The sequence below is a fragment of the Setaria viridis genome, chromosome 8, assembly GCF_005286985.2.
Source record: "Setaria viridis chromosome 8, Setaria_viridis_v4.0, whole genome shotgun sequence".
NCBI lineage: Eukaryota > Viridiplantae > Streptophyta > Magnoliopsida > Poales > Poaceae > Setaria > Setaria viridis.
In genome coordinates this window covers 39897134-39966353 of record NC_048270.2, presented here as the reverse complement: position 1 = coordinate 39966353, position 69220 = coordinate 39897134, and the positions used below count along the sequence as shown (strand labels likewise).

Sequence of the window (69220 nt, the reverse complement as noted above, 5' to 3'; positions counted from 1 at the left end):
AGCTCACGCGGCGTGCCGTACTGATCCCTGTAGCACACCCTGCAAGCCACCGTGGCGCCACCGCACATGTTGGTAGCCATTCGCCGTGCCGCAACAGCCGTGTGTTTGTCTACTTTGTCACCACCAACATATACAAGTACACAATAGCCCCCTGTGGCGCCAACCTGACATCGAATGTGAACGGTAGTTACAAATCAATCACAGTAAGCGGTGTGGACAGGTATAGCATCAATCAAACTACGAACTACAATTTTCTATAAAAAAATAGGGACTTTACTAACGCCTGCACATGCACAGTCCAGATTCAATGAGTCCGGACTGCCCCTGCCACCGCCGCCCCCCGGCCGCCGGCAATGGTGCCGCCGGCGACACCACCATGCCTAAATCCGAGGGATGGATGAGGAGGAGGAGGAGCCACCCCGTCGTACCACTACCCACCAGAGCGGGACGAGCAGGAATCGGAGGAGGAGAAGAAGAGAGCGGCTGAGCTACAGATAGAAATGAACAGGCCTACCTGGTGGGCGCTCGTGCGTCGCCGGCGGAAGCAAGGGCCGGATCGACACAGGCCGGCGGCACCGCGAGGAACCAAGAGGAAGATGGCGATGGAAGAAGCGGCGGAGGAGTGGAAGGAAGGAAGGGAGGAAGGAGATCCCGGGAGGGCCCACAGGAGCCCCGGCGGGCGAGCGGCAGCCACCAGTTGCCGGTTGCGGCCGGCGGAAGGCCACCGGGCCCAGCGTCCTTATCCGCTGTTCTGTGGCCGCGCCATTCGCCACATCAGCGAATCTCCCGTCACCTCTACTCTACTGTAGCGTCTTACGTGTTTCCATCTTAGCAGTTTTTTTTAATATTTCTACAACAATATCGGAATTAGTTGGAAAATTGCGTGCAATTATTTAAAGGTAAAGTTATTCTAAACCTGAACTAAATAAACAGAGATTATTATAAGTTATGATTTCTTAAGCTAAGCCGACAGGTTAATTACGGGTCCATGAACATTTGTGTGCTCCATCTATGGGTCCATTCGCTTCAGTTTATAAGTCGGTTGAAAAGCTGAAACGGCTGATTTGTTGTGAGAGGAAAACATTGTTTGGTGGCTGATAAGTCGGCTGAATAAGCTGAAGCGATCAGATCCTATATCCTCTTGCTCCTCTCTTGCTCTCTCAGCACTCAATAAGGGATGAACAACTGCAGAAAGGCTGGAGCCGTGCGCAGACATGCGGCGGTGGCCACCGATGAGTTGTGTGCTGGTGACTCCGGAGGGTGGCGTGGCGTGGACGCCCCGGGTGATGGCTCCTCCTTCCCCTTCTTCGTCGCCGGGAAGTGGCTCGGCCTTCGCTCTCTCGCGCCTCTACTGGCGAGGGCGCCCTCTTCGCATGCGATACAGAGATGAGGATCACTGGACCAGTGGCGGCTTCCGATGAGCTGAGCGGTGGAGGCGGCGACAGTCCGTACGGGGGAGACAGGACCATCGGCTCTCAATGCAGGCACGCAGCCCACGGGAGCAGGCCGGCCTCAAGCTTCCCGTCGAGGCGGCGGCTTCCCACCGGCACGGGAGAGGCCGATCTTGTTTAATTATTTTTGTTTTCTTTTTTGCTTTTCGTAATCTGAAGCACGTTGTGCCTTGCAAAAGTTATGCATATAACTTTTCATAGAAAAAGGTATATGTATAACTTTTTTTCACAAGTTTCCTTCCTTTTCGATTAAGTTATATAAGAAAAATATTTCTGGATTATAGTTGCGAAGTTTTTCCTTCATTTTTTGTGATATTTTTTCTTTGAAAAGTTTTTTACACAACTTTTAGGGGAAAAAGGTTGTGCATATAATTTTGTCGCATATATTTGTGAAGTATGCTTTTAACAATTTTATCTATAATGTTTGTGCACAATTTTTTTATATCACTTTATGTATAATTTATGTATATGCGTTGGGTGCCACCGGGTATTAGAAAACGCGCAAGGACAGGTGGTTTGGCGGGCACTATAATATTTCAAAAATTTGTAATATTAATTTGGGTGAAATTTTTAGAAATTTAAAATTTTTGCTTATCCGCTGTCACGTGGCCACGCCACCCGCCAGGTCGGCGAATCTCCCGTCACCCCTGTTGTAGCCTCTTGCTTGTTTTTATCTTAGCAGTTTTTTAAAATAATTCTAAAATATATTATAATTAGTTAGAAAATTGTGTGCAATTATTTAATAATAAATTATTTCTCTAAATATGAATTCGATAAACATAGGTTATTAGTTATGATTCTAGCACACATGTTAATTGTGTTAAGTACGAAAAATAGGTTTTTGAAATGGTTCCAAATTCAAATATTTTCGATCTTAATTTTAGAAGATGTTTTCAAAAATCCTGAAACCCCTGGCATGTCTTGGACCAAAATCTCTCGTCCATCTTTCTTCCTTCCTCTTCACCTTAACCTGAAAACGTCCCTAATCGGATTTAATCTTGCCCGACCTCTCCCCATGGATGTTGCTCAGGTTCTAAAGGCCATGAAGATCTAGCATGTAACCTCTCAATGTTTGAGCTTCCTAATATCTTCTCAACGTGAAAAGTCAGGAGCTCAAACAAATAGCAAACTTCCTATGCAGCTTCCGAAAAGCTCATTTTTTCGAGCTTTTCGTAGCTTTTTGAGCCCAGAAAATTAAACACATCTTGTAAAAATTAGTGAAAATTAGTGTTGTTTTTCCAAAAAAGCCAGCGGTAGTTTTTCAAAAAACCTCAAAAGCTGCAGCTACGGACCTAATTGTGGCCACGGTGCTCGGTTTTCACGCAAGAAAATAAACTATAAGTTGTATGTTTTTTGACCTATGGGTTATTTTGTAATTAATATTGGATTGTGACGTAGAAAATATAATTGGTTGCCTTTATAAAACCGAGCATACATGGTATATTACACCTTTGTTGGCACCTTATATATTTGCCGTCAGTGTTGTTAAAAAGATGCCGTTATGCCCCTGTGTTCTTCAGTGCCTCTCACTTTTTTGTCCAGCCGCGCGTGTATGCTTTAGCTAGAAAAATAGGAAAAAAATAAGGCCATCCTATTGTCGCAAAAAACTTTGCACCAAAAGGCAAAAGCCACCAATCTAACTCTATATAATAACAACATAATGCCACTGCTTGGCGTAGAAAAAGGCATATACTGCACAGAAATTCAGAAAAGGACACCAACAATATGGTACAACAACACTTCGTCGTTTTTAGTTTCCATCCGTGATCTGAAGATTCAGGATGGATCTCTTGAGTTGATGTCCGGTGCACGAAGTTAGCACCCAGTCCTGCAAGTGCAGCAAATAGAAAAAAGATCCATAACATCTACTTATGTTGAATTGGGTCACCATGCATATAGGTACTGGACCATGCAAATTACCAAAAAAAAAATAGAAATAAGCAAATAGCTAAACTAAATGCAATTAAAAGCATAAGAAAACTAAACCACAATGTTCAGCAGTCTCGCTTGGTTTATGTCCTGACTTCTCTCATGCATATTATTAGGATACATTTTTTTTGCAATAGGATACAATTCTATTCTCTTGTTTCGTGTGCTCAACTTGTATATTATACCTTTATCCAAAAAAAAACTTGTATATTATACAAGATAATACAGGTCTATTCCATATTTTGATCACCCTTTCCCCATGCCAGAAATCCTACATGTAATATTTTAGGTACAAGCCAATCAGTCATATTATGGATGACATAAGTATCACATTTACGTCTGGTCACTAATGTCAAATTGTTTGCTACATCCATATTACAATATCTGGACAATACCCTTCTAATATCTGGACAATACCCTTCTAGGTGCAAAAACGTAGCTAACTAAATACACGTGTAGGCTCCCTCAGGCCGCATAAGTTGAGATTGGAGTGGGCTGCAATTATATTTTATTTAATCGCGCTCGCCAAGATTCGAACTCAAGACCTCTGGTCTTGATAGCATATTGAGTCGTATGCACCAACCAGTTCAACCCAAAAGTTTAAACTGATGAGGAGAGGTAGGTAATTCACTTATACTTACCTCTCTCTACCTATTTTATATACTAATCTTACATGCAACAGATTTACCGCAAATCCTCATTCACGTCCCCATTTGCATGTAACTGAAGTTTCCCATTGCTAGCATTGAGCAGCTCAATTGAAGCATGACAAGAACAGGCAGGTCCCAACTCACTGAAAGTATAATTTCCTTGTTGATCTGTCCGCACAACAGAGTATTTTGATGCTTCCTTCTTGTCTGGCCGTCCTTGGATATATGTTGGTTTCTCCGGAGAAATAGGTTTCCCTGGGGCTTTGCTGTCCCTCGTGGTCAAGTCATCTCTTTGACGCCCAAGTCCTGAATGACTGGATACAGAGCCTAGTCTGTCCTTTGGGCTTGATTGGAATGAACTATTTCCCTGTTTTGTGTGCACGGTAGTGCGTTCCCATGGCTCCTTGAGCAGCAGTTGCTCGCCAATGCTATTCTCAAGTGCTGCTCTGTCTGGGCCAATTGTATACTTCATGGTCTCCTGTTGTGTGGAATGATCCATTTCACTGATGAGTCCAGAATTCTTGCAAGTGGAAATAGGCATATGTTGCACAGATGGTCCCTGCGCCTTGTCAGCTAGCTGCCCAACCTCATGTCTTGATTCCATTGGTGAAGCAACAGAATTTTTTGTAGGCTCATCACCCACCAGATATTCGATACTTTTGAAAGGCAAAACATTCGGCTTGTTAGGGTGGTTGCATGCTCCTGCTTCCCATTGGAGTCTTGCAGACTGACTGACATTAGGATGAAGTTCGATTTCCTGGAGCTTCTGGAGGTGTATAATTTCAATACCCGAAGGACCTGCTAGATGCTTACAGGGAACCTGAAAAGATACAAGTTCTGGCAGAGCTCCCTCTTCAATTTCTGGGAGAGCTGGGTTCTCATGTTGCACAACTAAATGCAAGCGTCGCAGGCATTGGAATGTCCCAACTTTAATGACAAAACTCTCAATTTCATCGGTGATCAGTGTGAGATAAAGCAAGAAGGGCATTCCACTCAGGGCTAACAGAAGATCCTGTGACATAGTGGCAGACGAAAGGCGCAGATCAGTGAGGCTTGAAATTGTGGCAACAAACTCATGCGATGTTGATAGGTCACCGTGTAGTTTCAGAGAACTGAGGTAATATGTCTCATGTGAAGATATACTATGATTGTACAGATCTTGCAGAGCATGCAGGGATCCTCGGGGCAGTCCCTGAAAGTCAATTGACAAGGAGCGAACATATCAGCACCTAAAGGGGCTCTAGTATACTGCTGGATGGCTTTTACCAGGTCATTGTTCAAGTCATCGAAGTTTCTGATATCTCCAGTTGGCTCACACCATATCTTAACCTTTCTCAAGTTCTTCATGTGAATCATGAGTTGCAGAAATCCTTGTTTCTGCCTCCCATCAGCAACGAATCCTGCTAAGGTCTCCAGCTTACATGTTCTGCACAGTTCTTCCAGTTCTTTACTTCTAGACAGTTGCTCTAACTCACTACTTGATGTGCAGTCTTGATCTGAAAGCTTAAACTTTCCAATCAGAACAGTTAAACAGGGCAGTCCGATGACTTCTACTGGCAGCACAGTCACCGCCGCTTTGCTCAGAGCGAGCGTCTCCAAAAGTTTGAGCTTTGCAATTTCCTTGGGAAGCCTTGTAACACTGTGACCGAAGCTTAGGTATCTCAGATTCCATAGCTTGCATACCTTCTTGAGATGGTTATCTTTCAGGTCAGTGCATTCTTCAAGATCCAAGACTCTCATTAGTTTATACTTGCCAAAATCAGAAATAGCACCACCTGCACTCCCACAGACTGTCAGAGATCGGACACGAGATAAGTCCACGTTTGTCGTCATTGTGGAACTTTTGTTATTACAAACATCACCATGGACAAAGAGGTGACGAACTATTTTGTCCCTTGGAGCATGAGAGCACATGATGAATTTCTCACACATGGACCTGTGCAGCAGGAACTCATGCATGATGCCATGGGTCTTGCACGACTTCACTTCTGCACTTTTACTTATTTTGACAGGTTGGATTATATTCCGATCGATGAATGTCTTAAAATTTCCATTTGCCACACTATGTTCACTTAATGTAATGTCTTCACTTCTTGCGTATCCTTCAGCAAGCCATCGCCTGATTATGACATTCTTCCTGAGAGGGCGGTCATTTGGGAACATACCAAGATATAGCAAGCAGGTCCTGACAGTGAGGTCAGACAGATTCGTGTAATTGTCCATAAGCACATCTCGGAGCCTTGCAAAGTTAGGCTCACCGTCTTCTCGTTCCAGATAAGAACCCAGCTTGCTGCTTAATTCTGAGCAAAATTTCCCTGTAGGTTCATCTTCACTGCTTAATTGCCTGGCCACACTGACAAGAGCAAGTGGAAGACCATCACATTTTCTCAGGAGTGTTTCCGAACCCTGAACCAACTCAGCTGCATATCTTCCGCGAAGAGCTACTGTCATAGAATCTTTCGTTCCAAGAGTTCTCATTTTGTACACACAACCATTAGGATCACTGCGTCTATTTGCTGTGGGCCGAAAGGTCGTGGTCACTACAATTCTGCTGCCTTCACCATTTCCTTCAAAGGCTGATGTTATGGTATCCCACTGCTCCTCCTCGATGTCATCAACATCATCAATAACAATCAAATACCTAAAATAAGAAATTAAACAAAAATTTGAAACGTTACCAGAGCAGCTTTTGTATTCAACAACTGAATTTGTTTGAACAATGTGTAGTGAATGAATAATTAGTTATTGTAGGAGTGGCTGTGACTAGTTGTAGTTTGTGGAAAGGCAAAAATAATGCATGATTCAGGCATAGAATTCCAAATGACAAAACTAGTTTATTTCTTTTCCCATGTCATTGTCTGAAAATGTGATCTGTTTTGCATATAAAACAACAAAATTGAGAGCTCCAGGAACTGGGAAAAAATATGCTAGGATGCATCACAAGCCAGCAGGTGAGGCATTTGAAGCCAGTTCATGTTGGAGTCTTTTGTGTTGGTAGAGAGGATGCTGTCATGAAGAACAGGAAGTCTGAAGAAATTGTGCCAGTTCATGTTTTGAGAAATTGAACTCAGTTGGTAAAGATTTGGTTTCTAATAATAGAAATCAAAAGAGTCCGACCTCCCCTTGCCTTGTCTAAAATATAATGCATACACACACTGTAGAAAAGACAGTAGTTGTGCACCGAATCGTTTATTGGTCGTGTCTGCAGAATAATTTTAATTGGGTTTATGTCAAATGGCCGGTGGTAATGTCAATGAAAATATAATGACATGGTAAAACAATCAAATTTAACTAGGAGCACATATCACATATGTCCTTAAAGTTAAAAGAAATTTAAAATTTGAAAAGAACAATCTTTATAGATTTAATGATATGCTCACTGAAAATTCATCCAATCATGATACTACAAGATGTGGATTGAATCATTTATTGGCCGTCTTTGCAGAATAATTTTAATTGGGGTATGCCAATTGGCTGGGTACTTTTGTGAATGGAACTAAAGTTAGAATGAACTTTTAAGTTCGAAAAGAACAATCTTTATAGATTTAACATTATACTCACTGACAATTTCATCAGATCATGATACTATCAGATTGCCTACAATCGAAGAAAGGGGAAAACCCAATGCAATATGTAAATTTAATTCCATAGCGTCTAATTGAGCAGAATTTGTGGGTTATTTGTACTTAAAAGAAATGGTTTTGTTGAGCAGGAAGGATGAAGGTACAGTACCTCTTATCCTTTAGGTACTTGGTGAGTGAAGATTCAGAATATTGCTGCTCCGGGATAAGCTGGTGGTGTATATTCTCCAGAATCCCCGCGGCATCGCGGTCCTCCGGCGAGCGCACGGCGACCCAAGCGCGACAAGGGAACGCGTCGGCGACAGGGGTGGCGTCGTACACTGCTCTCGCGAGGCAACCATGTTGTGCCATTGAATAACGGGGCCAGATAATGGGGATTATGATTTTAGGTGCCAACTGTCACCTTAATTACCTTCACAGTCATCACATTACCATATATCTGACTCTGTTGTTCTTCTGTAGGTTACAAGATATAATTGTGTTGGTCATGAGAAACTTCCAGAACGAGGTATCAGTGTTTAGGGCATTTCTGACCTAATTTATTATCTATATGGTTATGTTTAGTTTTGTTCAGTTTTTCATGAGTAGTGAAACTTAATAAAATGCAGGCTTCAGGTGCTAAAGAAATCAAGGAAAGACAAGGCATAGATTCTACGTAGGATGTGTTTCAAAAGATTATACGTAAAATAGTAAGAGTCAGATTGATTTGTGCAGTATTCAATATTTTTGTTCTGGGCTTTGTAAAGAGTGGTCTAAAGTAGCAGACATTTAATTTCAGAGCTTTCAGGGCACAGGAATACTTTCGGAAAACCTGGGATCATTTTGTTTGAAAGAATTTTCAAAGTCAAGGTGTAATTCCAAGAGACAAAAACACGTATCTCTAGAATTTTTTGCAAAACCAGTGGTCTTCAAGACTTAGATAAATATATATTTTTTGAACAATGGGTAAATATATATTTAAATATTGATAATTCAGAACAACTATATTTCATGAAAATTGTAGAGATACGAGAAGATAGTTTTTGTCCACCAACATCCTTTGACCATTTTTGTACTACACACAATCCTTATGCCATTGGATATCACATCGTGGATGATTTTTTGACGCAATCGCTACCACACCGTCAAGGCAGCCACGGGCAGGGAGGTGGCGTGCTGGAAGGAGCCGCCCGCGTCGCCTGCGCCCTTCAACGGAGAAACTTGACACGATGATCTCCCGAAACTGTCGTAGTTTGCATAATAACAAACTAACTACATGTTACTCCCTCCCTCTGTTCCTAGGTCGTTTTAGCTTTTGAAATTATCTATGTATGTCTAGGTGCATAATAATATTTATAAATCTAGAAAAGTTAAAACGACCTACAATTTGGAACGGAGTAGACATCATTATTGAGTCGTTTGGAGATTAGAGTGATAGATAAAGGAAAAATACATGGAATGGGAGGCTGACGTGCAACGTTCAATGGATCAATTACCATCACACGGGATCCGACACAGAAATAACTGCCGGAACAAAGAGTCTCATCACCTTTTACTTTCTTTCGTCCATTGGACTGGTACTAATGCATGGAACATCCGATGATACTCTTTTTCACTAGCCATCGAAGAAACGGCTCTTTGAGCTCTTGGGGCTATTTATACCCCAACTACTCACCCATTTGGAGTTGCTGGAGTGTCCAAGGATGCATTGAAGATCAAGACTCATCAAGAACATATCCATGCCACCAAAAGTGCTTAAGTGATCCATCAAAGGCTTAGCACGAGCTTAGGAGAGTGATTAATACTAGGATAGGCCTAGAGAAAAGTGAGTACAAGGTGTCCCTACCTTGTGATCAGGTTCTAGAGTGAACCACGCTGTACAAGAGGTGTGCTGGCACCTTGGAGCCTTTGTGGCTCGTCGGCAAGTCTTCGACGCTCCGGCTTGGTGTGGAGCGGCATCGACGACCGTTTGCGGGGAACGTGGAGAACCCCTTCCTTCGTGGAGAAGCTCCTTAGTGGAGACGGCATCAAGGTGACCGAGGGACTTGGCGTAAACCTTAGTGGTCGAGCCTTTGTGGCATGTCAAGGATCGCATTGGGAGAGACTTGGTGACCGGGAAGCAATACTCTTGTGTGAGTACTTCAACAACGTGGACTAGTGGTGGCTTAGTGTCTACCGATACCACGGGATAAATCTTTGTGTCAAGAGTTTGCTTCCTGTCATCCCCTCCCTTACGTTTCCGCATTTCATACTTGCAACTTGTGTGCCTTTATTTTCCTAGAGTAGTATAGTGATAGGATTAGTTATAGGTTGCAAAACTTGTTTTGGGATGAGGATTTTACACTAAATCATCCTTTAGTTGCACATTTAGATAGCATGATATAGTTTATGTTTGATGCATATAGTGGAAGCTATAGATTTAAGCTTTAAGTTTGCCTAATTCACCCCCTCCACCTCCTAGGCTACGAGCACCGATTTCTTTCATTTGGAAAGATGACTTGGTAAAGCAACGGATAACTGAAGGGTATATCTAGATCTGTGAAAAGAAGGAAAACACATGGAGGAAGTTGCAGGCAGCTATTTTGATGAGCTTGTTTACGGGGGAATGATACAACCCGTAGATATCAACTACAACGGTGAGGCATTATCATGTACTGCACACTATATTAGGTACAGGTCCATAGAGAAGAATTTCGTCACTGCAATTGATCATTCTCAAACCCATACAAGACTTGCTGATAAGGTTCTGCGACTGTCTCTACACTTTGGCGATGCAGATGATCCTGAACCACCAGCAATCTTAAGACTGTCACAAGTTCGATCGTTGTTCTTTTATGGAATTTTCAAGTCTTGGAGTTTCGATCCTTCGAGTCCTGATCCTACATATTTGGAGTGATCAGGATAGCATAAGTTTTGACCTGACTGCAGTATGCAAATTATTTCGACTGAGATATTTGGAGGTATTATGTAATGTCCCTATAAATCTGCAAACTGAGATGCAAGGTATACAATATTTGGAGACTCTTTTTTTTTAGAATAAGAGGGTTAAACCAATATTACAACGCGGGCCTAACCGGGCGCACGCACACAGTTTCTTAACAAAAAGAATCGATTACATTGCAACCTGAAACTACCCGAGCGCTCAAAAGGCAAAAGGACCACTATCCTGAACCTTGAGCCGGCACCGGCCAGCCCAGAGCGCTCAAATGTCTTGCTCCGGCAGCAGACCAGAGGCTTGCCTCATCAGAAATGCGACTGGCCATCGTTGCTGGGTTCGTTGCTACTGATCTGCGGAAGACACGATCGTTTCTTTCTTTCCAAATTCTCCAAGAAACGAGCATGAACAGTGAATCGAGTCCCCTCCTGTTGGCTCCACTGAATGCTGCCCTTTTCTTGAGCCACCAATCTATCAGGTTCTGGTGTTGCAGCGGTAACTCATTTTGAGTGTTGATCATAGCGCTAATCGAGAACCAGACCTGCTGGGTGTATGAACATCTCACGAACAGGTGCTCAGATGTCTCAATTTCCTGATCGCAAAGCGCACAAACCGCTTGATTCTGCAACCTATGCCGTTGGCGCCGTTCTGCTGTCCACAGGCGCTCTCGCAGCGCGAGCCACATGAAGAATTTAACTTTTAATGGAGCCCAGGCCTTCCAGACTGGTTTGGCGGCAGGTGATTTCGTTGATCCATGAAAGAAGGCCTTAAAAGCCGATCTTGCCGAATAGATACCTGAACTTTCCCAGCGCCATGAGACATTATCCTCCATTCCTGCTAATAGCTGGATACCAGCAACAGCATGCCAAAGGTTAACATATTGGGTTAGGGCTGCTACTGTAGGCTGTCCGACAAAATCGGCTATCCATGTTTATCCTGCAGGGCATCAGCTACGGTTCTTGTTTTTCTGATCCGTGGCCTGACCATGTTGCACAAGTCTGGAGCAAGGACGCAAGGCGAGTTCTGGCCTAGCCAATTATCCAACCAGAAAAGAGCCAGATTGCCGTCACCAAGCTGAACTGAAATGGATGTCTGAAACATTTGCTGAAGAACCACATCCTGCTCAAAATCAGTGTTCAGATGTCTCCACGGCCTATTGGGATCAGTTCTCTTCAGCCACAACCATCCTAGCCTTAAAGCAAAGGATGCAATCCTCAGATCAGGTACACCCAGGCCATCAAATTCAGTTGGCCGACAAGCAATTGGCCACTTCACTAAACACTGACCGCCAAGTGCTTTATCCTTTCCTGCCCACAGAAATCCTCTACGCCTCTTGTCCACCTCCTGAATAACCCAATCCGGGATCTTGAGTGAGATTAGTATGTGGGTACATATAGAGCTCATCACCACCTTGACTGTGGTTAATCTACCTGCTTTGTTCATCAGAGGGGCTTTCCAGGTAGGGATTGTGGATGCCACTTTGTCAATTAGAGGCTGCAAGTGTGACTTCCTGAGTGGACCGACTGTGAGAGGCAAATGATTGGGAATTCACTCATCTGTGCTGGAACAATGTCCCTGATCCTTTGCATTTGATCTTCAGAACAAGCAATCGGTGCCATGATGCTCTTCTGCAGGTTTGTCTGAAGACCAGAAGCATTCCGAAGAAGGAAAGCACTTCCTTGATTATAATCATGTCTTGGACTGTTGGAGATGCAAACAAAACCACATTATCGGCGTAGAGGGAGCATTGATGCTGGATTGAGGTGTCTGCTGATGGAGAGAGCACCCCCTCCTGGACTGCTTTCTTGAGCAACTTTTGCAAGATTTTCATCAGTAAGATAAACAACATGGGAGATAATGGGTCTCCTTGCCTGAGCCCCCTTGCATTGTGTATCGGCCTTCCAGGGCAACCATTCAGCAGAACTCTTGTTGTTGCTGTGGATACCAGTGCTGAAATCCAGCCCCTCCATTTTACCCCAAAACCCAAACTCTACAATACTTGTAGAAGGAATGGCCAAGACACTGTGTCAAATGCCTTTGAAATGTCCAGCTTAAACAGGATGCTAGGTTTCTTTTTCCTGTGTAGGCTCTTTGCTGCCTGCTCCACAAATTTAAAGTTGTCATGTATGGATCTTTGTTTGATGAATGCACTCTGGTTCACATCAACAAGGTTCCCTAATTCAGGTGCTAGTCTATTAGTGCAACTTTGCCACCAACTTGGCAAAACAGTGAATAAGGCTGATTGGCCTATAGTCTGATGGAGTTCTGGGCTCCTGCTTCTTGGGAAGAAGGGTGATCAATGCTCCGTTTACTCTGAAGAATTGGCCAAAATTATCCCTATGGACTGCATCAAAAGCTGCCATGATATCACTCCTAATTAAAGGCCAAGCAACCCTGTAGAATTCTGCAGTGAAACCATCCGGCCCGGGCGATTTTTCATTAGGGAGCGATTTGATTGTGTTCCAAACCTCGGACTCAGTGAAAGGAGCATCAAGCGGTTGCAGGTTTGTAGCCTGGATACCGAGAGCATTAAGGTCCATGATTTCAGTTCTTTGAACAGCTGTGCCCATGATAGCATGGAAGTGATTGTAAATCAGCTCCTCCTTCGATTCTGCTGGTGTGTATAAGCTATAGGTGGCCAACCAGGCCGCACGGCACGGGCACGGCACTATACGGCACGGCACTATGCGGCACGGTGGCTTAGCCGTGCCGTGCCTTGTCATGCCGCCGTGCCGACATCTCAGCACGGGCACGATCCTAAAGCCGATTAGCCGTGCCGTGCGGCAGCCCATCGTGCTCGCGCCCCTCCACAGCTCCGCTCCTCCCGGCCGCGGCGGACCTCAGCGGTGGCGGAGGCCCCTCCACTCCTCCGATGGTGGCGGACCCCGGCGGCGGCCGGGGCCCCTCCACTCCTCCCAGTGGCCGTGCCTCAGTAGCGGCCCCCCGCAGGCAGCCACGGGAGAGAGCCAGATAGGGAGGGGAGGAGCCGCGGCCGCGCTCCGGCGACGGCGGCCCCCCGCGGGCGGCCACGGGAGAGAAGCAGGGAGGGTCGGGCCGTCGGGGAGATCGGAGAGATCGAGAGTGAGAGCGCAGCTGCGCAGGAGAGGAGAGTTAGTTAGGGTTCCAGGCATGTATTTCTTTATATATGCCACTCTCTACTCATCTAATGGTGCTGATGCATCCTGATGGCATCCAACGGCTGGGAGGAATCGGGCCGCTATCGTGCCGGCCCATTAAGCGTGCCGTGCCCGTGCCGGCACTATAGGCCGAAATGGTGGCCCAAGCACGGCACTATGAGTCACGGGCCGGACCGTGCTTCTTCATGTCGTGGTTGGGGCGGTCCATAGTGCTAGTGCCAAATGGCCAGCTATAGTATAAGCTACTATGTTGTTATGCTCCACGTTCGAAATGAATTTCTTTTTAGTTCTGAAACTGGACTGTAAGTGAAATAGCTTTGTATGGGCATCGCCGTCCCTTAAGAACAGCATCCTTGAACGTAGCCGTGCAATCGTCCTCTCCAAGGATGTGAGACCAAGAATCTTGCATTTGAGTTGCTTACGAAGCTGATGCTCCTCCAGTGTGAGTTGTCTCACTTCCTGAGCTCTGTCAAGCCATAGTATAATATTAATTGTTTTCGCCACTGAAAGCTGCATTTTCACCTGACCGACGCTACGTTGGCTCCATCTCTGAAGTTCTTTAGCAGTATTCTTCAGCTTACAATCTAGACGGGCAAAAGGATCGATCATCGTATTTGGGCATGTCCACCCCCTCGCTACGGCATCCATGAACCCGTGCAGCTTTAGCCACCATGGCTTAAAATGAAAGCGACGCTGGACCGTGAATGTTGCGTTTGTCGCGAGATGTAAAGGGCAATGATCACTCATTGCCGATGACATAGCCTGGAGGAAGGAGAAGGGGAAGTGAGCTTCCCATTCAACAGAGACAAGAACCCGGTCTAGTTTCGCCATTGTCGGATGTGAACGTTCGTTACTCCACATGTAGCGACGTCGACCATGAGACTTGACGACGACCAAGCTGGTGATGCTGGTGGTGACGGCGTTCACGCGTTCGCCAACACCGTCCCGGTCTGGCTTGCTATCTGCATAAGATCAGCATCAGACAGCGCATTAGCCGCTGGGAAGATATCCCGCAGAGCCGCGAAATGGCGCGGTTGCACAATTGTGTTTAAGAATTTATCAAATTCAGCAGCCGCAGCGCAATTTGCGTCGTCGTCGTTTGAAATAATCCCAAGTTTCCGCATGGCGAGGACCTCACCCTTCTTAGATGGGCGGACGGTGAGGTTCAGGGGCTGGTTGGCAAGGCGACCACTCCTTCTCGGCGTTGGTGCCGCCCCTGGGCAGGACGGTGGTGGCTGCGGCGTTCTTTGCGCCAGCGGCGTTTGTAGCACGAGGCGGACGCTGCTCAGAAAAGCTTCTGCCTTTGCCCGGGCTGCCTCGCACTCGTTCCTGCGTGAATGGTCACGACAGACGAGTTCTGCGAAGGCGCGGCGCACTGCGGGGCGTCCAGCGCTGCGCCGGCGACGCCGAGGTTGTTCTGCTCAGCCGGTGGAGGCAGCAGGTCAGGCTGTAAAACGGCGTTGCTCCCGGTGCGCGGACGGCGTTGGTATATGCGCAGGGCCGTGGACGGTTGCGCATCCCCCGAAGCGGAGGAGCGGGAAAGCGCGCCGTGGCTGACCGTTGCGCTTCAAAACAGAGATTCAAGCAGCATCGGATTCTCTTCACGGGCATCATTGCAGCGGTCTTCAGCGCGGTACAGTGGCAGATACTGTTCCGGCGATAGCTCGGCGGGCTTGGCAAGTCAACACCATCAACTGCCCAAAAAGCAGGCCAACCATCGAAGAACACAACTACAACTTGTGTCCTTCCGAAATCTTCACAATCAATCGGAACGGGTCGACTGCATGCGAACATCAACAGTTAATGTACCTACTAACTTGTCTGCTAATTAAAAACAATCAATCGGAACGGGTCGACTGCGAACATCAACAGTTAATGTACCTACTAACTTGTCTGCTAAAAACAGATAAGTGCAAACATCCTGGGTCGTCACGTTCATGCCGCAACAAGTCTTTGGAGCTGTCCACTCCATTCACGGCGCGCGGTCCCGCGATGTGAAGCACGTCTGTGTGGACGGAGGATCTGAAGCACGTTGTCTCCGAACTTGAGCGTGAGCCGCGATGCAGAGGCCTGCATTTGCTTTGCTGGGGGGCCTGCCTTTCTGCCTTGTGGTCTGGTAGGTCGCCTGGCCCTGGGCAGACGCCAGATGCGATGCGACAGCCACTCCGTTCTTAGATGCTAATCAGGATCGTTTGGTTGCTCGAGCTAAAGTTTAGGCCTTGTTTACTTCCCAAGTTGGGAGTTGCAAAATTGGCATTTTACCATAAATGCAACACTGTAGCGTTTCGTTTGTATTTGTGAATTATTGTCCAAATATTGACTAATTAGGCTCAAAAGATTCGTCTCGCAAAGTACAACAAAACTGTGCAATTAGTTTTTGATTTCGTCTACATTTAGTACTCCATGCATGTACCGCAAGTTTGATGTGATGGGGAATCTTCTTTTTGCATAGTGTCAAAGTTGGGAGTTTGGAGGGAAGTAAACAAGGGGTTAGTCCGTATCACATCGAATATTCGGAGGTTAATTAGGAGGATTAAATATGAGTTAATTATAAAATTAATTGCACAGATGAAGGCTAAATGGCGAGACAAATCTATTAAATCTAATTAATCCATCATTAGCAAATGTTTACTATAGCAGCACATTGTCAAATCATGGACTAATTAGGCTTAATAGATTCGTCTCGCCGTTTAGCCTCCATCCGTGTAATGGGTTTTGTAAATAGTCTACATTTAATACTTATAATTATCTAAACATTCGATGTGATATGTGCTAAAAATAAGCAACTGGAACCAAACACCCCCAACTCCCTTATTCCGAGGTGTTGTCGCGGCCACGTCGTGTCCTTTTGGGGGCCAACCGCGCGCGGGTGATCCTGCAGACCCGGGGCTGCCACCGCGGCGTGCGGCTCTGCGGGGGGCCCTTGGGTTTGCAGCGTATATGCTCCGGGTCCGGGGGTCCCCGGTCTATAGTAAACGTATCCGTTTTTTCTTGCGGCGCGCCTCCCGTGCTCTAGAATATTCCTCCACCCAGATAAGAAAATTCAGAGATCGTGCCGGTTTTGTGGAAAGGCACCCACCTGGTGTTTTGCGGCCCCCACGTGCCTGCGGCCCAAGGTCGGTCCTCCATCTCAAGGTGTGGGGCTATGTGTCCGCTTCGTGCCCCTGGAGGGTGCGCTGGACAGATTAATAGGGTGTCTTCCCAGGGTGTCTTCCCAGGACCTCTCAGGCCTGGCCACGTCGCCTCAAATTCGCGAGCCGGCTGGGCTGCCACCGGAGCACGCCATTTTGCGAGGAGCCCCTCAGGTTCTCTCCTTATCGGTTCCAAGTCCCGGGGTTGCTCCGCCTAGAGGTACTGGGCTACGTGCCTTCGCACGTGCTGGTTGGAAGCCTCAAGCATAAGGATGCACTTTATTGCTCTGCATTTGTTTATGTTAGATACATAAAATTTGTTGCAGGCGGCAGCGGTGGTGCGTACATGTGCATTGGCGCAGCGTTGACGTGTTCTTTGCTGCGCCGATGTTTTGTTGCGCACATGTGGCCACCGACGTGTTGGTATGTAGTGTTTTTTTTAGTTTTGGGTTCTCTCCATATATAGGCTCTTCGCTTTACTATACTGGTATTTAGGAACCCAAAGTTTCCTGATTTGAATCACCCGCTGCGATCATGGTGTGGTCTGAGCTGCATGATGTTTCGCCAGTGAGTAAGAACTAGTGTGTGCGTGCTCGTATCGCTCGCATGTGGGATTATTGCGGTGCTCGAGATGGACAGCCCGCTTTGCATCTTGATTTGGTGCTTGTAGACGAAAATATTCATATAAACTGCCATCACGTTCATTTGACGTGTTATAAATGACATATCTATACCTTTAACACATTGTTCATATCTATACCTTTAACACATTGTTCATGTTAGGTGGCATGCTGCCTTTGCTCCTTTACCGGCGGTGCATGTTTGGCCAAAAAATAAATGAAAGTAAATGCATTTGGTTTCTCCATTAGTAGTCTATACAACAAGCTCATTAAACTGGTATTGTTAGTCCCGGAGTCAACAACAACAATTTAGAAATCCTTCTCGCATGTGTACTGAATGATGGCTTTATAGGTTTTGTAACTATCGAGAAGCTGCACTACCGGAATCTGAAAGTTTGCCGTGTGTTCACGGCACACAGTGAAGATCCAAAAATACTCAACAAAACCTTTGCTGAGTGCTACACTTGGCAAACAACACATGGCATACACAGTGTCGGCAAAAGTTTCTTTGCATAGTGTTTTTTATCGGGCCGAGTGCTAAAATCGATGCTCAACAAAAAAAGAGCAACGTGACAGCGTGAAGACAGTCACGACGCGTTTGCCAGGTGTATAAAGGCATGGGCACTCAACAAACAAGGCATGTTTGCGGCAGGTGCGACGCGGGAGGGAGGTGGCGGCGTGGGCGCGGGGCGGAGGACGGCCGGTGGTACGGGTGCAGCACAGAGGATGGCTGGCAGCGGTGGGCGTGGTGCGGGAGGGAGGTGGCGGTGCGGGCGCAAGCATGACACAGACGAATGGCTGGCAGCGGTGGGTGCGGTGCGGGAGGAAGGTGGCGGTGCGGGCGCAGGCACGACACAGACGAATGGATAAGAATGAGAGAGGAAGGGAAGGGAACGGGAAAGAATAGGAAAGAGAAGAGGAAAGTGTATTTGCCGATAGCAATCGGCAAACCCATCTTTGCCGAGTGCCTCAATCCCTAGACACTCGGTAAATATATTAATTATTTTTTTCATTTCCTTATTTTTCATAATGTGTTTTTCTTTTTTTCCGATGTACTTTGAAAATACCTTATCAAATTGACTCAACAATATATATGATTTTTCTACTAATATTATTCCATTATTTTATGCTGTTACAGCTCAAATTTAATTTATATCAATTAAAATTCTATAATTGCACTTAATAAATTAAAATTATCCAATGGGTCCAAAAAATTACCAAAAATTCATATGAAACAATATATGTTCTCTATTGCCTTTACATAAAGTTTTGAAGTCAAATCCCAGTTCGACCATCACTTTGACTCCAAATCTTACCGATTCCTTTTCAACGCTATGATTCTTCTTCGGTTTGTAAATATCATACGTGACAAATTATGTGAAACCTTCTCAATTTTATTTACCATAGCCTCCATGTATGATATCATCACAGCATGACAAATCTTATGACTTCGTTTGTTTTTTTAGAATTTAAAAACCAATCAGCCACATGTTTGTGGTCGTGTTTTCTGAACAAGATGTTTGACATTTCTTTTCATTTCTTGGGCAAGGCCAAACATTAGACTCAATAACATGAATATCATTTTTTTACTCATTTTATTCTATTATTTCAATCACTTACAGCTCAAATTTGACTTATACCAAAAAAATTCCTAGAAATACAATAAATTAATTAAATATAGCAAACAGATCCAGAAATATACCAAATTTTAACATGGAATACCAAATGTTGTATGTTGAGATTAGAAAAAGTTTCAAGGTCAGAAGAGAAAGAAAATGAAATTATTTGCCGAGTGCCACAGATTTACACATGGCAAACATATTAACGGATGGACACGTGGCACATTATTTGCCGAGTGTTTTTTCTCTTTTATTGAGTGCCAAATTTGCCGAGTGTTTATGCATATTTTTGCCGAGTGGAAGTCTTTGCCTAGTGTTTCCACTGAGGGACACTCGACAAACATATTAGCGGATGTACATGTGGCACGTTCTCTGCCAAGTGCCTCCCTTTGCAAAGTGTTTTTTTCTCTTTTGGCGAGTGCAAAAAGTTGCGGAGTGTTTATGCGTGTTTTCGCCAAGTATAAATATTTACCGAGTGTTTTTTAATTTGTTTACCGTGTGTCGCATTTTTTGCCAAGTATTTTTATGTTAGCACTCGGCAAAGAACTTGGCACACGGCAAACTCACACTTTTTGGTAGTGTTGTCAGCTTTACTTATGTAACTGGTCAATATGTTTGTGTGAACTTATTACTGGTGGTGGGACGAGATGATGAGAACTTATAAGGAAACCTAATTAGCTACTACTAAAGCTCTTCCTTATAAGGATGGAAAACCTCATTGACCAACCTGTCAAGGTTGACCCAAGAGGACCCACCTGGCTCCGAAGCCGCAGCTGCCCTCTCCTTCCATTCGGCAGCTCTCCGCCTCAGCTCCATCCCTTTCTCCCCTCCTCCCATCACATCCCTTACCAACGCCTCCACCTCCGCTCTCTTGACATCGCCGCCGACCTCGACGCCGACGCGCCACTCCGTGCAAGCGAACCGGCAGTTGGTCTGCTGATCCGCGCCAAAGGGCCAGCACAGCATGGACACACCGGAACATATGCTCTCCAGCATCGAGTTCCACCCGCAGTGCGTCAGGAACGCGCCGACGGCCTCGTGCTGGAGCACCGCCGCCTGCGGGCACCATCTCGTGACGTAGCACCTCCCCTTCGTCTCCTCAACGAACTCCGGCGTGATGCCGCCGCCGAAGGCGCCGTTTGCCTGGTCATCTCTGATTACCATCAAGAAGTCGTAGCCGCTGTTGGCCAAACCCCACGCGAACTCCTCTATCTGCTGGGTTGTTAGCACGGCTATGCTCCCGAAGTTGGCGTACACCACGGAGCGGGGCCGCTTGGTTCCTAGCCATGCCAGGCACCCGTCGTCCTCCTTGGTGAGGCTGGCGGCCGGCGGCGGGGCCCCGCCGCCTGCAACGACGACTTGTTGAGCGAGCAAGGGGACCGGCCCAACGGCGTATATGGGCGGGAGGAAGGCGGACATGGCTTCGACGACCTCGCCATCGAGCTCGTCGAACGTGTTGAGCACCACGGCGGAGGCGGCGGTCCGGACGCAGTCCATAAGGCCGAGGGCGTGGCGGAGCATGGCGTCGTCGGGGTCCGTCGTGCGGATGAAGCTTGGGAAGTCGCGCAGGCGCATGTCCGCCGGCATCCCGGGCACCCAGTCGATGACCGTGCTGTCAAGATAACCATTGCTCAGCTGCGCTGCATCTGCATATAGGAGATTAATTATAACACTTAGTCGATTAATGGACATTTGGATGCTTTGAAAATAGCATTATTTGATCATGCCTTTGAGCGGAACGAAGCCCTTGTCGATGAGCTGCTGGCACTGCTGGAACGCCATGAGCGCGCTGGCGCTCGCCGTCCAGAAGGCGACGGCCGGGACGCCGACCTCCCCGGCGGCGCGCAGGACGGAGTCGATGTCGGAGACGACGCAGGTGGCCGGTGCGCCGGCGGCAGCCGCGTCGTCGAGCAGTTTCTTGAGGTGCGAACCGGCAGAGGTCTCGAGGGATGAAAGCAGGGCGACCATGTACTGCGGAGTGTCGCCGCCTTCGCCAGACGGCGGCGGCAGGCTGTCCGGGACGGAGGCGAAAAAGAACCCCGGGGCGCCGGCGAGCGCGTCGGGGCCCTGCGAGCGGAGGAGGCGGCGGCGGTTGCGGTCGGAGTGGACGAAGGTGACGCGGACGCCGCCCCGGGCATGGACGAGCACGGCCAGGTGCAGCGCCGCCTTGACGTGGCCCTGCGCCGGGAACGGGAAGAACACCGCGTGGGCGGCTGGCTTCCGCTTCTCCACGGAGGCGGCGTCAGGTGGAGCAGTAGCCGACATGGCCGAGGGTGAGGTCAGATCGATGGCGGTGGCAATGGACTTGGTTCTGCCTGGAACCAAGCGCCTGCTGCTGCTACGTGTAGATCAGTGCTCGGCAGTGAAATAAATAGTCCATAAATAGAACTGTGCCACCAAACGCATCAATTTCATTGCATAGGGGAACATGTCAGAGCACCGACAGCTAAAAAAACACTCGTTGGATTATTTTGTGATTGTTTGGATCTCAAAAAATAGAGCAAGTTACGAAAAAAACGAATTTTAAGAAGATTTTTAGAACAAAAAATAGAGCAAGCCTCAATGATGTTTAGCATGTGCTTTGAGAATTCTTTATTTATTTGGATCACAAAAACTGAAAAAAAGAGTTTTACCAACACTGTTTAAAAATAATGCTCCAACAAACTCCCTCTACTTTTCCCTTTTCCCATTGGTTATTGGAACAACCCAATAATTCACTCAACTCTCCTGAATAAAGGAGAAGTTCTGACTTTTCTAATGTGGTAGTTGGATTGGGATAAGATTATTGTGAGACTGCAAAAGTAACTTCCCCTAACAATAAAAGAGCTATTGGGATATCTCGGCTGCTGGAGAAGTTCTGACTTTTCTTAGGAAATATTTACTGACACACTGCTGCTGGAGATGCTAGCTCGGCTTTGGGCCTGTTTGGTTTCGGTTGCTTATCCATAAGCAACTTAAAAATAAGCAAATAAGTTGCTTATAACCCAAACACTCTTGCTTATAGACTTGCTTAAAAGTTGCTTATGCATAAGCAAATAAGTAACTTTTGGGTTGCTTATGGTTGCTTATAGGTTACTTTACACCTCCTACCCTCATTCTCTCTCCTCTCTCCCCTTTCTCTCTCCTCTCTCCCGTCAGTCCGTCACCACTCTGGCGCCGCTTTCGCCAGCCGCCGCCGGCCGCCTCCCCGCCGCCCTCCGCCGCTCCCGCTCGCCACCCGCCGCCGCTCCCACCCGCCGCCGCCGCCGCCCGCCCGCCGCTCGCGCTTGGCCGCTGCCCGCTTCTTCTGGCGCTAAGGAGCTGGTAATTAGTAGGGGTAGTGGGAAATGGGATGGCAGGGGCAAATGTGTCAATAGCAGTCTCATTTATTGCAAATAAGCAACCCAAACCAAACACCTAGACTTATAAATAAGCAACTACAATAAGCACATAAGCAACTTATAAATAAGCATCTATAACCAAACAGGCCCTTTGTCCCGTAACACTCCGCGTCTATATGCAGCTTCAACGATGGAGTAAAGAACAGGGAGAGCGCGCTACCTTCATTACAAGGTCAGTAATGGCAGAGTCCCATAGAAATGTTCGGTGCATATTCTTTTATCCATACATTTAAGAGAGATGCTCCTCAATTCCTCATCATCTACCTATAACGTCGATGGATTTGCTCGATCTGTTTCCTTCTCAGAAACGATGGAGGCTCCTGTCAGTGTTTCGCTTGGGGTCATCCGTTCCCTCCCCGCCAAGCTCGAGCGGCTGCTGTCGCCGGAGGACGACCACCGGCTGCACAAGCGGGAGAAGAACAAGATTCGCCTCCTCAAGGACCACCTCCAAGAACTGATCGACAAGTACCTGATGGAGCCGTCGGAGGTGGAGGCCCCGACGTCGTCGGCTGCCAGGTGCTGGGTGAAGGAGGTGCGCGAGCTCTCCTACGACATCGACGACTTTCTCGACGAGCTCGTCTATGGACTCAACGCCACCGCCGCCTCACACAAGAACCTCCGTGGCAAGATCGCTAAGGTCCGCGAGGACCGGAGCCGGAGCCGCTGGGTCGCCGACGAAACCACACAATTCAAGTCTCGACTGGAGGAGGCGATTCAGCGGCACAAGAGGTACGATCTCGACAAGCTCCAGAGCGGCACAAGCAGGATCGATTCGGATGAAGCCCCAATAATTCCACCTCTGTACGGGATGACCGCTTCACGCATTGTCGGTATCCGCAGCTCCATGGAAAAGCTCGAAGAGTGGTTGAGCGATGGAGAGCAGGGACTGAGAGTGGTGTCCATTGTTGGATCTGGGGGAATTGGAAAGACAACTCTTGCCAAGGAGCTGTATTCCAAGCTCAGAAGGCAGTTCGAGTGCCGGGCTTTTGCGCGGTCATCCCAGAAGCCTGACATCAGGAGGCTGCTCACCAGCATACTCTTACAAGTTCGTCGACACCAGCTGCCCAATGATCTAGAGATGGGTAATCTCACTGAAACGATCAGGGCATACCTGCAAAATAAGAAGTGAGTTTTCACTTTTCACACATCATCGTATAAAGTACACGTACTTCGCAAATCTATTTATTATTCGACCAGTAGCTACCCTTATCTATATTGGCCCTTGGCTTCAAGTAAAAATTTTTTATCTATATTCACGCTTTGTTAGTTTAATAATGGCAATTGCTTTACTACTCCAAAATGACCGTGGGCTGTCCATTTAATTGTACACTACCTTGTAAACACACTACGGCATACAGTAAGCAAAGCACAAAAAACACTCGGCAACGAGTTTGCCAAGTGTAACACTCGGCAAGTAGCACTCGGCTTCGATTTTAACGGCAAAGAGCTTCGAATTTAGTGGCAAACAACTCTTTGCTAAGTGTTTTTTTCGGACTCTCGGTAACGATGTTGCTGAGTGCTAAATCGACTCTCGGCAAACAAAAGTTACGGCGACGGCGAGAAGACGGTGACGGTGGCTTTGCCGAGTGTCAAGATGGAAAAATACTTGGCAACGTTTAAGACGTGGAAGGCTAAGATACTTGGCAAAAAGGTGCCTCGATGATAGATTGTATGGTCGATTTGTTGAGTGTCAAGTCCAAACACTCGGCATTTATGGTCGCTTTACCGAGTGTCAAGGCCAAACACTCGACAAAGTTGTACCAGAATGACAGATTTGACCTCTTTACCAAGTGCTTTGCCATTGACACTTGACAAAAGTCCTCTTTGTCGAGTGTTACACTCGGCAAAGTGACCATAAATCCCTATTTTTATGGTTCGGTCGCGTATAATGGACCCCCAATTCACAACAAACATCAGGCATAATTCACAATAAGCATCACATGCATAATTCACAATAAGCATCACAGGCATAGTTCACAATAAGGTCAAGTAAGCCACAAATGCAAATGCAAGTCACAAGTAAGTCACAAGTAGTCACTGCGAAGGCCATGGGAACCACTGCGACAAATCTGGGTATGCCGCCGATTGATTCTACACAAAGGTTTGCCGAGATTGCATGTGTGAGACAAGATTGATATTTATATGTCATGCACTTAATAATATGAGCAAGAATTAGGCAAAACATTTAATATCATGGACTTAATAATATTTATATGTCATGCACTTAACATTTTGAGCTAGCATATCATTTTGAGCTAACATATCATTTGAGCTAACATATCATAGCATATTTCACTTTGAGCTAACATATCATTTGACATTTGGACATTTACGATAGAAACACGTTCTCTAAGTAAAAGTATTCAATCTGCAGTATCAGGTGTCAAGTGACTCACAGGAGTAGTTGTGGGTGGTTGAGGTGGAGGGAATAACATCGGTGGCGCAGGTTAACCCATCCTCGATGCAAAACCCTGCATATATTGAAACATCTGCTCCATCCTCAGCCGTTGCTCTTCCTCCCGCCTCCAGGAATCTTCCTCCATCATATGCTGCTCGACCTCTAGCCTCTGCTGAATCATTTGCTACATCCTCGCCTCCAACTCCTCCTGTCGCTTTGTTTCTGCTTCCACCCAGGCCTACAATATTTCATCCCAATGTTACAATGCAAAGCAAAGGTATGTAAAAATCAATGAACGATGAATAAAATAGAAATTACCTTGAGTGCCTCCATCTAGAAGCGTGTAGTGTCCGGCCTTGGGCATATCCCTGGGATTGAGCTCGTGCTCCTTGCTCGAATCTAGGAGAGTGTGGGAGTACTAGCTGTATCGATTGTGCTGTCGCCAATCCAGTACCGGCCATGCTTCTTGCCTCCTCCCACCCTCATGATGACTTCTCCATCAAGATCCTGGGAGCTCGGATCATACTCTAGCCCATGGACCTCTTTTTCCATCATTGTGTAGTCATTGAGGCAGCTGTGGATGGTGGCATTGCTGTATGCCGAGGGCAGGTCCTCTGGGTTGTAGTCGATGTTGGCCGACACATTGCCCTTGTGGGACAAAGCCCATGCCTTGAACTGGGAGCAAGGTCGGCCACCATGTGATGACGACTACGAAAAAATGCAAATTCATTAGAAATTATGTAGAATTGAGCGTTAGAATAAAGAAATGAATTCGTGTACACATCTAGCCACGTATTCGTCGAGCCTGAGGTTCCCTTGATGGTGTGGTGCACCTGGCATCAACAAACGCCAGCCCCGACAAGCGTTGTGCGTCTCCTCCCACTCGGGGTCGCACCACTTGTCTACGATGTGTTCCTAGCACTAGCGATGCTAGGTGCACTACCATGGAGGCACCTATGTCATCAAGTGTATGACATATAAGAAGATGAAATTAAACGTACTTAATCTCAGAAAAATTTAAGATGTTAATGTTCTATATTTACCTGCAAGTATTGTTCCTGGGTCAGCTTCATGGTTCTTGCCTTAGTTTTATTGATTTTCATACTTTTGTAGCTAGTGTAGTAGTCAATGATGGCCTAGACGCGTGGGGTAGGTTCTCTTGATTCACGCTAGAATTGATGATGAAATTCCCTGTACCAACGAGAAACATGGGAGTTGGACACAGAATAGTGACTACTTGAGAACAAGTTTATTGAGAACTTACAACATGTACAGATCCACTTCGGTTAGGTTGGTCAACACATATAGCAAGATAGTGAGCCACTCTTCATGTTTCAAGATCTTGTGAGTCACACTACTTTCACTTCCGAGTTGCCCTTGGAAAATGCTAAGGCTCGATTCATCTTCACCAGCATTGTAATGAGGGGTGGATTATGCACGCTAGGAAGGTTGTCAGCATAGTATTTTATTGTGAAGTTTGACACCTCCTCCAGAATGTATGCCTCTACAAAGGATGCTTCAATTTTGCATTTATTTTTACATTTATTTCGAAGAACCTTTTGACATCTCTCAATTGAATAGCACCAACAGCCCTGCACAGGCCCCCCCCCATTCGTGCTTCATACAAGAGGTGCAAAATCATATGCTGCATCGGATTGAAGAAAATGGGTGAAAAGATCTTCTCCAACTTACAAACCAACACAGACGTCATTCTTTCCATTTCTGGAACTACGGTATGAGATAACTCCTTAGCACAAAACTGGCAGAAGAAATTTCTCAACTCCACTAGCACTTGCCAGACATGCTTAGGGACATAGCCTCGAACCATCACCGGAAGTAGGCGCTCAAGCCATATGTGGTAATCATGACTCTTGAGCCTGTTGATTCGCATAGTACCTAAGTTCACTCCCCTATGTAGTCGCAGTTAATAAATTAAAATTATCAAACGGATCTGAAAAATTACCAAAATTTGACATGAACCAATCTATGGTGTCTATTGCCCATAAAAAAGGTTTTGAAGTCAAACCCCAATTCGACTGTCACTTTGACTCCAAATCTTATCGGATCCTCCTCAACGCTATGATTCTTCTTTGAAGATGCTTCGGTTTGTAAGCATCGTATGTGAAAATTGTGCGAACCCTTCTCAATTTTTTACCATAGCCTCCACATATGATATCATGAGATCTTAACAAATCTTTTGATTTTCAAACTTCATTTGCTTTTTTTAGAATTTAAAAATCATTCGACCATACGTTCGTTGTCGTGTTTCCTGAACAAGATGTTCAAAATTTCTTTGCATTTCCTAGGTAAGGCCTCACACTAGACTCAATAACATGAATATCATTTTTTTCACTCATTTTATTCCATTATTTGAATCACTTGCAGTTCAAATTTTACTAATACCAAAAAATTCCACTAAATACAATAAATTAATTAAATATAGCAAACAGATGGAGAAATATAGCAAATTTTAACATGGAGTACCACATGTTGTATGTGGAGAGTAGAAAAAGTTTGGAGCGCAGGAGAGGAAAGAACTTGTTGTTTTGCCGAGTGCCTTGTAAGAACACTCGGCAAACATATGTAGTTGCCGAGTGTCTGATAGAGAACACTGGGCAAAGTGCTAACAGCTAACACGCCGTTTGACGGCCATCGCATGTGGCGGTCACGTGGTGGTATTTTGCCGAGTGTCCATTCTTTGCCGAGTGTCGTTTTGTTGTTTTCCGAGTGTTTTCTTTCCTACACTCGGCAAATAAATTTTTTGCCGAGTGCAATATATATGCCAAGTGTTTCTCTGGAGGCACTCGGCAAACTCTGCCTTTGCTGAGTGCCCAATGGATTGCACTCGGCAAACCAAAAGACACTTGGCACATCTACTGTTTCTGGAAGTGAAAAAGGTAATAGATAGAATGTGATTATCATATTTAGGTGTATATTTTCTGTTCAGAAAATAGGATAAATAATGGGGAAGATCAACCCATTTGATCTATCTTGGCTAATGTGATGTATTATATTATTCTTGTGCCTAACATGGCCTAACAGCATATCTTTTTCCGCCCGTTAGTTAACGTGATTTGAGGCAGTAGCGGGGTTTTTTCTGTAATTAATTTTCTCATATAAATCAAGGCCTGTGATTTGCTTTTAGCTCTTACCTCCTAAGAGGTAAGAAAAAGCAATCTAGAGTCAAACACTGCATAAAAATCACTCATGATCAAACAAATCCTTTCAGTTCTATCTGTTTTATTTGTGATATAAGATTTTTATTTGCTTCAAGAAAATATCATTAAATCACTGATAGTGTTCATGACATGTTGATAAATTCCCAATGATTAACTCCATGAATGCAAACAGTGGCAGAGGCAGGATTGAACCTTAGGGGGGCTCAATTTCCTCTTCTTCTTCCTCCCTATTCTCCTTTCCTCCTTCTTCCTCCTTTTGTTCTTCCCCATCTTCATCCATGGCTCAAATTTGTGTGTGTGTTTGGGGGGGGGGGGGGGGGGGGGGGGGGGGAGCGCACTGAACGCAAAAGATGCATGGTATGTTCTCCTCTCCTCCAACGCTTCTTGAAAAGCTTGAGTTTTCCCCTAGGATTTGCATATTTTCCAGACTCCCCCGGTGGACTGGGGAATTTGGCAAGCTATCCGTTATGAAGATTGCAGTTAGGGAGCTTTGGCAACGTGACATTGATATTCTCAGCAGACTCAATGCACTTTCTGCTCTGTCGCTGTATGTCAGCAGTGCCCCATCAGAAAGGATTGTCTTTCACAAGGAGGGATTCAGAGTTCTCAACCACTTCAAGTTCATCTGTTCTACAGTTTGCGTAGCCTTTAAGAAAGAAGCAATGCCCAATCTTCGAAGGATCAAGCTTGGATTTAATGCAAACGCACTAGAGCAGTGCAGCCTGGTAGCAGGTGCTGGTTTCGAGAACTTGGCAAGCCTTGAAGTTTTTGACGCGAATGTTGGAGACGACGCTGGTTCTGATGAGTCAGTCAGAAATGCTGTACAGTCAGCACTGGAGGAAGCCTTTAGTAAGTGTGGAAGCCGTCCAATCATCAATATACAATTGATGAATCATCAATATACAATTGATGAAGAGAACTTTTTATGGAGACAATGAAATAAGGACAGGTTTGTGTCATGTGCTTGGCAAGGCTCATAATGTTTGCATGCGTTCTTCTACTGCACGATTACAGAGGGAGCACATGCTAAATTGCCCAGTTGATTTCCTTAATGCAGATCATAGAGATGGGAATGAATTTAGGAGGAGTAATTTGATATTGTACGGTATGGAGTATGGATTGCAAAATGACTCTAAACCATTTGCTTCAAACTCTACTACTCTAGTCAGGTCCTTCATTTTTATATGCCAAAGTAACAGTTACAGATGCTTTCTTCGATCTTGTTGACCTTTTTTTTGTGACTTGAACCTAGATCTCTGCTTTGCAGGCATCAACCCGAATCCCTGCACAAAGGCATCACTGTGGAACATCCCAATAGTCGTCTCATTGATCTTGAGACCAAGGTACGTAGCTGATTTTAGGAAAGCTGCAATTTGCTTGTTCCTTCCATCTCGTCCTTGACCTGCTGTTGTTTAGCTGCAGGAGCTTTTCTTTAGATCACGATCACAAGATTCAGAGATTTGGTTGCTATGCAGGAAAATTATGGGTGCACTTCATCAGGTACGGGGTTAAAAAGGATCAAACAGTTCAACCACTTCGGCTAGCTAATTCATAACTGTAGTTATATTGTGTTGGCAGGAGCTATTGTTGTTGGACGAAAAGCATAACCTGGAAAGGAAGCTTACAGATTTGAGGATGGTCTCTACAAAGGACACATTTTACTTTGCCGTGCCAATTTGTGGAACCTTTTATTGATATATAAATCTTACTTTGCTAGGTTGCTAACGAGAGACAGGAAGAAGCTATATCTGGTGCCTTGAAACAACTAAGCCAGAGGAAAAGCCATCTTGAGGAAAATATGAGACTGACGACTGAACAAAATGTATGGAGCCTGTAGTACATTTCAAGATCTCTATGTCCAATCTATGCCCTGTTTCCGTATTGCAGTTCCAACAAAGTTTGTACTAATTTAAATTTTAGGTTGCTAACAAGAGACAGGAAGAAGCTATATCTAATGCTTTGAAGCAACTAGGCCAGGAGAAAACCCATCTTGAGGAAAATATGAGACTGACGACTGAACAAAACGTATGGAGCCTGCAGTACATTTCAAAATCTCTATGTCCAATCTATGCCCTGTTTCAGTATTGCAGTTCCAACAAAGTTTGTACTAATTTAAATTTTACATTTCTAGGCTGCTCACGAGAGGGAGGGAGAAGCTATATCTAATGCTTTGAAGCAACTGGGCCAGGAGAAAACCCATCTTCACGAAAATATGAGACTAGAAAATAAACTAAGAGTATGCATGATGTGGTGCGCTCCTTTGCTGAATTTATGGCAAGAGAAGAGTCGCTTGTGGTGCAGGACATGCAAGTTGCCAGTGGTAGTAATGATAGTCTTGTTCGTCGCTTGTCCATAGGACCAACCAGTTTGGTACCTGGATTGGCTGTTCTACAAAAACAGAAGTGAGTAAGAACATTATTTATAAATTCGAAGATCGACTTTGAGCTGAATGATTTGTTGAATAGCTTCTCTATGCTAAGGGTATTGTCTATACATGGTGGAGATTGTGATAGGTTGGTTTGACTCCCTATGTCAGTTGAGGCACCTAAGATACTTGGGATTAGAGGAAACAAATATAAAGGCTGCCAGACGACATCGACAATATGAAGTTCCTACAACATATTGTGCTTGCACGCTCTGTACATTTGGAGAATCTTCCTAGAACCATTATACAACTGGTGCATCTCAGAACTCTTAATATGTATCGTTCGAATGCTAATGTGGTAATACCGAAGGAGTTTGGTAGGTTAAGAAATCTAAGGATACTTTACGGGTTCCAGGTACACATGGACCTTGGATGGGGGCTGGTGCAGCTTGGAAGAGATAGGGCCTCTTTCTAAGCTTAGGAGGCTTACTTTACATGATCTCGAGAATGTATCTGCCAGCTAGGATTAGCAGCAAGGAGCACCTTGAGTACTTGGAATTACATTGGAGTAGCAATGGATGCATGGAATTGGAGGATGAGATAGAGAAGCAACAGCAGTGGAAGAGGTGTTGGAGAAGCTCTGCCCACCACCCCGCATTCACCATTTACATATTCAAGGATACTTTGGTCGCACACTACCAAATTGGATGATGGTAGTGGAAGCATGTGCCTTTAAGAGCTTGAGGATTTTGATTCTGAAGGACCTGCCTTCGTGCACCAAACTCCCTGACGGTTTGTGTTGCCTCCCTAGTTTGAAAACGTTGGGCATTGCAGATGCAGCAGCCATCAAGAGCGTCAAGTCTGAATTCCAGGGAGCCGTGGAGGCTGTGGGTGGAGGCGTCACTGCATCTACATCAGCAGCTTTTCCTAATCTGACACATCTTTATCTGCAAGGCTTGTGCGAATGGGAGGAGTGGGACTGGGAGGAGCAGACTGTGGATGTGACTGCAGGCACCATGGCCCCTCTCGAGCGTCTGGCGATCTGTGGATGCAAGCTGAGCTGTTTTCAAGCCCCCCAGCAACAAGAGGCATGCTCTAAGAGAGCTGAGACTGCACAAGCTGAGCAATCTGGCATCTTTGGAGAACTTCCCTTCTGTTGTGAAACTTGACATGTTAGACTGCCCCAAGCTCAAGAGGATTAGCGGCCTCTCCAGGTTGCACAAGATTATATGATCTTCCATTGCCCAAGTGTGGAGGTGCTGCAAGGTGTCCCATCACTGGACAGCATAGAGCTGTACGACCGCACCATAGAGAGACTTCCAGGATACCTACGATGTGTGAATCCAAGGTTTCTCAAGTTGACTTGCAGCAAGGAGCTGCATGATTCCATTATTTCAGGTAGCTCCTCCGAGTGTGAGAAGATCAGCCATATCACCAATCATGACATCAACTACATATGAATATTTCAAATGGAGATTGAAGACTGCACATCTTGATGCAAAGATAGCCTATGTGTTCAGGTAACTCGCATTATTCTTTCTGTAGGCTGAAAGTTGATTCTAGATTCCCCTGTTGTTTGTACTCCTATTTCTTATATATATCCACAGTAGAGGAAAATAACCTCTTTGGTGGACACCAATGGAACATCATGCTTTACTCATCAGGAGAAGGCAGAATTGCTTTGGACTGCTTATAAAGAAAGGTTGAGCACCTCTGAACCAGTCAATGTGCAGTTTGATCTAGAGCAGCTATTTCAAAGAGTTACAAACCTTGGATGCCTTGAGGAGCCTTTTTCCAAGCAGGAGATTGATGAAGTGGTTAAGCATCTGCCAGTGGATAAATCACCTAGACCAGATGGTTTCTCTAATGAATTTATCAAAAAATGTTGGCCTATCATTGCACAAGATTTTTATGACCTTTGCTGAGATTTTCACAGTGGGAATATATGCTTGAGAAGTATAAATGGATCATACATCACTCTAATCCCAAAGAAGGATGGAGCAGACAATGTGCAAGATTTCAGGCCAACATCACTCTTAAACTCTTCAATTAAAATCATCACAAAACTCGTAGCCAATAGATTGCAGGAAGTTATTGTAGAACTTGTGCATGCCAATCAATATGGTTTATTAAGCCTAGAACTATCCAGGACTATTTAGCATGGTCATTTGAATACTTACACCTCTGTCATCACTTCAAAAAAGAGTCCTTCTCAAGCTAGATTTTGAAAAAGCTTTTGATAAGATTGAACATTAAGAAATACTAAAAATAATGGCACATGAGAGATTTGGCACAACCTGGATTTCTGGTGCACATTCTTGTGCTAAGCCAAGAGTAAAGATGGTGTTATTAGAATTTGGGAGAGTTCCCAACCGCAGTATGGATTATTCAATTGACTGAAATTTGTTACTTTTCAATCACTTGTTTTACCGCATAGTAATAATTGAACAACTCAAATGTATAGTTTCTTTACCCAATGTAAAACATATGTAGTAATTTTCATATAAATCTGCATATTTTGTTGTACCAATAACAAACCAAGTTGGTGCAATTTAAGTGATGAAATTTTATTAACTAACTTTCAGGTGCCTAAAAATTTGCAAAGCCAATAGAATTTTGTTTCGGTGTAGTCAAAAGCCAACTTTGTAATAGTTGTCAAATTTATTAATTTAAGTTGTTGTAGCGGATTATCATTCATGTCAGATCATGCTGGAATTTTGGACCTAAATGAAAGCAATTAGTGAGAAGCTCAATAAGTAAAGTCCATGCGGTCAACTCGGCGGCGGAGGTGGCATGCCGTGATGAGACAATCCTCTTTAATTCAAACCCGAAGCCTAAATGATCAGAAACTGATCCAAGAATTAGATTTACCAACATGAAGTAGATGAATAAACGTGTTTACAAAATCTTACCTCTTATGTCGTAGGTGTGCCCTGATTGTGCGGTTGTGCAACTCCAAATCATCAATCAGCCATTCTTCAAGAGTATGCTGGTGAGCATGCAGCCTCCTGATGTCAGGTTTCATGGCTGACCGCGCAAAAGCCCGGCACTCGAACTGCCCTCTGAGCTTGCAATACAGCTCCTTTTGGCCATTGTTGTCTTGCCAACTCCCCCTAACCCAACAATATAATGGACGCCACTCTAAGCCGCTGCTCCCCATCACCATTCAGCCATTCTTCAAGCTAGCTTTTCCATGGAGCTGTCGATACCAACAAGGCGTGCAACCGTCACCCCATACAGAGGTGGAATCGGGGGTTCATTCGAATCGATTCTGATCTGTCGATTCTGGAGTTTGTCAAGATTGTACCTCTTGTGCCGCTGAATCGCCTCCTCCAGTCGAGACTTGAATCGTGTGGTTTCGTCGGCGACCCAGCGGCTCCGGCTCCGGTCCTCGCGGACCTTAGCGATCTTGCCACGGAGGTCCTTGTGTGAGGCGGCGGTGGCGTTGAGTCCATAGACGAGCTCGTCGAGGAAGTCGTCGATGTCGTAGGAGAGCTCGCGCACCTCCTTCACCCAGCACCTGGCCGCCGCCGACGACGTCGGGGCCTCCACCTCCGACGGCTCCATCAGCTACTTGTCGATCAGTTCTTGGAGGTGGTCCTGTTAGATTGATCTCTTTCCCGATTAGCCCAAAGGCCAATCAGGACCTTGATCTGCGCCCTGATCGGGGGCGCTTACCCTATCAATGGGTAGTGGGCCCCTGTCGCGCTGCGCTATATAAACAGGGTGGGGGACCCGGCTCGGCTCACGAGGTTCGCCGCAGCCAGCCGCCCCCACCGACACACCTACCGATCTAGGTTGCGCAGTAGCGGCGGGAAGCGCCACTGCTACCTCACCGGCGACCGGACTGCACTGCGCGTCGCTGCCTTGCGCAGACTACATCAACCGAACCCGCGATGGCCAGCAGCTCTGCTGCTCCCACCCCTAGGGGTGAAGGTACCCCAATTCCCTCTCTCTCACACTAGGCACTCATCAGGAACCCCTTGCCCACTCATGTCTCTCTCGAACCCGACTAGATGTTCTCTAGTGATCCTAGGCTAGGCCCTAACAATGGTATCAGACACCTCCTAGAAGCTACTCTAGATCGGGAAAAGAATTAGATCGAGAAAAAGAAGAAGAAAGAAAAGCAACAGAACCAAAACCCTAACCCTAACCCTAGATCTAAAGCAAGGGAGACACGGGACCACTTACCTGCTGTCGCCTTCACCGCCGCCGGCCATCGCCGGCGAGTGGCAAAGGCCGGCCGAGCCTCGGGCTCGCCGGAGAAAAGGCTCACCCGAGCCGCCGGAGCTTCCGCTCGGGGCCCGGGGGGGCGCACAAGCACCACTACAGGACCGCTCGACGGCGGCGCGCCCAACCCTCAGGGTGGACGCGCGCGCCGGCGAGGGGGCCCGCGGTGGCGCCGGCCCTTCTCCTTCTTCATCTAGATCTCGATCTTTCGGGTCTTTTTGGAGAGAAGAAGGGGGAAGGCTAGCAAAAGAGGGGAGGAGGGGGGCTGCCGCGGCCGTGCGCCGGCGGGGCTATCCCTCCACCGCCGCCGCCGGCCATCGCCGGGCACGGGAGAGACAGCCCCGCCGCCGCCGCCGCGGCGAGAGCGCGAGGAGACAGCGCGCGGGGGGAAAGAAGGAAAGTGGCTAGGGTTCCGGGGGAGCCGGCGCTCCGCCGGGTTTTGATCCGCCGATTTTCACTCGTGGCCGTTCGATCCAAATCAACGGCTCACAGCGGCCGGCGGGGATCCGCGGTAGATTGGGCCGCAAACGGCCCAGGCGGGACGCGGCGGCAGGCCGCTTTCGCGGCCCAGGCCCAGGTTGCGGCCTGCGCGCGCGCCGCACCAGAGGCCGGCGTCAAGCCGCGTTTCGCGGGCCGCCTGCGCCGTTTTCGCGGGCCGCCTGCATCGCGCGTTAATGGGCCGGCTGGGCCGCGTTTGACAGGCCGCCGGCGTCGCGCGAGCGGGCCGCGTGCGGGAACAGGCTGTGGGCCGTTTTCGCGCGCGGGCCGATTTTCGCGTTTCGCACAGTAACCTCTGATTTTTTGTTTTTTCTATTTCCAGAAGCATTTAGTTAATGGTTTTTGCACAGTTTTAGTCTCTAATCTAATTTGAACCAACGGGATAATTTGTATTAGAGATTAATAAAGTTTTATACAGTGTTTTGCTTCTGAAAATAGATTTATTTCACAGTTTCCGCTGGAAAAGTCATATTTATTGCTCCATTTAAAATTTAATTTTGAACCAACGGGATAATTAAATTTTGTGTGAGAGCATGGTAAAGTTAATTAGATCATGGTGCTGTTATTTTCTGACCAACGTTGTTAATAACTGTATCATGATTTAAAACGTTTTTTTGATGCTTTTATTTCTATTTCTGCCCAACGGTGATATAGTTTTAAATTGCATCAACAGTTGTATGTTTTATTTTTTGACCAACGTTGGAAATAAATCATGCAATTGTCGTTATGATCTCACTTATGGATTGTGAATTTCAGGATCATTCAACTTAATGGTGTGTCTCAAAGAGATACTCATTCTCAAAGGCAACAACTACACAGAATGGAGGAAGAAGATTGAGTTCTCCTTCGTTTGTGGAGAAGTTGACTGGGTGCTGACCACACCGCAGCCACAAGCTCCACAGAAGCCAGTGAGGGCTGATGGTGATGATGATGCTGCATGGCAGCAAAAGGAAAGGGACTATGCTCCACTGGAGTTGGCATACACCCTTGAAAACAAACAGTGGACCACTGCCAACAAGAAATGTATGGCTTTGGTAAAGAATACGATTGAGCCTGCCATTTTGGGCTCGATTGCAGAGTGTGACTCCGTTTCAGAGTACCTCGACAAGATAAGGAATCAGTTCACTGGTTCCTCAAAGATATATGCTACCCAGCTGTTCAAGCAGCTGGCCACAGAGAGGTACAATGGCGGAGGGACTGGCATAAGAGATCACATCATGAGGATGTATAACTTGGCAGCGCAGCTGAAGCCTATGGATCTTGAGCTCAAGCCTGGGCACATTATGCATTTGGTTTTTGCTTCTCTGCCTAAAGAGTTTGACACTTTTGTTGTCAATTACAACATGCAGCCAGAACAGTGGGACATGGAGAAAATGATCGCCATGTGCGTGCAGGAAAAGGACAGACTTAGATCCTCACATGGTGGCTCATTGCACTATGTGAAGGATAACAGAAAAAAGATTGCTAACCCCTCTTTCAAGGCACGTGGAAAAGCTCCTATGCAGCAGAATCACCAAAAGCTTCTCCCAGTAGACAAAGACCAATGTCTACATTGCAAGAAGAAGGGGCATTTCAAGAAAGACTGCCCCGACTGGTTAAAGTCAATAATGGCAAAAAGAGGTGAGAATACTATTTCTTTTGTAAATGAATCCTTGTATACACAGTATTCGAAATCTACTTGGTGGATTGACTCAGGTGCAACTGTTCATGTTGCAAATTCTTTACAGGGATTCCATTCGACGAGGACTACGCAAAGAAGCGAAAGATGCGTTGAAGTCGCAAATGGAGTCCAAGCAGAAGTTGAAGCTGTTGGCGATGTCTCCTTAGAGCTAGTTGATGGTTTCATGCTTGTACTTAAAGATGTGCTTTATGTTCCCTCATTACACAGAAACTTAATAAGTATTTCACGTTTGGACCATGATGGTTATGAATGTCATTTTGGTAATGGAAAGTGTGCCATTTGGTTCGATAATGCATGCGTTGGTGTTGCCATCCTTCACAATGAGTTGTATTTATTATCATTACGTGAAAAAGTTAATTCTGTGTGTGATGTGAATATGAATGTATCCTTGTCAGAGAAAGAAACAAAGAAAAGAAAGAGAACTCATGAAACATCGTCGAAATTATGGCACTGTCGTTTAGGCCATATTTCGAGGGGGAGAATAGAAAGATTAGTTAAGAATGAAATTCTTCCTCAATTAGAGTTCTCAGACTTAGAACAATGCGTTGATTGCATTAAAGGAAAATTTGTAAAGCAAATTAAAAAAGGCGCTAAGCGTAGCACAGGAGTTTTAGAGATAATCCACACTGATATTTGTGGACCTTTTCCTGTGAAAAGCGTGGATGGTTATGACTTGTTCATAACATTCACAGATGATTACTCCCGTTATGGTTACATTTATCCAATCAAAGAAAGATCAGAAGCGTTGGATAAATTTAAGTTATTTAAAGCTGAAGTTGAAAATCAGCATAACAAAAGAATCAAAATAGTAAGATCCGATCGTGGGGGGGAGTACTATGGTCGGCATACCCCATTCGGCCAAGTTCCTGGACCTTTTGCAAGGTTTTTGCAGGAAAATGGCATAGTAGCCCAGTATTCAATGCCGGGCGAACCTCAGCAAAATGGAGTAGCTGAAAGGCGTAACCGTACACTGATGGATATGGTGCGCAGCATGATGAGCTATTCCACCCTACCATTGGGACTGTGGATGGAGGCGCTGAAGACCGCCATTCACATTCTTAATAGAGTACCAAGTAAGTCGGTGCCCAAAACACCGTACGAACTATGGACAGGAAGAGTACCCTCACTAAACCACTTACGTGTGTGGGGGAGCCCAGCTGAGGCCAAAGTGTTTAACCCAAACATCGGGAAACTAGATCCCAAAACAGTAAGTTGCCACTTCATTGGCTACCCGGAAAAATCAAAGGGTTTTCGTTTCTACTGTCCAGACAGATTCACAAAGTTTGTAGAAACGAGACAGGCGATTTTCTTAGAGGATGAGATGGTGAGGGGGAGCATGGTAGCTCGAGAAATTGATCTTGAGGAGAAGCGGGTGTGTGCACCTAATCCGATGATTCAGGAACCATACTTCTCACTACCTATTATTCCCGCACCGATAGTTCCTGAGGTTGTGGTGCAAGCACCCGCTACAGTCCCTGATATTGTGGTGCAGGCACCTGCTGTGATTCCACCCGTGGAAACGATGAGTGAAGTTTTTGAACCTGTCCTTCAGGAGCCAACTGAACCCATCGTTGCACACGAGGAAGAGTTACAGCAGCCACCTCAGAATAGTGTGCCACAAACAAAGGCACAGAATATGCCTGAAAGTGAGGGGCCTAGAAGGTCTCAAAGGGTCAGAAAATCAGCCATCCCTGATTGTTATAAAGTTTATAACACAGAATAAGTTCATATAGAAGGTGATCCCACTTCATATGAAGAAGCCATGAAAAGTGTTCACTCATCGAAGTGGCTAGAGGCCATGGAAGATGAGATGAAATCGATGAGTTCCAACAATGTTTGGGAACTTGAGGAGATTCCTAAAGGAGCCAAAACAGTAGGCTGTAAATGGGTCTACAAGACTAAACGTGACTCCAAAGGGAACATAGAAAGGTATAAGGCGAGACTTGTGGCAAAAGGTTTTACACAAAGAGAAGGAATAGATTATAATGAGACTTTTTCTCCTGTCTCATGTAAAGACTCCTTCAGAATCATAATGGCACTAGTTACGCATTTTGACTTAGAGTTACATCAGATGGATGTAAAGACGGCTTTCCTAAATGGGGATTTAGAAGAAAACGTCTACATGAAACAACCAAAGGGTTTTGTCATGGAAGACAAAGAAAATATGGGATGTCGTCTAAAGAAATCCATTTACGGATTAAAGCAAGCCTCTAGACAGTGGTATCTAAAGTTTAATGATATAATAAAGAAATTTGGGTTTCAAGAGAATATAGAGGACAATTGTGTCTATGCAAAGTTCAAAAATGGGAAATACATTTTCCTAATCCTGTATGTGGATGATATTTTGCTTGCAAGCAGTGATAGAGACAAAGAAGTTCTTGTCCTCAAACTTCGATATGAAGGATCTTGGTGAAGCAACATATGTTTTGGGCATAGAAATTCACCGAGATAGATTGAATGGGGTTCTAGGGTTATCGCAAAAGGCATATTTAGAAAAGGTTCTAAAGAAGTACAATATGCATGCGAGTAAAGCCACACCTGCTCCTATAGTCAAGGGCGACAGTTTTGGGAATTTTCAATGTCCCAGGAACCAGTACGAGATCGATCAAATGAAAGCGGTTCCATATGCTTCAGCTGTCGGAAGCTTACAGTATGCCCAAGTGTGCACTCGTCCTGACTTAGCTTTTGTCACCGGGGTTCTCGGTAGATATCAAAGTAATCCAGGTATAGAACACTGGAAAATGGTAAAGAAGGCGTTGCGCTACGCGCAAGGCACAAAAGAACTCATGCTTACATATAAGAGATCTGATTCCCTAGAGATAAAAGGGTATTCAGATGCAGACTTTGCGGGAGACAAGGATGATAGAAAATCCACGTCTGGATACGTATTCACTCTCGCAGGAGGAGCTATCTCATGGAGAAGCTCAAAACAGAAAGTAACTGCGTCATCGACGATGCACGCAGAATTCATAGCATGTCATGAGGCCACGGGGCAGGCAATGTGGCTAAAGAAATTCATACCCGGATTGAGAGTGGTTAACTGTATTCACAGACCACTAAAGATGTACTGCGATAATGAACCAGCAGTATTCTACGCTCACAACAACAAATCAAGCAATGCTTCCAAAGCCATTGAGATAAAGTTTTACGTTGTGAAAGACAGAATCCAGGATCACACTATAAGTCTCGAGCATATAAGAACAAAAGATATGCTTGCGGATCCGCTCACGAAAGGCTTACCTCCCAATGTGTTCAGGGAACACTTAGCCGGCATGGGTTTAAGGGAAAGCCTATGATTCCTGGATTAGATAAGGCCCAAAAGAAACAGAATTGTTCCAAAATAGAGAGGTGTGTTGTAGCTGTTGATTCTATCGGCAATCAAGCTGTGACGATGAAACATGCTCTACATATTAATCTACGATGAAACGAATAAAATTGAAAAGTACAAAGCTAAAAGTAAATGATGAGATCAAGGGGGAGAATGTTAGATTGATCTCTTTCCCGATTAGCCCAAAGGCCAATCAGGACCTTGATCTGCGCCCTGATCGGGGGCGCTTACCCTATCAATGGGTAGTGGGCCCCTGTCGCGCTGCGCTATATAAACAGGGTGGGGGACCCGGCTCGGCTCACGAGGTTCGCCGCAGCCAGCCGCCCCCACCGACACACCTACCGATCTAGGTTGCGCAGTAGCGGCGGGAAGCGCCACTGCTACCTCACCGGCGACCGGACTGCACTGCGCGTCGCTGCCTTGCGCAGACTACATCAACCGAACCCGCGATGGCCAGCAGCTCTGCTGCTCCCACCCCTAGGGGTGAAGGTACCCCAATTCCCTCTCTCTCACACTAGGCACTCATCAGGAACCCCTTGCCCACTCATGTCTCTCTCGAACCCGACTAGATGTTCTCTAGTGATCCTAGGCTAGGCCCTAACAGGTCCTTGAGGAGGCGAATCTTGTTCTCCTCCCGCTTGTGCAGCCGGTGGTCGTCCTCCGGCGACAGCAGCCGCTCGAGCTTGGCGGGGAGGGAACGGATGACCCCAAGCGAAACACTGACAGGAGCCTCCATCGTTTCTGATGAGAAGGAAACAGATAGAGCAAAATCCATCAACGTTCTAGGTAGATGATGAGGAATTGAGGAGCATCGCTCTTAAATGAATGGATAAAAGAATATGCACCGAACATTTCTATGGGACTCTGTCATTACTGACCTTGTAATGAAGGTAGCGCGCTCTCCCGTCTCTTTACTCCATCGTTGAAGCTGCATATAGACGCGGAGTGTTACAGGACAAAGCCGAGCATCTCCAGCAGCGGTGCCTCAATAAATATTTCCTAATAACTCTTCTATTTCAGATATCCCAATAGCTCTTTTATCGTTATGAGTTACTTTTGCATCTTACAATAATCTTATCTCAATCCAACTACCGCATTAGAAAAAGTTATTGGCCATTTGGCTCGGGTACTACGGGCCGGCCCAAGCACAGCACTAAGAAGCACGGCCCATGAACGACCCAGCCCGACACCCACATGCCAGTGCCTGGCATGGCCCGGTCATAGTACCTTGCCTGGGCCACCATCTCGGCCCTGCGGGCTGGCACGAGCACGGCACGGTTTTTGGACCGGCACTATGCTGACCCGATAAATATCAGTCGTTAGATCTCCTAACTAAACTAGAGCCGTTAGATTCACATCAAGTCATATATAATCGTGGAAACCCTAGCTCCTCACTACTCTCTCTTCTCTTCCCCATCTCTGTTTTTCCCACGCAAGGCGCAGGCGGCGGCGCGGCCCTCCTGCGGGCGAGCGCTCACGGTGGCGCGACCCCACGCTCGCGGGCGAGGTCAGGCGGCGACGCGGCCCTGCGAGGGCAAGCGTAGGCGGCGGCACGGCCCCACGTCGGCGGGCGAAAGCTGGCGGCAGCGCGGCCCCGCGAGGGCGGGCGAGCACAGGTGGCGGCGCGAGCACGCCGGATTGTCGTGCTTGACAGCACGGCAAGGCACAGCTAACCACCTATAGGGCCGTGCCTGGGCCGAGGTCTCAGCACGGCGGCACTATCAGGCACGGCATGGTTATGCCACCGTGCCTCACCGTGCTCGTGCTCGTGCTAGTGCCGGGCCGTGCGACCCGGTTGGCCATGTATCAAAAAATCACAATTCTCCTTTATTTAGACTGAGCTGGAGTTGGGTGAATTATTGGGTTATTCTAATAATTATTGGGAAAAGGGAAAAGTAGAGAGAGTTTGTTGGAGCACTATTTTTAAACAATGTTAGTAAAAATCCTTTTTTTCAGTTTTTGTGACCCAAATAAATAAAGAATTCTCAAAGCACAGGCTAAAAATCATTGAGGCTTGCTCTAATTTTTTTTCTAAAAATCTTCTTAAAATTCGTTTTTATCATAACTTGCTCTATTTTTCAGATCCAAACAGTCACAAAATAATCCAACGAGTGTTTTTTTAGCTGTTGGTGCTAGGAGCCTTGCACGCAACGTACATTCAGGCTTGCTGTGACGTGTTCCCCTATGCAATGACACGTGCATACTCCATCCATCACAAATTATAGGTATGCGTAGAGATGCATAGAAATACCTAGAGAACCTATAAAAGGTTTCTATAAAAACCGAGGGAGTACGAAGAAATTGTGATGGCACATGGCAAGCCAGGCTATTTATTTCACTGCCGAGCACTGATGTACACGTAGCAGCACTTGCACTACGGGAAACCTCAAAGTCGCCGAGTGTAATTACTTCGCCGAGTGCATTTTTTCGGGCACTCGGCGAAGGACCGTTTTGCCGAGTGTAACATCAAAAACACTCGGCAAAAATAAAACACTCGGCGAACGACCGGTTTGCCGAGTGCCACCCAAAAAACACTCGGCAAACATCCAGGAGGCACTCGGCAAAATTTGACACTCGGCAAACTGACGCCCACGTGACTTCCCCGTGCCGCCGGCGGCGGCCCTCCGTGACGGACGTTAGTCTTTGCCGAGTGTCAATGGAGGGCACTCGGCAAAGGCACTAGTTTGCCGAGTGTCATGATGGGACACTCGGCAAAGTGGCCTGTATGCAAACAATCACAAAATAATCCAACGAGTGTTTTTTTAGCTGTCGGTGCTGTGACATGTTCCCCTATGCAATTTGATGCGTTTGGTGGCACAGTTCTATTTATGGACTATTTATTTCAGTCCCAGCACTGATGTACACGTAGCAGCAGCAGGCGCTTGGTTCCAGGCAGAACCAAGTCCATTGCCACCGCCATCGATCTGACCTCACCCTCGGCCATGTCGGCTACTGCTCCACCTGACGCCGCCTCCGTGGAGAAGCGGAAGCCAGCCGCCCACGCGGTGTTCTTCCCGTTCCCGGCGCAGGGCCACGTCAAGGCGGCGCTGCACCTGGCCGTGCTCGTCCATGCCCGGGGCGGCGTCCGCGTCACCTTCGTCCACTCCGACCGCAACCGCCGCCGCCTCCTCCGCTCGCAGGGCCCCGACGCGCTCGCCGGCGCCCCGGGGTTCTTTTTCGCCTCCGTCCCGGACAGCCTGCCGCCGCCGTCTGGCGAAGGCGGCGACACTCCGCAGTACATGGTCGCCCTGCTTTCATCCCTCGAGACCTCTGCCGGTTCGCACCTCAAGAAACTGCTCGACGACGCGGCTGCCGCCGGCGCACCGGCCACCTGCGTCGTCTCCGACATCGACTCCGTCCTGCGCGCCGCCGGGGAGGTCGGCGTCCCGGCCGTCGCCTTCTGGACGGCGAGCGCCAGCGCGCTCATGGCGTTCCAGCAGTGCCAGCAGCTCATCGACAAGGGCTTCGTTCCGCTCAAAGGCATGATCAAATAATGCTATTTTCAAAGCATCCAAATGTCCATTAATCGACTAAGTGTTATAATTAATCTCCTATATGCAGATGCAGCGCAGCTGAGCAATGGTTATCTTGACAGCACGGTCATCGACTGGGTGCCTGGGATGCCGGCGGACATGCGCCTGCGCGACTTCCCAAGCTTCTTCCGCACGACGGACCCCGACGACGCCATGCTCCGCCGCGTCCTCGGCGTCGTGGACTGCGTCCGGACCGCCGCCTCCGCCATGGTGCTCAACACGTTCGACGAACTCGAGGGCGAGGTCGTCGAAGCCATGTCCGCCTTCCTCCCGCCCATCTACGCCGTTGGGCCGGTCCCCTTGCTCGCTCAACAAGTCGTCGTTGCAGGCGGCGGGGCCCCGCCGCCGGCCGCCAGCCTCACCAAGGAGGACGACGGGTGCCTGGCATGGCTAGGAACCAAGCGGCCCCGCTCCGTGGTGTACGCCAACTTCGGGAGCATAGCCGTGCTAACAACCCAGCAGATAGAGGAGTTCGCGTGGGGTTTGGCCAACAGCGGCTACGACTTCTTGATGGTAATCAGAGATGACCAAGCAAACGGCGCCTTCGGCGGCGGCATCACGCCGGAGTTCGTTGAGGAGACGAAGGGGAGGTGCTACGTCACGAGATGGTGCCCGCAGGCGGCGGTGCTCCAGCACGAGGCCGTCGGCGCGTTCCTGACGCACTGCGGGTGGAACTCGATGCTGGAGAGCATATGTTCCGGTGTGCCCATGCTGTGCTGGCCCTTTGCCGCGGATCAGCAGACCAACTGCCGGTTCGCCTGCACGGAGTGGCGCGTCGGCGTCGAGGTCGGCGGCGATGTCAAGAGAGCGGAGGTGGAGGCGTTGGTAAGGGATGTGATGGGAGGAGGGGAGAAAGGGATGGAGCTGAGGCGGAGAGCTGCCGAATGGAAGGAGAGGGCAGCTGCGGCTTCGGAGCCAGGTGGGTCCTCTTGGGTCAACCTTGACAGGTCGGTCAATGAGGTTTTCCATCCTTATAAGAAAGAGCTTTAGTAGTAGCTAATTAGGTTTCATGTACGGTAATAAGTTCTAATCATCTCGTCCCACCACCCTGGCTCCTCATGTATCTGAATCTTTTTCTTCACCAAATTTCTTCATCACATGTGTGCTATGAAGGATATGATAGGTATTTCGGGTGGTTCAGAGAGCTGAGCATATGAATTATTATCTTCATGCTCCTTCGTTTTAAATTGCAGGTCATTTTAGCTTTTTTTAATCCATAGATATAATTATGCATGTAAATTTTTTAAATTTTTTCTTTTGGTGGAGGAATATTCTAGAGCATGGTGGCACGCCGTAAGAAAAATAGACGCGTTTACTGTAGACTGGAACCTTCCCGGACCCGGAGCTGATACGCCGTGAACCCAAGGGCCCGGCAAAGCCGCGCGCCGCGGTGGCAGCCCCGGGGCCACAGAATCACCGACATGGTTGGCCGCGAAAAGGACATGACGTGACCCGCAGCAGCACCAATCTGACCATACGGCAGGCAGGCAGGCCCCACAGCAAAGTAAATGCAGGCCTCTGCATGGCTGTTCATGCTCAAGTTTGCAGACAACATGCTTCAGATCCTCCGTCAACACAGACGTTTGTAATGGGTTTTGTAAATAGTCTACGTTTAATACTTCTAATTAGTATCTAAACATTCAATGTGATGAAAGCTAAAGTTTAGGAGGAGGAACCAAACACCCCCTGAAGCCTCGTTGCTCTCTCCCAAAGAAGGGACGACCTGCGCGTATCGCAGTGCCATCGTATCGGTAGCTACGAGCTAGCGAGCTGCATGCCTCGTGGTAGCCATGGCTAACACAAAGATCGACCGTATCTTAGGGCTGCCTCTGAACTCAGCTGAGCTCAGCTGGGCCTGGGCGTGGTTGAGCGTTAGGTACGTGGGCTCCACATAGACTTGTTGCGGCATGAACGTGACGACGACTGTGATCGGAATGATTAAGGGCTCGATCAGTATGTTTTAGCAGACGAGTTAATTAGTAGGTACATTAACTGTTGATGTTCGCAGTCGACCTGTTCCGATTGATTGTGAAGATTTCGGAAGGACACAAATTGTAGTTGTGCTCTTCGATGGTTGGCCTTTTTGGGCACACATGGCAGTTGATGGTGTTGACTAGCCATCAGACTATCAGAGTATGGTCCGGCACAAAATTTAGGTGATCTACACTGCACGCAGTATGTCAAAAGTTGACGTTTCTTCAGAATATATATAGTAATGGTCAAATGTTCATACTGTTTCAGAAAACAGTGTGCATTTCTAGCTACTGTTTTTTGCTTGGAAAAACAACTGGAAATTTCCATCTATCTGAAACTGACAAAACAAAAAAGGTTCTCTTCATTGACTAAGTTCGAACTGTAACTTCTAATAGGTTTGTTTATTGGTAAATTAATTTCTAGGTTATTTTCCTCTCAGTAGAGCAATACATCATTTATTTTGGAAGTAGGCTACTGTGGATACAGATAAGATTCCTTCTATGTTGAACAGTAGCATTTGCATGAAAGAGTTTTGTCCCTTCATCTCCACAACAGACCCATTTTATAGTCCCTCTCTGTCTCCGGTAAATTCTTTGCTGATGCAGCGGGCGGTCAGAGTTTCTCCCAAAATGTTCTTGAAATTCCATTATGCAATAGATAGGTCCCTGAACTCCTCAAGAATTTCTATTAAAGACAAAATGAGCTTTCTGTTTTTAATTCTACTGTCCAGGCTGGAAATCTGCTGCTGACATGCTTTTAGAACTCTTATGAGATTTTTGAATTTGGCTGTCAAGGCTCTGGCTTTGTCTGCTTGATTTGTTGGAATAGACCAACCATGCTGCACTACCTGGAGGAATTCCTCATATTGCATCCAGTAGTTTTCAAAGCGAAAGATCCTGCTTTTGGGAATGGAAGTGCCAATGGATATCAGACAACATCATGTTGACATCTTCTGCAGGAGGATCATTAAGATTAATACCAGCATTACCCTGATGGGCCTGTTGTTTCTGCTGCACTCGATCTGGCCATGGGGCCCAACCTTCATTAGCATTAGCTGCTGGATTAGGCTGATCCTCAACTGGCTGGAAAGGAGCTGGGCCAGGCCCAGGACCGTACCTAAGTTTAGGTGGCCCTAGTGCAAACACAAAGTACTGGTGGCCCTATATTTCAAAGATACAAATAAGAAAAATATAGTTATACTTCACAATGTAATTACCATAATCATTAATACCTCGCAGGCTCGTGCTAAGTTGTAATTTCACTAAATTCTGATTGCATCTGCGTCCGCGTTAGCCTCGTGCCGTAGTTGCCGATTGAAGGTGAGACGTCATGACTAGAGACTCTTTTTTTTCGTAAATGCCTGATTTGATGGTCTAGATTATGAGCTATTGACTTGACTGGCTTGACGTGGAAGACACATGATTATTACATATATGTTTTAGTGGGCTAATTGTTGCTTAGGGTGGTCCCTCAAAATTGGTGGCCCGGTGCGGTCGCACCACTTGCGTCACCTAATGTACGGGCCTGGCCAGGCCCTTGCTGCCCATGTCCAACGAAATCAAAAGGAGCACGAGCACTACCGGGAACGGGAGCTCTGCTGTGTGCTAGGGCAAAGCCATGAATACACTCGGCAAACCGGGAAACATTTCATCGGTAAACTAACTTTGCTGAGTGTTTTTCGTCGGGCAACCGGGAAACATTTCATAGGCAAACTAACTTTGCTGAGTGTTTTTCGTCGAGCACTCAACAAAGATGTTGCCCGTGCCAAAAAAGACTCAGCAAGACATTTTCGCAAGAAATAAAAAAAACAAATTCCCACCACCACCACGCCGCCACCAGCCGCCACCCACCATGACCACCACACCACCACGCCCGCTGCCGCCCACCACCATGCCTGCTGTCGTCCGCCGCCTACCACGGCCACCATGCCGCCACGCCCGCTGCCGCCCACCACCACACTACCACGCCGCCACGCATGCTGCCACCCGCCCGCCACCCGCCGCCACGTCACCCGCCGCCACGCCCCACGCCGCCCGCCACCACCACCACCGGAGCCCAGATCCGGCCGCCATCGGCTGGATCCGGGAGAGGGAGGGTCGGATCCGGGAGAGGGGAGGGGCCGCCGTCAGGGAGAAGGGGAGGGGGCGGCCGGGGAAGAAGAGGCGCCGGGGAGAAGAGGAGGGGGCGGCGGCCGGAGGAAGGAGGGGCGGCGAGGACGCTGCCAGATCCGGCCGGGAGGGGAGAGGCCGCTACCGAGGAGAAGGGGAGGGGCGGCGGCCAGGGAGAAGGGGAGGGGGCGGTGCTAGGGGAAGGAGGGGCGCGGGGAGAAGGGGATTGGGTGGCGCCGGGGGGAGGAGGGGCGCGGGGAGAAGGGGAGGGGCGCTGGGGGTTAAGTGTGGGATTTTTTATTTGTTTGCCGAGTGTCCTGGATCTGGGCACTCGGCAAAGTTTTTTTTTCATTTTTTTCTTCTCCTTCTTTTCCAGAAAAAAGATTTTATTTCTTTGCCGCGTGAAAAAAGAAAATACTTGGCAAACCTTTTTTAGCCGGGTGTTTTTTTTTTACACTCGGCAAACCTCCTTTTTGCCGAGTGTATTTTTTTACCAAGTGTTTTCAACCCAGCACTCGACAAAGCACTTGTTCGCTGAGTTCTAAAGGGAATACACTCGGCAAATTTGACATTTTCGGTAGTGGAGGGTCCTGTCCAGGTGAGGGTGGCTCGTCCTCATCAGCTGGGAGCCCACCAAGAGGGCTCTGCTGCAGAATGTCACACTGAATGGTCCAAGATTCTCCCTCAAAACCTTCACCTTCAGACAAAACACTCGATTGTGGGACGATCAATAACTCTGCCCGAACAATGACCCTAGTTAACTTCTTGTCATCGTGTTCCTAGTTCAGGACCCTTCCAAAAGAGCAAATAGCATTCTCAACATATTCACGTTCTTCCCAGAAATCCAATGGGAAACCCATCAACATCAAGGTACATTCTCTGCTAAACTGAAGGGTTTTCCAATTTCGGCCACGATTATGCTTAACGAACGAGAGGGTGATGTCATCGTACACATGGGGACTAGAGTGAATCATACTGTCGCAGTCATAAACATGAGCAAAATGCACATAAGCCTGACCCAAGTGGCACGGCTGAATATCAATCAGTCGCAATATCCTGATATCCACTAGGTATTCTCTGATGACATCTCTGATTAGGTTGAAGGCGATAAGATTACCCGGCAGAGGATCGAAGGTGACGATGGCGACATCTTCATTGTGTGCACGCGGCTTGACGACGACTGCCCAGGCGGAGGAGACGCGATTCGATCTCCACAGGAAGCCAATGCATTCCCCTTGGGGTGAACGGAGGTGGGTATGCACGCTGGAAGGCCATTGAGGTCCACGGCGACGGTGGAGGCGTCGACGGCGAGGAGCCAAGCGCGAGCAGAGTTGGGGTTTTTTCTGTAGCAAGGAAAGCACTGTTGGTGGCTGGAGAAGATGAAGCGTCAGGTGCGATTTCTTTGAACATCCCGGTGGAAGTCACCAAAAGTGGTAAACACTGGCGGTCCACTCGAGCTTGGGTACACAGGCAGAGACTGCTTGGTACGAAACCAGGTAGCGGGATCGGAAGGCCAGGTTGCAGGATTGGTGGAGGCAGCAGCCGTCTTGGCTAGGAAGACCCGTTGATAGTCATCCAAAGCCCTGAACAAAGAGGGCCCAGCGAAGCTAGGTCCAATATTCAGTGACCGGTCGACTCTGAACCAAGGGCTTGTGATAGAGCTTCGAAATTTCCGCAGAACAAAATTGTCGCTCGAAAGAGGGGATGGATACCAAAACCGGCGCGGTAGGAGGCCGACACGTGTCCCCATTTATGGCAGGTGTGGTAAGTGCGAGAGGCAGCGGCTGCATGCAGCGAGATTTCTGGCGATGACTGCTTGCCAAAAGACTGCTTTGAATTTGAAATCAAATTTGAACGATAAGGCCCCAGATTCAGCGACAAATCATGCTCATCAGCACCCGTGTTCTTCGCGTTCTGGTTAGAAGGGCGCCCATCCAAATTATCATCATGGACATAACGAAAATCCAGACGTGAAAAAAACGAGCGAGACCGGAACGAGGAAGACCCTGGAGCTGAATTTGTTGTTCGCTGCCTTCTCGGCATCCACTTGGCGGTCTTGATCGGATACGATTGGGTCCAGTAAGTGGATTGACCCTTGAAGAAACCTGAGAGTATAAATGGCCATATGGCCCGTGGGCCGCCCCACAGCACAGGATTTTGGCCCGGTCCAGTCATGGCCCAGCACAATCTTAGATGGGCCGGGCTGAGTGTCGGGCCTGGCTGCTGCATCAGCTCGTGGGCCACCCCAGCCCAGCCCACCAGGGCACGATGGAGACACGTTTAGGCGCGTTTGAGTACGTTTAGTTGTAATTTGTATGTGTTTGTATATGCATCACCTCTGAATATACATGTATATATGTTTGTATGTACAATACTTCTAAATTTTTTCCTTCAAAAATTTAATTGGATGAAGGATTTTTTTTAAAGCTAAGCCGGGTTAGAATGGGCACGATGGGCCTTCATGAGCCCAATGGGCCACCAGGCTAGCCCGATTTGGCTGCTTTGGCCCATGGGCCGGCACGGTACAGCAAGGTTATTATCCGGGCCGCACCGTGCCGGGCCTAAATGGGCCAGGCCAAATCGTGCTCGGACCGGCTGTCCGTTTGGCCATCTATACCTGAGAGTGAACTGCAGGACTGCGACGCACAATGTCAGCATATGAGTGCTTATCTCGCTTGGAGGAGACCTGTTCTTCCCACTGGAATTTGGGTCCTTGATCAAACTTTACTGAATCCCGAGCAAGGGACAAACCTCGTTCATTCCAAAGGTGAAAGAAAATTCTCAAAGACTCACAGGCAAAAGTCTTGAGATCATAAACTGCCAGACCAAGAGACTTTCCCTTTCTTCTTGGCTCCGTACATGTACCTTTTTTACTAAAGCTAGCTTAATTAATAGGTGACTTGGTTAATGTTGCATCACAACAATTACCACATGTGGCAAAGGGTTTTTTTTCCTTATCAGGTGCATAGATAGCGATCTAGTTTACTTTGTAGACTCCACGCATACCGCTATACGAAGAGATGTGCAGTATTTTCATGTTCCATGGAAAAGAAGAATCAGAATTCATATTGATCTTCGTGGTGAACCAACGTAACGTCGACGATGTCGATACAGGCATGACTTCAGGCTGCCAACTCGCATGATATCCGGAGGAGCTCGTCCAAGTAATCAGCGCCAAGGTCCTCGAGCTCCAGGACGCCGAAGCGTACCTGGCAGCGCGCCGCCGTCACCTGCTGCTGCGGCACCGCCATGGCCGTGGCCGACACGTCGGAGCACTGGCACGGCGGTTGGAGATCCTTGCCGTCGGCCATGCACTTAGAGCAGAGTCTTTTACGCCGCCTGCGCGTGCGCCGCTTGGAGTGCCGCCGCTTGAGCGCGAGGACAGGGGAGCCGCCCCCTACGCCGGCGGCGAGCGCGAGCGGCGCCAGCGACTCCCTCACGCGGTCGACGGGGAAGTTGAGGACTGCGGCGGCGCCACGCGCGGAGAAGGCGGCCTGGTCGTAGGCGAGCGCGGCGGCCTCCGGGGTGTCGAAGGTACCCAGCCACACGCGGGCGCCACGCCGCGTGGAGTCGCGGATCTCGGCGGCGAACGTGCCCCACGGCCGCGGCCGCACGCCGATGAAGCCCTCACGCTTCTCTGTCTCTCCCGGCGACGGCGAGGCGCCTGCGTCCGGCGGCTGCTGCTGCTGATCCAACGTGGTCGGCCACACCATTCCTGCCACGGTGGAGGACGAGGAAGTGGAGGAGAGCCCATCGGAGCATTCTTTGGCGACGGCGGCGGCGTCCATGACCGATGAGGAGCGGCGCGGCTGGGTAGCTCCAGTAGCCAGAGGAGAGGAACTGCTGATGGAGCCGGCCTGAGAGACAAGGTGACGGGATTTATAGCGTCCAGGATTTCCTCATGGCCTCCGGCCTGGAGTGCAACAGTAGTTGAATGATCAATGGATGTCAGCATTTGACTCTCTACTTTTCTGCCATAAAACATCAACAGTACGAGATAGGGACAATCTTTTGTGATGCTACTTTTTTTGGTCTAATGCTTTTAGGGATCGGAGTCGGCAAGGAAACATTGAAATATAAACTATGCTTTATAAAACGCAAGTTTTTATTTCAAATTACAGGTTTGATAGGTTTACAAACCCTCGTATGTAGCCTTTAATTTGCAACATTTCCATTATTCTTGTACCTATAGCTTCTTAATTTTCTCTATCCCACTGCTTTGTTCTTCGGTATGCAGGTTTCCATCTTATTACTCCCACCAGGACCTAAAATACGTGCAAATTAATAGTTCATGAACTGCAGGTGAACTGACCAAGGACAACCATAGAGAATTAAACCCTTTTGTGGCTTTGATGATCTGTTGGTGCTTGCAATTTTCTAGACTTCGTTTTGCCTGTTTTGGATAATCTTTTGTAGTCACATATATTACGTATATATATAGTCAGATCTAGTGGCTACTTTTTTCTATTATTCCTTGGTATCACAAAGCTAGAAGCAGCAACTCCGTTTCATCAGTTCTCTCCTCTTCTGAGCTTCTAAATGATGCTGTTGTGGTAGGGATTAAATTAGGTTTATATGAAAGCATGATTTATTGCCTTGCTTGACATGCCTAGTTTTAGTTGCAATCAACACCAGATGGGTGATGATGTATTGTACAAATCTTCTGCTAGTGATTGAAAAAACCAAAGGGGCTAATTAACATAAGAGAAAAAAATAGAAATAAGGTTACCCAATTATAGTCTTTTTTTTAGGAACCAATGGCCCTAGCATACATAGGGCTAGTGCGTACTTTGGTGTTTCAATGACAACACATCTGAATGAACTAATCAATAAAACCGTCAGCTTAATTAGACTAAGCAACCCTAGGCTATTTGGGAAAAATCTAAAAGAAACAAAGTTGGCGAGTTATATGGAGCCGACATCGCCATCGCGCACCAGCAGGTACGACGACATTGCAAGCATGTACTGTTCATCATCATACAAGCACGTACATGCATGCGTGATCCGGAGAATAATCAGAAATGCATACCGTACGTGCCCATGATGATCTGGTGGACTACTGCAATAAGAAACGAAAGGCAACAGTACTACTACAACGCTACGCGAACTCGCTCCTCTCCACACGTTGCTGGTCTCAGTGTTGGACCTTGTATTTTGTTTTGTACTTTGATTTGTTGTGACAGTGTTTCGTCAATTATTTCTTTGACAAATATGCTCCTGCCTTGCTACGTACGGGAAGTGATGACATGCATAGTCCACATACTCTGCTTAGTTTCTAACTACAGCTGGTCTCATACTTTACATCCCCTACAACCACAGCTAGCTGCTTCTCCCCCAGCTGGCCGCTGCTCGCCGTCGCCCAGGCTGGTCGGCCTTGGCAGCCACACCTCCGCTGGCGCTGGCCCTCGTTGTCGCCCGCGCCGCGAGCCGCTGCTCCGCCATCTTCTATAGCCACCTACAGAGATCCACCAACTGCAATGCTGAGACCGTAGCTCGCACCGGCAACAGTCCGTTGCACCTGTGTCGTGCCGTGGCCAAACGCCACCACCATAGCTAAGCACGCCGTTCCTGAGAGCGGGCTCGCAAGGCCTCCGCCGCACCAGCCCACTAGCCGCCTGTGCCCCCGCACAACTGCTGCCCCGTGTTCTTCATTGCCTGCAAATGGGAGGCACAAGAGTTAGAGAGATGAGAGGAGCAGAACCGAGAGAAGCAAGAGAGATAGGAGAGGAGAGGATGCAGATAGCAGACGGAACCACGGAGGTAGATAAGATAAGGTTGATGTGTGGATGGCAGCATGCGTGAGTGGGTCCCAAAGGCATCTTAAGAAAGATGCACGGCGCATGAAATTTCAGTCCACGAACCTGCGCGCGTGCGCTGGCGGGTGTCATTAGTCCTGCTGGTACAAATCCATTTACATTTTCTATTTTTTTCTTTTCATTTTTAATGCAAGTAAATCAGTTCCAAAGTTATTGAAACTTCTGCACAAGAACATATATATAGTATCATACATGTTAAAATTATGTTAGGACATATATGATGATTGTTTTTGAGAAGTTATATTTCATCCTGGAAGTTTGACTTGAGTTATATGAAATATTGTAAGTAAACTATACTTTTGTGAACAATGTATAGTCAATTTTCTTAAAACATATTGAAATTTTTATGTCAAGGTTCTTCACTCCTAAAATAATTCCCCACCAATTTATATAATTTTTAGACCACATTTAGATATTATTAGAATTTTTTTTCATGACAGATTTTAATAGAAGTGACAATTATACCTAACAAAAAATTGAATGTTTCATGTACTTTCATGATTTGAGCTAAGATGTAACATGTGTCCTTAAAGTCACTTTTTCTAGAATTTTTTATTTTTATTTGTGAAAAAAATAGTTCAAATATCAATTGATTTCAATAAGCATGCTTATAACCATTTAAATCTTAGAAAATAGTAAATGATTTCTAAATTTTTTTAAACTCTTGTACAAACAATATACAACAATATGTGCATAGTCTAATACATGTTAAAATATATTTGGATATGTAAGATAAAGATTTTGGCTAGTTAGAAACATTTTGATCTTTTTAATTGTTGTAAATTGAAAAGTATTTGCATTGGCAGGCGCTTATGTCACCCGTCAGCATAAATGGAGGTCATTTGTGCTAGCGGGTGCTTATGTCATCCGCCAACACAAATGCATTTGTGTTGACAGTTCTTAATATTTTGTGCTAGTGCTGCCAGCACTCAAAAATCTAGGTATATGCACAAATCATTTGTGACGTAGTGAAGTACACAGTACCATCGCGAACTCTGCAAGAAGCAAGCAGTGTGCTCAACACGACCACACCGTATGGATGGGAGAGTCAGACTTTACAGGCATTCTATCAATAAAAGTCTTACTTTGCCCGACTTCTTGAAACACCTTCTCACACAGCTCACAATAGCCCCAAAGCTTGCGCATGTGGAACGGAAATTAAAGCCTCCTGACAAAATGATGGAAGCACATCTCAGTCTTCATAATCATGCGTTGCACCTGGCTAGCCTCCCTTGTTATCACCGACATACGAGAACTGCACGCTAGCAATATGCTTGTAGACGTCCGGAATATGCGATCGACTGATCGAGTTGGGCCAGCATGCAGGGTGGATTATTAATCCCTGAACATGTGTTGCGGAACATCTAGCTCGATCGACGCCGATGATCATGTGCTCGCCGTTTCGCACTGCCCCAGAGATATGATGGCCGTGTTCCAGGTCCGGACCTCTCTGCCACAGTCCCCCGTCCTCAAGCGCCAGCAGCTCCGTCCTCTCGCTCGTGGCCGCCCTTAGAGACGACATCGACCATGCACGACGATGTAGACGTACGCCTCGATCCAGCGAGAGAGCCCGTCCTTCCAGTTGGCGCAGTAGTTGCTCGGCGAAGGCAAGCGAAGCGACTCGCATTCCCACTAGTGGTGCGGCGCTCGCCGGCGGCCGCTGTCGCGCTTCGGACGCAGCTCCGCCACAGCGGCTCGCCGCGGGCAGCCACCGCCTCCGCCGTAGCAGCTTGCTGGGGGCCGTCGCTGCTCCGCCGCACCCGCTCCTACGCGGGGAGCGCTGGGCTCGGCCTGGCTCGCCCGTCCCGTCTCCCACACGCTGCCGGTCTACCCGCCGCCCGTGGACCTCGTCGCCGGGCTGCCACTCCTATCAGCGCGTGGAGCTCGCCCCGAGCATTGTCGCTCCCGTAGGCCGGCACCGGCGGGCACCGCGCTACCTGGGGGCTCGCCGGGGCGCCGCCGGGAGCCTGCACATACACCGGATTGAAGAGAAAAGGGTGAGGAGAGAGTGGATCTCGGGAGGAAGAAAGAGATTGAAAGGAAAGAGGGAAAAACGGAAGAGGTCCGCTGGTGCTGTTGGTCCGCTGGAGTTCAGCTAATGTGTCTATGTAGTCATTAGTCAGCAAATTATGTAGCATAATCTGGCGCTAGACCGTAATTAAACCGGCTAGGGATGATTACTGTACCGGTTTAGATAGTTGAGAGGTTAATTTGCACAAATAAAACATAAGTTCGCGAATTTTGAAAAAGTTTGGATCATTTGTTTAGATCAAAAAAGTTCGAAAATCTTATAATTTGGTGAAGACCATAAAAATTTCAATGAAATTTCAACGAAATTTTGCGAATTTCAGTAATTTTGATGGTGACGAAAAAAAGTTGAAAACAAAATTGTAAACCTTGGTGGAGTCTCACAGGGAGTGATGTCACAAAGCTGCCTAAACAAATGAAGGGCGTTGGAGCACTTGGCAATCTTAGATATAAGGCAAACCTGGCTGAAGCATTTGCCAGAGCTTAACACGCACCGGTAGAGAAGAAATCTTCCATCTAACATTTTTTGTCCTGGTTGTTTTTGACCTAGGACTAAAAGAGATTTAGTCCCAGGTCTAAATTTTATAATCTGTTGGAGCACTTTTAATCCCGATGGGTGGTTTCAACCAGGACAAAAGTGAAGCTTTTAATCCCGGTTGGAGCCACCAGCCGGGATAAAATGAATTAGTTCCGGTTGGTGGCTCCAATCGGAACTAAAAAGCACACTTTTTAGTCCCGATTGGAGCTACCAACCGGGATAAAATGAATTAATCCCGGTTGGAGCCACCAGCCGGGATAAAATGAATTAGTCCCGGTTGGTAGCTCCAACCGGGACTAAAAGGGTCCTCTCTCTCCCTTGTCTCTCTGACTTCTCTCTCTGTCCCTTATCTGCTCTGTCCTCTCCGCTCCCTCAACTCGCTCGGTGCCTTTGCTCCCGCTCCTCCCTCTCTGCTCCCTCCCTTCCTGCCTCCTCCTCTCCCTTTCCTCCCTCCCTCCCTCACTCCCCGCCTCCCCGGCGCGGGCGGAGCGGCGCTGTGGCGCTGCCGACCCACTTTTTTAAAACTTTTTAGTCCTGATTGGTAGTACCAACCAGGACTAAAGGTGGTCTTTAGTCCCGAGTGAAATACCCGAGACTAAAGAGAGGGGCCTTTAGTCCCGAATGATTAGTTCCAGTTGGTCTTTCGAGAGTTACGAGGCTTACCAGGTTGGTAACTAAAGGTGAGTTTTCCACGAGTGATGGCAAGGCTAGTTTCCTTGCTTGCTGATCGTGTGATGATACCGGTAGGAATGAGTGATATGCTTCAATTGGAGGAACTATCCATGATCCTTCTCAGCCATAGATACTCAATGGACAATGCAGGAAAGGTTATTGAAAAATCAAAGCTACTAAGGGTGCTTGGTGTAACATTTGAACATTGCGATGACCAAGTGGGACTAATGCGTTTCCTTACTGCTGTTGACAACTGCAACCTGCAAACCTTTTCCTTGTTGACGACTACTCTGGTCTATTTCTTGACTCACTACTGGCGTTTCGAGGCCACAAAAGTTCATGCCGTCTGCAAAAATATGAGCTGAACATTTCTCATAACCCAGTCCAAAAAGTTCCAGTGGAGTTGGCCTACCTCGATGACCTCACGCATCTGCATATCATGGTTTATGAGCTTGAAACTCAAGGTCTGCATGTCCTTGAGGGATTGCCTAAACTGGTCCTCCTCCACTTAGATTCCAATGGTACCCAGGAAAGGTGCATCGTCAGCAAGAAGAATCGCTCGCAGGGTTGCTTTCAATGTCTCAGGGTCTGGCTCAGGTGTGTGGATAGTGGCATGCATGGGGCTGCAGTTTGGTCCAGGGGTGATGCCACAACTCCGAAGGTTTCACCATATGCCAGGCTCTAGATCGGCAGTGTACTTCTTTCACCTTGATGACTTTTGAGTATTGTACCATGAGGAGGCATGAAACAAGGCAATGGTAAGGGTATCTTCTGTTAATTTAGTTTACATGCATCATTAATCACAAAAGGCTAGCTAACATTTTTTTTTGGAGAAATTAAAAAGGCTAGCTAATTAACATTAAGTGGTGGAGTTCCAGGCCAGCAACACACAAGCAACGGGCTGGTCAGTGTACCTAAGCAGAAAGGTGTGTGCTAAGTGCTTGTAACCTAGGATCAGTAATCATTGCTACCGTATAATTTTGACTTCAGGAAACAGAAGTACCTATCAATCAGTTTCAGCATGAAAACATCAGCTTTTGAAAATTGCTGGCTTACTCTAGAACTTAGTCTAATAGAGATGAAGTTAACAGCCGGTTTGTTTGATGTAATACACAGTACAGATTGGTTTAGATTTATTTTTTGATGAAACACTAGGGAAGGTCCCTACTGGATTTTTTTGTGTATTCTATAAAATGTAAATGATATGTACATGTACAAGGCCCTAGGCCCAAAGAGAGATTCAGGACACTACTCAATAGTAATGGGACAAATTTGCTACAGGACACCTTCCAAAGTTGGTTTTTCCTGGACACTACTCAATGTTGCATTTGCTTATAGAAACCGTAACATTCAGTTGTGCTTTGCATGACTGCCAACATTTATATAGCGCTGTGAATGTTTGTTGCCGTTTCTAATTTTCTGTGCAATGCAATTGGCTTCAAACATGTCCTGTATTTGGTGTCTACAGAAAAAAAAAACACGATTGAAAGTGTCCTCCTTCCAGCAAAAGCAAAACCAAACATTTTGTGACTTCCTACTAAAACATATTGAAGCACCTCACTGTAGAGTATGTCTGTCTCGTACTGATAACAAAAATTTGTGACAGAATCGATTGTCAAATCCACGCATCTGTCAGCTATCCAACATGCAACTGTGGTGCACCCCGGGAAACCAGGATCTCGGCTCTTGATTCCCTTTGAAAATTGTTAGCTTACTCTGCCACTTAGTCTAATAGAAAATTAAAATCTGGTGTTTTTATATGATGCAAATATGCAATCCAGTACACTTTGTTTTTTTCTTTAAAAAACGAACCGGCAGGTGCCAAGAGAGCTGCCTTTCATTATATTAAAGAGCAAAAATAAACCCAGATGGCAATACTTTGGTTTCTAATATTCCAGTGAAAATAGGTAGCCGAATTTGTCACAGCACATTGTCACTATCTCTCGTACTGATTTGACATTTTTCTTGCAGAAACAGTACATGAATCGCAGTCATTCGCATCAGCCGAGGAATCCAGACATCTATCGACAACTATTCATCAATTGTTGCACACCAGAAAACGACGAGTAGGGCTGGAAACGGACGTGTCGACCATGCCAAAGCTCGGACGTGTCGACCACGGCCATAGCGGCGGTGCCGCCGCAGCAGCAGGAGGTGATGGCGCGCTGCCAGTGCTGCTGCGGCGTCCTGGAGCTCGAGGACCTCGGCGCGGATTACTTGGACGAGCTTCATGCGAGTTCACAGCAGGAGCTTGAAGTCATGTTCGTCGTCGTCATGCATCTTAGTTTGTACATTACACATATGATGCCAGCCAACACGATCTAATTTGTACAGTGCATGACATCGTCACTTTGGCAATAAGAATGAGCAAACGGATTAAGCAACAGAGATCCCCTCATCTTTGACTATCCAGAACCCAATTTATTAACACTGCTTATTGAACTACGTTGCTGGGCCACGGGCAGAGAAGCCCAGCCCATTGGGCGGATCGCTCAGTTCTTGTGCTATGGTGGGCCGGATTAGCACGCCCATAACCAATTCCTCCTGATCATCCAGATGGGACCATGGTTATCAAGCACTTGATAAAAAGTTGGATCTATGATCATCCAAGTCATTAATAGATGATGCACAGTCTTAGATGTCTATATCTGTCTGATCACACATCAGAATGGACAGCACCAACAAACACCCTGAACAGAACCCATCATTGGTAGCACGATACAGCCCTTAGCTGATTCGGGTCTGTTCGGCTGGACTTATAAGCCGGCTGAAAAGTTGAAACGGCTGATTTGTTGTGAGAGAAAAACACCGTTTGGTGGCTGATAAGCCGGCTGATAAGTTGAAGCGAACAGGTACGACATCTTACTGCAAACAGGTTCCTTATTGCCAGAGAGATTATTGGCGCACATAAGACATAACTATAGCAGATGAGATCATGGATAATTGGCCCTGTGTGATCGTCACGGATTTGACAGAAAGTTGGACATATGATCATCTCCATCATTTATCAATGTCGTCTATGATAGTTGGTCTAGTGATCATATGCCCATCCAGAGCTGTTGTGGCCGCCATCTTTTTTCTAACAACTGGGCCTTTTCATCCATGGGTGGAGCCTGTCCTGTCACTCTGTCAGGATATGGAGAAGGCTATTCCCCGTGTCTCCTTCAAAAAAGAATTGACCGTGACATCCTAAAGTTAACCACGCACCCAATTTAGATGATGCAGAGTGTCTTCGAGTTTTTTTTCCTTTTTTGGCCGAGAAGATGTTCAGAACAATTCTTTAGCAGAGGCTTTCACTTCAGTTTTACCTCACCACTACTCTCAAATCTGTTGTGCGCACATCACAGGACATTTTCTAACATAATTAGTGGCCAGCAACGAGGTGTCAAAGTTTTAAAGTTGACCATGCAACTACCCGATAAGCAAGTAATATCATTACACAAAATTGGCGCATAATTCAAACGGGTCGATCACGAATGAAACCCAAGAGACCAAGAACATTAGACAGTTAAATAAAAAAGAACAAAAATCAAAGACAAAGAAAGCTTCTCCTGCTTAATTGCATTATTGATAAATCATTATTTGACGTCGAGCAATAGCTTTTGTATTTCCTGCTTCCTCCCTCTCTGGAAGGAATAAGTCTTCCATGCATAGTCTGCAACCTTTTTTCAGTTTCTGATTTCACACTGAAATGGTAGAAAATGCACGCTAGTGTTCGCCTCATGAAGCAAAAGGTGAAGGAATCTCATTTCATCAGAGACAGCGAACCTTGAGGTGTTTTCATTCCTTTCAAGAACAAGCTTTAGCCATCATCAGCAGTTGTGGCCATCAACACCTGCTTTGCTGAGTAGTTGCATGGAATTTTGCTTCTATGCTCCCTTTCCTCCCACTAGTTCCCCAATTTGGGTGCAGAAAGGTTTCTTGGCAGTGCAGTTTGGACTTGGTAGGTTGCTTAGCTGGAGAAACCCTTGTATTGGTGTTGAAGAATCAAGACTGATTGGACTTGTCCATGCAATGCAGCTTTAGGCTTTGTTTAATATATATTAGGAGTGTTATACTAATCAGAAGCATGATTTGCATGATGGAAACATTAAAAACTTTAGGGATAGATTTTTTGGTTGGTTTCTGATCTGTTTCTCTGACAGAGTAACCAGAGCCTAATGCTGCCCAGAGGGGTTCTTGAATAGTTAACGCGTGTTGAATAATATTCTAAGAATAGTCACATGAGTTGAACTCCTTAATTAAGATGGCTGTGTGGTGGGTATCATGTTGCTTTCTCTGATTCGATCAGTTAATCAGTTCTTTGCTCCAACTCTATCAAAGTCATAGTATGTATTACGCGTTAGAGTACTGGGGTAAATTCATTGAAGTATAGTTCTTTGCTCCAACTCTATCAAAGTCATAGTATGTATCATAGTATAGTATGTATTACGTGTCATAGTTTGCTTAACTGAAGAAAACTATTTGAAAGTGGCATCGAGTAAATTCATCTAGGGCAATCAAAAAAATGTTTTTGTAAGCGAAGCTAACTCCACAATCTAATGTAGAAACTCTTCATATTTGTGATAGTTTATTTACAATGCAAACACATCAATTCTGCAACTTAAGACTAATAACTCTTGATTAGCTTGGCATTTTTGGAGCCAATTGATGCACAACCTGTTCATGCCTCCACTTTTCTCTGATTTTTTTAGGAATACTTTTCGCTGAAATTAATTCTGCTGGGAACTTCAACGGACAAATAGCTGGAGGTCGTGGGCCCAAGTCTTCTTGTATTGTAGTAAACTACTGGGCCGGGGTCTCGCAGGCCTCTGCACCACCCGTGTGTCCAGTTTGGTCGTCGCCTCGGATGAGTTCATGAGTCTACACACCGGCGCATGCCGCGTCAGCCTCGACGAGTTCACCGTCGTGCTTGACGGGCGGGAAGCACAAATCAGTTCAGCACTGCACGACTGCCACAAATAAGCCGCGGTAGACTGGAGTAGCGTGCATGCCAGGGCAAATTAAATGGCAGAAGAAGACACTGCGTTTCTGGTGGACTCATTGGATGGCCAGCCACGTGCTCCGATGTCATTGATACCTACGCTTCCAAGACTTGCTAAAGCTGAGATCGACTGCATAACACACTCCATGCATTGCCAGTTTTCCATCCAGCAGCACTGCAAACGGAACCAGCACAACGAACACACACAATGGCTGTAACGCCAGGATCATGTGCCTCCTTTCATGGAGCTGCAGCTGTCATGTGCCTCCTGTTGCTCTTTTCCCCAGCGCCAACAACAGCCGTCGCCGCTTCTTCTGCATCAGGCAGCTGCATCACGGCCGAGAGAGATGCGCTAATCTCCTTCAAGGCCGGCATCACGAACGACCCCGGCAGATGGCTGAGATCTTGGCGAGGCCAAGACTGCTGCCTGTGGTACGGCGTGAGGTGCAGCACCAGGACAGGTCACGTCGTCAAACTCGACCTCCGCAATAACTTGCTCTCAGAGCATTATTATTTTGGTCCTGCTTATCCTCCTTCTTACATTCTTGGTCAGGGGTTGAGCGGTCAGATAAGTTCATCTCTTCTTGCCCTACGCCATCTCAAGCACCTAGATCTTAGCGGAAATGACCTCGGGGGTTATAAGCCTATACCGGAATTCATGGGTTATCTCAAGAGCTTGACATATCTCGACCTCTCAAACTTGAATTTCGGTGGTCGAGTACCTCCTCAGCTAGGAAACCTCACCAAACTGAAATACCTCAACATAAATCAACCATTTTCATATGCATCAGATGTTTCATGGTTAGCAAATCTTCACTCGCTGGAGCATCTTGACATGAGCACTGTGGACCTTAGCGCAGCGGTTGACTGGGTTCATTGGGTGAACACCCTCCCAAATTCGAGAGTTCTAGATCTCAGTGGTTGTGAACTTAATAGTTCCATCCCATCACTTCTACACAAAAACCTTACGGTGCTTGAAAATCTGGATCTCTCCCTTAACTCTTTTCAGAGTCCTGCTGCACCCAATTGGTACTGGGATGTGACTAGCCTCAAGAGTCTAAAACTAACTAACTCGCGTTTGTTAGGCCCCTTTCCTGACGAATTGGGTAACTTGACCAAGTTGCGCACCCTTGATATGGGATCCAATGAAATCCAGGGGATGATACCATCAACACTGAACAGAATGTGCAGTTTACAGAATATATACCTCGACGGGGTCAATATCAGTGGGGATATAGCACATCTAATGGAGAGGATACCAAAATGTTCCCTGAATAGTTTGCAAGAGCTACTTTTGGATAGAACCAACATCACTGGCACGATAATAGAATCAGTATCCAACTTCACTGCCTTAAGCATTCTTGACATGAGTAACAACCACTTGAGCGGTTCTGTGCCTGTGGGGATTGGAACGTTACAAAATTTGACTTTATTGAGGATTCGTGATAATGGCTTCAGTGGTGTGATATCAGAAGAACACTTCTCTGGTTTGACGAATTTGAAGCACATTGACTTGACTCATACACATCTTCAAGTCATGGTAGGCTCGGATTGGGAACCCCCGTTCGATCTGCACACGGCAGCTTTATCATCCTGTTATTTGGGTCAAATCCATAATTGGCTTCGATGGCAAAAAAGCATTTCATACCTCAACATTTCAGACACAGGTCTCATTGGTACGATCCCAGATTGGTTTTGGACTACATTTTCTAATGCCACATCTTTGGACCTCTCTTACAACCAAATTGCTGGTAAGTTACCTCTTAATTTGGAGTTCATGTCTTCAACAGTGCTTCTTCTCCAGTCAAATAATTTAACTGGTTCAGTACCAAGGTTACCAAGAAGCATTTACTTATTGGACATCTCAAAAAATTCTTTAAATGGACAACTTCCATCAAATTTTGGAGGCCCAAATTTACATGCTGCAGTTCTGTTTTCCAATCGTATAACTGGGATCATTCCTGACTCAGTTTGTCGATCGCCTCAATTGCATATCTTAGATCTTTCAAACAACCTGCTTACAAGGGGACTACCTGATTGTGACAGAGAAGGGTTGAAACAAAAGAATCAATCTAGGAGCAACTCGTCAAGGGTCGGCTTCGGCTCTGCACATTCTTACATTTTGAAAATCCATACTCTCCTTCTAAACAACAATTGTCTTTCAGGTGGATTTCCTTTATTCTTGAAACAATGCCAAAATCTTAGATACCTCGACCTAAGTCAAAACAGATTCAGTGGAAAGTTACCTGCCTGGATAAGTGATAACATGCCTATATTGGTAATGTTACGGCTAAGATCTAACTACTTTTCAGGTCATATTTCGATTGAAACAACAAGGCTATCTTATCTTCATATTCTTGATCTCGCAAACAACACTTTCTCTGGGGTTATACCACAATCTCTTGCGAACTTGGAAGCTCTCACTACCACTGAGGATGATGATTATTATGATTATTTTGATAATCCTTTCGACGAAGGTTTTGGGAATACGGGAAATTATATGGGTATATCTGGTGATAGCTTTTCGTTGGCAATTAAAGGACAAGTGCTTCAGTACAGTTGGAATGCCATATTTTTTAAGAGCATTGACCTTTCTTACAACAGGTTAGTCGGGAAAATACCTGAAGAAATAGGCTCACTTCTTGGGCTAATAAATTTGGATTTATCATCAAACTTCTTGACTGGAAATATCCCATATAAGATAGGCAATCTACAAGGCTTGGAGTCTCTCGACTTGTCCAGCAACCAACTTTCTGGTGAAATTCCTTGGTGCTTGTCAAATTTGACTTCACTGAGCTATCTGAATTTGTCCTACAATAACCTATCAGGCAGAATACCCTCAGGACATCAATTAGACACTCTAGGGGCAGATGATCCTACTTCAATGTACATTGGCAATCCTGGTCTTTGTGGACGTCCACTGCCAAAGGTATGTCCTGGAGATCAGCCGCCAGTACAAAGAGATCCCGTCATATCGCATGAAGATGACAAGGCTCAAATCGATTTTCATCTCGGTCTGATCATGGGATTCTTGGTAGGCCTTTGGATAATATTTTGTGGCCTTCTGTTTAAGAAGACACGGAGATATGCCTATTTCAGCCTATTCGACAAACTGTATGACATGTTCTATGTCTGTTTTGTAGTCACTTGTCAACTATGGTTCACAAAGGCAGCTCCAAACTGAGTGAGCTCTATAAGGGGTAGAAGTACTATATATGGGAAAATAACGCTCCAATCCATGGAGCATTTAATTCTATGTAATACTAGATTGTTCACCCCATCCATAGTGGTATTAAAAGTTCTGAACGTTTAATATAAATGTGTATGATATTGTTATACTGTAAATTTCCAATGTAAGGGATTGTTGATCATATAATAAGGGTAGAAGCAGGAGAAGAAGAACATATTATTGAATCTATATGTTTAATATATCATCACCATGTACAAGTAGGATATTATCCTCTCATTGTTGTAAGTTGCTGTAATCTTAGCAGCCAAGGAAAGTTGTAACAAACTGTAAGACCCCATGTGCCACAAAGGCCTAAGGTGTCACTAAATGCTCTTCCCACATGTTGGAGTACAGAACTCGGCAGCAAAACCACATGTAGAGCAAAACTCGGAAGCAACAACATAAATGATAATTAAAGGTAAACCATAGATTAGGATTTATTGAGCAACTTAATAAAAAACAATTAATAAAGGTCTCCCACACTTATTATTACGAATTCAAAAGGGTCACCATGAGGTCTATATGTTCATTACAGGAAGACAAAAGTATCAATATTAATATAAAAGAAAAGTGAGAAAAAAGATGTGGTAACGTGCAGCTAATCCCATCCCTCAAGCAAAGCGTCCACTCAAGCACCTAAAGATATAGGGGTGTGAGAATAAATCTCAACAAGCAAGTCGTTTTGATGAGTTATTTAAACTAAGACTTCATTAGGTATCAATTTAAACATATATAGATAAAGCCATATCATTATGAAAGTCATCCTCATATGGAAATTGAATAAACCACAACCGCTTATGAACCTCAGAAGAAAATAGTAATCCCCGTATCCACTTCCATGTCAATGCATAGTACTGGAATATATAATCCAAACATAATGTAAATGCAATGCATATGCCATGTTCATTGCCTTCATACCCAACAAGGTATGAAACTAGCGGTGTTTAGACCAGTAACATACTGAGAGATTCCATGAGGTAGTACATTATTTGAAGGGGTTTCGCCTAGATCATAACTCAAAGGTGAACACTAGACACGATTTAGACAAGTTTGTGCTACTGAAGAGCATAGTACCCTACGTCCTGTTTGGTGGATTGCCTTCTATTGGGAGTGATTGATCTACATAGGGTTGCCACTAAAGTCTTAGTAAGTTAAGACAAGAGAATTCCTAATCTTATTGCAAACAAGTATTTTCCATCTATATGACTAGTTCTATTCTTAGTAAAGTTAATTACGCCATCCTGCACCGTAGTTTCCTTCCTGAGCACACAAGTTGTCCTATCTCCTTTACGGAGTAGTCCATGCCATGCTAGTAGGCCCACGGATCCTGGTATCTCAAGCCCTCAAGCTTTTTTAGTCAAGTCTTGTAGCCTTCTGAGTACTTTTCAGATCCTTGCCAATTAGTTTTACCTCTTTCCAAGTACTTAACTTGCATTGGTTGGATCTTCAAGTATACTTATCAAAGTTATGACGAGGTTGTGGTGCTCAAGCCCCATTTTTCTTGATTTTGTTATCTTCATTATTGAAATTCGATACGGAGGGTGACACAAGTCACACTCTATATGGAGTAGCCCCAAGCCTTAGGTTGAATCGCAGAATCAAGCTGAGGGTCATAATCATCATCCGCTTCACATGAAAAATTTAAACATTTGACTAATGAACATGTGTCACATAGCCCTCAAGTCTTGAGCCGACTATTTTGTAGGAATAAGGGTCATGTATTTCCCACGTCTGAATTTGGAGAATTTTAACCAGTTACAAAATAATGATCAACACGATAATCTTTTTCCAAGAAAATTGGAGACTGCTTAGATTGACCGGTGTCTTTGAGGAGGAACAGCGGATCTCTTCTATATAAATGGGGAGGAATAGTTAGCTTCTCACTTCACTTGAACCTCGCCTCTTTGCCTTCAAACTTATTGTAGCCCTAGCGCTGCTACCTCCCCAATACCTAGCCCCCAGGAGAATGACGGTGAAGATGCACGGGTGAAGAGGATGAAGAAGAAAGGCACTAGTAAGAAGCAGGTTGTGGGCAAGGAGTAGAAGGAATTTGGACTATAATGGAGAATAACTGGATGAGGCCTAGAACTAGCAATAACCTAGAGAAAGACAAAGACCGGGGGACCCAAAAAGGGATTAGGTTGATCATCCCATGGAGCCCAAGCCAGTCAGCCTTGGTGCCCAAAGTGCCCATTCGTGCTTATCTATGGCGAGCAATCCTCCAGAAGACTTAAGGGCTAAGTTTCTGAAAGATATAGCAAGTTAATCTCAAGATCAAAGTGAAGCAAGTGAAGATTAGGAACGTTATCAAGAATCATTCTTATCCTGAGGTTATCGTTGAGCCAGGCCCACATGCAAGTGAAAAGAAGACTCTAGAACTTCAAATAAGACTTGGGAACGAAGGGAGGTGTGAGAGGCTAAAAGGAAGGACCAGAACGATCGGCCTGGACCCACCCTAGCCGATCAGCTTGGGCCATTCCTATCCCCTTGACTTCCCATTTCTACCATGGCTTCCTCAGATTATAAATACTCCCATTCTCCATCGCCATGAGGAATCCATTCAGCACATTCATCTCCAAGCACCAAAGAAGCAGAGGAGCCTGAGGGACACCATTCCAAAGAGCTGAGGTCCGTGCAGTTGTCTAGGGATTAGCCAAACTAAGCCCTAGCCAACGTGGTAATCCTACCAAGAAGATCCATGTCGGAGTTCTGAAGCTAGAATCAACACATCAAGGTAAGGATCCTAGTTAGTGATGTACAATCATCCATGGTGAAGTTTCATGGGTCGATAAACCTTGTTGTAATACTCTAAGAGAAGAGGTACAACCGATCTGTTCGCACACGTGCTAATAGCTGCAAACAATGAACAAGTTTGATACAGATTCAGTGTGTAGTCTTTTCGACTTCTGAATTGCCTGTATGTTCTTTGTCGATATGATTTCCTTATATATGCATAGTGTACTCTGGGTAGCCCCCTTAATTACGAGAACTAGGCATAAGTATTGCAAAAAAAATCCCTTCAAATGCTCATCAGATGCTCCCACTGAATAGTTATCTGTATAATTCTTTCTGAGTTGTGGAGATAGATACACGGGAATCCAGTACATGCAAGTGGTGTACGGATTGCTATGACCCCATCAGATGCTCTCCCTGAGTAGTTTATCTGCAACTATTTTTGTGCTGTATAGATATGTACCTGGGATCTGGCATAGGCGAAGCATACTTGACAACACAAGTTGCTTTAGTGATTCCTCTCGAAGAAGTACTCGATGGAAGTATATGGCCTAATGGCTTTCGAGAAGAAGTTGGGGAGTCAGATTTGACGGTAAAAGTACTATGCTTTTATGAATTGTAAACAAATCTAAAGACGCATTTGACAGAGCTCCCGAAGCAACTTCTAGGCTAAATCTAGGAGTAGCCCAGTTTCAAGATAGAAGTGATTCTATGGTGATTCTTAGTAAAGTATTTTCATCTATCTGACTAGTTCTATTCTTAGTAAAATCAAATACGTCGTCCTATACCCAAGTACACGGGCTGTCATATCTCCTTTTTGGAGTAGTCCATGCCACGTCAGTAAGCCTATCGATTCTGATAACGATGCTTTACCGGTACAGTCACAACCAGCAAGTAACGACATTCATGTGCACCATAATATGATGTAATGAATGGTGTAATTGCAACCCGCAACGTTGCTGCCTATTGATGCTTGGCATCCCGTTGCAAGTGACGATGCTGAAACAAAAAAAATATGGGCAGCCAAGCACGTTGATCCACCTATGCTCGCTCAGTAAAAAATGATTTCGCGGTCTGACGGAAGGGGAAAAAGGAGTCTGACAAAAAAAATAGCTGGAGGTGGTGGGCTTAAGTGGGCCCAAGTTTTCCTGTATTGTAGTAACTACTGGGCCGAGTCTCACAGGCCCTGCACCTGGAAATTCTATTCATCTTTCGGCAGATAGGTAACTAGCTGTAACCTAGTAGCAGCCCAATAACTGACCCATAAGGTCGAACAAACTATCTCAACATCTTTTACGTAAAAAGTTGGTAAATGTAAAAAAATATTGATAAATGCAAAAAAATTAGAGAAAAAGGTTGGTATATGTAAAAAAATGTTAATCTTAAAAAAAATTATAACAACTAAGTCAGACATTTTTAAAAAAATATTGATGAAAATGTTATACATGCACTTAAATAGGCTTTAAGATGAGTTGCTTATCTATCTTTCTGAAGATATATAGGAGCTCCCTATG

General features: G+C 46.3%; 9 protein-coding genes across 13 annotated transcripts in view; 4 read left to right on the top strand and 5 right to left on the bottom strand.

The window, feature by feature from the left end:
* Positions 1-693, bottom strand: part of LOC117833279 (senescence-associated protein OSA15, chloroplastic) — a 5296-nt gene extending 4603 nt beyond the window's left edge. The window contains exons 1-2 of the mRNA XM_034712722.2: positions 515-693; positions 1-164 (exon numbers count right to left, since the gene is read on the bottom strand). The exon at positions 1-164 is cut by the window's left edge and continues 201 nt beyond it. Of these exons, the coding sequence (XP_034568613.1) occupies positions 1-80 (80 nt within the window). The 5' untranslated portion in view covers positions 81-164; positions 515-693. The remainder of the gene's footprint in view (positions 165-514) is intronic.
* Positions 694-4064: 3371 nt separating this feature from the next.
* Positions 4065-7962, bottom strand: LOC117834665 (disease resistance protein RGA4-like). Its single transcript, XM_034714195.1, has 3 exons — positions 7763-7962; positions 5174-6671; positions 4065-5042 (listed from the first exon to the last, which is right to left on the bottom strand). The coding sequence occupies exons 1-3, from the start codon at positions 7960-7962 to the stop codon at positions 4065-4067; spliced, it is 2676 nt and encodes an 891-aa protein (XP_034570086.1).
* Positions 7963-19621: 11659 nt separating this feature from the next.
* LOC117866492 (7-deoxyloganetin glucosyltransferase) lies at positions 19622-21387 on the bottom strand. The gene is made up of 2 exons (XM_034750713.2): positions 20760-21387; positions 19622-20678 (listed from the first exon to the last, which is right to left on the bottom strand). The coding sequence occupies exons 1-2, from the start codon at positions 21295-21297 to the stop codon at positions 19717-19719; spliced, it is 1500 nt and encodes a 499-aa protein (XP_034606604.1). The 5' UTR covers positions 21298-21387; the 3' UTR covers positions 19622-19716.
* A 1114-nt stretch (positions 21388-22501) lies between these two features.
* On the top strand, positions 22502-32258 carry LOC117866491 (disease resistance protein RGA5). 5 transcript variants are annotated; one of them, XM_072290172.1, is made up of 8 exons: positions 22502-22584; positions 22718-23537; positions 29257-29332; positions 29406-29489; positions 29568-29627; positions 29707-29811; positions 29910-30014; positions 30121-30439. In XM_072290172.1, exons 2-8 carry the CDS (start codon positions 22723-22725, stop codon positions 30343-30345), a joined length of 1470 nt encoding a protein of 489 aa, XP_072146273.1. In that variant the 5' UTR covers positions 22502-22584; positions 22718-22722; the 3' UTR covers positions 30346-30439. The 5 variants fall into 5 exon arrangements, 4 of the variants coding, with proteins under 4 accessions (XP_072146273.1, XP_072146272.1, XP_034606600.1 ...); XM_072290171.1 differs by lacking the exon at positions 22502-22584 and adding an exon at positions 30493-32258 and having other exon boundaries at positions 22595-23537; positions 30121-30391; XM_034750709.2 differs by lacking the exon at positions 22502-22584 and having other exon boundaries at positions 22595-23537; positions 29412-29489.
* Positions 32259-33531: 1273 nt separating this feature from the next.
* LOC140220328 (uncharacterized) lies at positions 33532-33921 on the bottom strand. The gene has a single exon (XM_072290346.1). It carries the CDS (start codon positions 33919-33921, stop codon positions 33532-33534), a length of 390 nt encoding a protein of 129 aa, XP_072146447.1.
* Positions 33922-35844: 1923 nt separating this feature from the next.
* LOC140223641 (uncharacterized) lies at positions 35845-36948 on the top strand. Its single transcript, XM_072295686.1, has 2 exons — positions 35845-36702; positions 36810-36948. Exons 1-2 carry the CDS (start codon positions 35853-35855, stop codon positions 36854-36856), a joined length of 897 nt encoding a protein of 298 aa, XP_072151787.1. The 5' UTR covers positions 35845-35852; the 3' UTR covers positions 36857-36948.
* A 5986-nt stretch (positions 36949-42934) lies between these two features.
* On the top strand, positions 42935-44799 carry LOC117866425 (7-deoxyloganetin glucosyltransferase). Its single transcript, XM_034750631.2, has 2 exons — positions 42935-43571; positions 43653-44799. The coding sequence occupies exons 1-2, from the start codon at positions 43034-43036 to the stop codon at positions 44612-44614; spliced, it is 1500 nt and encodes a 499-aa protein (XP_034606522.1). The 5' UTR covers positions 42935-43033; the 3' UTR covers positions 44615-44799.
* Positions 44800-50401: 5602 nt separating this feature from the next.
* On the bottom strand, positions 50402-51905 carry LOC117866426 (ethylene-responsive transcription factor 15). Its single transcript, XM_034750632.2, has one exon. It carries the CDS (start codon positions 51492-51494, stop codon positions 50829-50831), a length of 666 nt encoding a protein of 221 aa, XP_034606523.1. The 5' UTR covers positions 51495-51905; the 3' UTR covers positions 50402-50828.
* A 9878-nt stretch (positions 51906-61783) lies between these two features.
* LOC117866656 (receptor-like protein EIX2) lies at positions 61784-65162 on the top strand. The gene has a single exon (XM_034750931.2). The coding sequence runs from the start codon at positions 61953-61955 to the stop codon at positions 64926-64928; it is 2976 nt and encodes a 991-aa protein (XP_034606822.1). The 5' UTR covers positions 61784-61952; the 3' UTR covers positions 64929-65162.
* The last annotated feature ends 4058 nt before the right edge of the window (positions 65163-69220 follow it).

What these genes read in the sequence shown, in the direction of transcription:
- LOC117834665 (XM_034714195.1), bottom strand. Translation starts at nt 7,962, where the DNA reads ATGGCACAACATGGTTGCCTCGCGAGAGCAGTGTACGACGCCACCCCT. An exon ending in AAGTACCTAAAGGATAAGAG is followed by an intron (nt 6,672 to 7,762) that starts GTACTGTACCTT and finishes TTCTTATTTTAG; the next exon opens with GTATTTGATTGTTATTGATG. An exon ending in GCAAGATCTGTACAATCATA is followed by an intron (nt 5,043 to 5,173) that starts GTATATCTTCAC and finishes ACTATGTCACAG; the next exon opens with GATCTTCTGTTAGCCCTGAG.
- LOC117866492 (XM_034750713.2), bottom strand. Translation starts at nt 21,297, where the DNA reads ATGTCGGCTACTGCTCCACCTGACGCCGCCTCCGTGGAGAAGCGGAAG. An exon ending in GGGCTTCGTTCCGCTCAAAG is followed by an intron (nt 20,679 to 20,759) that starts GCATGATCAAAT and finishes TCCTATATGCAG; the next exon opens with ATGCAGCGCAGCTGAGCAAT.
- LOC117866491 (XM_072290171.1), top strand. Translation starts at nt 22,651, where the DNA reads ATGCTCCTCAATTCCTCATCATCTACCTATAACGTCGATGGATTTGCT. An exon ending in GCATACCTGCAAAATAAGAA is followed by an intron (nt 23,538 to 29,256) that starts GTGAGTTTTCAC and finishes TCTGCTTTGCAG; the next exon opens with GCATCAACCCGAATCCCTGC. An exon ending in GACTGACGACTGAACAAAAT is followed by an intron (nt 29,812 to 29,909) that starts GTATGGAGCCTG and finishes TTTAAATTTTAG; the next exon opens with GTTGCTAACAAGAGACAGGA.
- LOC140220328 (XM_072290346.1), bottom strand. Translation starts at nt 33,921, where the DNA reads ATGGAGCCGTCGGAGGTGGAGGCCCCGACGTCGTCGGCGGCGGCCAGG.
- LOC140223641 (XM_072295686.1), top strand. Translation starts at nt 35,853, where the DNA reads ATGGTGTGTCTCAAAGAGATACTCATTCTCAAAGGCAACAACTACACA. An exon ending in GTCAATAATGGCAAAAAGAG is followed by an intron (nt 36,703 to 36,809) that starts GTGAGAATACTA and finishes AATTCTTTACAG; the next exon opens with GGATTCCATTCGACGAGGAC.
- LOC117866425 (XM_034750631.2), top strand. Translation starts at nt 43,034, where the DNA reads ATGTCGGCTACTGCTCCACCTGACGCCGCCTCCGTGGAGAAGCGGAAG. An exon ending in GGGCTTCGTTCCGCTCAAAG is followed by an intron (nt 43,572 to 43,652) that starts GCATGATCAAAT and finishes TCCTATATGCAG; the next exon opens with ATGCAGCGCAGCTGAGCAAT.
- LOC117866426 (XM_034750632.2), bottom strand. Translation starts at nt 51,494, where the DNA reads ATGGACGCCGCCGCCGTCGCCAAAGAATGCTCCGATGGGCTCTCCTCC.
- LOC117866656 (XM_034750931.2), top strand. Translation starts at nt 61,953, where the DNA reads ATGGCTGTAACGCCAGGATCATGTGCCTCCTTTCATGGAGCTGCAGCT.